Source organism: Impatiens glandulifera, chromosome 1 (assembly GCF_907164915.1).
Source record: "Impatiens glandulifera chromosome 1, dImpGla2.1, whole genome shotgun sequence".
In the NCBI taxonomy this organism is placed as follows: domain Eukaryota; kingdom Viridiplantae; phylum Streptophyta; class Magnoliopsida; order Ericales; family Balsaminaceae; genus Impatiens; species Impatiens glandulifera.
This window is the reverse complement of record NC_061862.1, coordinates 53,698,678-53,768,456: the sequence shown is the minus strand read 5'-3', so window position 1 is coordinate 53,768,456 and position 69,779 is coordinate 53,698,678. Positions and strand designations below refer to the sequence as shown.

At 31.1% G+C, this 69,779-nt stretch overlaps 2 protein-coding genes and 1 pseudogene across 3 annotated transcripts; 1 reads left to right on the top strand and 2 right to left on the bottom strand.

Annotated features, from left to right (window-relative positions):
- Positions 1-21,191: 21,191 nt before the first annotated feature.
- LOC124937830 lies at positions 21,192-25,826 on the top strand (annotated as a pseudogene).
- A 33-nt stretch (positions 25,827-25,859) lies between these two features.
- On the bottom strand, positions 25,860-28,377 carry LOC124937840 (U2 small nuclear ribonucleoprotein B''-like). Its single transcript, XM_047478173.1, has 10 exons — positions 28,125-28,377; positions 27,570-27,632; positions 27,288-27,369; positions 27,123-27,197; positions 26,976-27,054; positions 26,816-26,858; positions 26,630-26,727; positions 26,436-26,505; positions 26,253-26,335; positions 25,860-26,159 (listed from the first exon to the last, which is right to left on the bottom strand). The coding sequence occupies exons 1-10, from the start codon at positions 28,308-28,310 to the stop codon at positions 26,108-26,110; spliced, it is 831 nt and encodes a 276-aa protein (XP_047334129.1). The 5' UTR covers positions 28,311-28,377; the 3' UTR covers positions 25,860-26,107.
- A 17,754-nt stretch (positions 28,378-46,131) lies between these two features.
- Positions 46,132-55,873, bottom strand: LOC124937773 (protein ROOT HAIR DEFECTIVE 3 homolog 1-like). Of its 2 annotated transcripts, none has more exons than XM_047478095.1 (23): positions 55,691-55,873; positions 54,968-55,120; positions 54,536-54,602; positions 54,353-54,455; positions 53,272-53,342; positions 53,071-53,134; positions 52,893-52,958; positions 52,718-52,765; positions 52,518-52,580; positions 52,364-52,420; positions 51,646-51,804; positions 51,499-51,567; positions 51,295-51,386; positions 50,820-50,898; positions 50,161-50,326; positions 49,410-49,534; positions 48,577-48,839; positions 48,383-48,479; positions 48,134-48,295; positions 47,379-47,483; positions 47,162-47,256; positions 46,968-47,064; positions 46,132-46,700 (listed from the first exon to the last, which is right to left on the bottom strand). In XM_047478095.1, exons 1-23 carry the CDS (start codon positions 55,692-55,694, stop codon positions 46,449-46,451), a joined length of 2,457 nt encoding a protein of 818 aa, XP_047334051.1. In that variant the 5' UTR covers positions 55,695-55,873; the 3' UTR covers positions 46,132-46,448. The 2 variants fall into 2 exon arrangements, with proteins under 2 accessions (XP_047334051.1, XP_047334056.1); XM_047478100.1 differs by having other exon boundaries at positions 54,968-55,117.
- Between the last annotated feature and the right edge of the window lie 13,906 nt (positions 55,874-69,779).

The following is a 69,779-nucleotide window of genomic DNA, read 5'->3' as shown; positions in this document are numbered from 1 at the left end:
CAACGAAGCGTTGAGAGCATGACATGCATTTTTCAAGTTTAATAAACCTATCAGCTTACAAAAACATTTTAAAATGTTTACAATTTTTTTAAAATCAAATATAATTCTTAAAGTTATTGAACAACAAATGAATAGATTTAAAAAAATCTCTCTCTTTCAAATTTGTTTATTTTTCTATCCGGTGAAAATATCTTTTGTTCATTTCTCTATTCGACGACTAATGACTTCCTTCTTCGACGCTGAACATTATAAACATATTTTTGGTTTAGACTCGAAACATTATTTTTGTTCGTTTTCCCTATTTTGTCGCATTTAAGTTCTTTATCTCGTCATTATGTTCTTTAACTTTTCAGGAACAAAACAAACTTCTTTTTTCGGCGCGACGACTTCCATCTTCGACCATGAAAAGTACATGGCATTGTAAAAACATAGTCATGTTCTTTTTAATAAAAAAGAACATTAACTTGTGTAGAAAAAAAGAAAGTTTTTTAAACTGAGAAGTTAAAAGAACGTCGCCATGATTTTTTCAAAAAGAACATAAACTTGTGTAGAAAATAAATTAAACTAATTTTATTTTTTTTAAAACAAGTTTTTTTAACTAAAAAATGTGTTGAACATGAAGTTCAAATGGGCTGAACTTGGAGTTCATTGGAGCTAAACATGCAGTTCATTGGCGCTCTGAATATGATAAACCTTTTAGAAATAAAAACCTAGTTTAAAAAAATTTGAAAAAAAATAAGTTAAGAAAAACTAATTTTTTTCAAAAAAAAATAATGTTCAGCCCATATGAACTCAATGTTAAGCGCGAATGAATTGCATTTCATCACTAATGAACTTCATGTTCTTGTCATTTTAAGTTAAAAATACTTATTTTTTTCAAAAAGTTTATCATATTCAGCGTCAATGAACTCCATTATTTGTCATTTTTCAGTTAAAAAAAACTTAGTTTTTTTTTTCAAAAAAAAAAGTTTTTTTTTCAAAAAAATAATTCATGTTTAGCCCATTTGAACTTCATGTTCAGCGCAAATGAACTCAATGTACAGCTCATTTGAACTTTATGTTCAACACATTTTTCAATTAAAAAACTTAGTTTATTTTTAAAAAAATCAGTTAATTTTTTTTCGTTTCTACAAGTTAATGTTATTTTTTAAAAAGCACATGGTCATATTTTTATAAGGCCGTGTTCTTTTAAATTTTCAATTTAAAAATCTTTTTTTTCTAAACAAGTTTATGTTTTTTTTAAAGATTATAGCCATATTTTTACAAGGTCATGTTCTTTTTGCAACCAAAGAAGTAAGTCGTCGCAGCGAAGAAGGAAATCGCTAAAGAAGGAATTTGTTAGTCGCCGGATAAAGAAATGAACAAAAGATATTTTCGCCGAAGAAAGTTATGAGAGAGATGAAATTAATTCGCCGAATAAAAAATGAATAAAATATATTTTAGTTTGAAAGAGTTAAGAGAGATGAAATGACATATTTGAGAGAGAATTATTTTTTTATTTCATTTTGGTTTTTTTTGTTTTCTCTCTCTTACAAATGTGGTAGATCACGTATGATTCGTGATATTGTTTTCGTTATAATTTTTTGCTTATATCATTTCTCATATATATATAATGAAATAATAGAGAATTTGGAAGAAAGAATGTGAAAGTGAATACGCAACGCAATGACATTGACTGAAAAAATATAAATAAATCTTTATATTTTATTTCTCCTCACACCTTTTCTTTTTTTTTCTAACCAATGACATGATATCACATCATTGTAGGGACGGACCCAGGATTCGGTGGTGGGGTGAGCTTAAAAAATTTGTAGGGTAGGCTAAAGTAAAAAACGAGAAAATTTTGGATAAATTGGGTAAATAAAGGTAAGTTTACCATTTTTTAATAATTAAATAAATAAAATAGTGAATTCTATTGATTTTTTTTAAAAAAATTAAGGGGTAATGTCACATTTTAACCGTAATAAAAAAAATAAATTCGGGGTGGGTTTCAGCACACCCGAGCCCCTACCTAGATTCGTCCATGCATCATTGCATCTCATGTTAAATCTCTCTATTTTATTTCTACTCATATTTTTTTAGGAGCTGAGACCCTGGGATGAGGGAAGGTACTCTTTATGATTATTTACAATTTTAACCCACCATTTTTTTGAAACTTGGCGGGCGGCGCGTGTGTGTAGGAAGGCCGACCACTACATATGACTTGTACCGACTTGATAGCCCAGACGAGGGAAGTAAGAAAGATTCTAGTAGTTCTCTATAAAAGAAAGATTCTATAATCGTACAGGTCTTTAATAATAAGATTTCTATTCAAGTTATCCAATCAAATAAGGGTAACGACACACTTTCTATATCAAGAGATACGCGAGTTCCCTTTTAGAAAGTCCAACCATTGACATGATATCAAGTCATTGCCTCTCAATAGTAAAAAAAGTACAATTACCGAGAATTGTCATTAAGAGCGAAAGCTTGATAATATATATCACCGAAAGTAACAGTTTGCCATCGATAATAGTTTTTATTATTACCGAGAGAAAATAGTTGCCCTCAATGATAATTATTATCACCAAAAACAATTTGATTCGTAAAATAATTATATTTTGTCATATTTCTACGTCCCTATTTTTTCTTCCTCTCTCTCTCTTCCTTTCTTCTTCCTCTCTCCTCATTTCATTATAGATTAATCATCTTGCAATGCGTTGGCTGCTCTTAGTTCTTCATCTCCTCATTTCATTATAGATTAATCATCCTGCAATGCGTTGGCTGCTCTTAGTGTTGGGAAAAGCCCTGACAGAAACACAAAAGAATAAAACAAACTGAAAGAACACTAATAGAATTTGATAACGGAGTTCGGCCAAAATGTTGCCTACGTCTCCGAGCACCAAGGCTATCAATTAATAAGGAAGAAGAGATACAAATTTGGGTGCAATAAATCAAAGAGGGGAAAGTTTCTTTTATAAACTAAGAAACTTCTCCAACTCCCATCATCTTCCGATGTAGGATTTATGCTAATTGTGAATATAGTTTCTTTTATATACTAAGAAACTTCTTTCACTCCCATTATCTTCCGGTGTGAGATTCTAATTGTGCCAAAAACAACAAATCTCCACCTTGACACAATATCCAAATATTAATCTTCAATATTAAAAAATAAACCTTCAGTGCTTCCAATTGGCGCTCTTCAGCGCCGACTCAAATAAAGAAGATGTTTACCAAATCTAAACAATTAGATTTGGTTTTCCCCATGTCTTTCATCTCGAACTCTTTACCCAATTGAGCCTTCAATTTGTCAACTTCATATTGGCTCTTTGATGCTATCAACATATCATCAACGTACAAGAGTAGATAGATGTAAGACTCATCTTGCAATTTGTGCAAATACACACATGAACTGAATCTGCTTCTTGTGTACTTATGCTCCATCATAAACTTGTCAAGTCGCTTGTACCATTGTCTCGACGATTGCTTCAACCTGTACGATGATCTGTTCAACTTGCAAACCCAATTTTCTTTATCAGCAACTTTGAATCCATCTTGTTAATAAATGTAGATTTCTTCGTTTAAATGACCGTGTATGTCTGCGGTCTTCACATCTAGTTGAGCTAGCTCCAAATTCATCTGCGCTACCAATGCCAACAAAATTCCAGTGAAAGAGTGTTTAACAATAGGAGAAAGTACCTCATTATAATCACCTCCTTCCTTCTGAGCGTAGTATTTAGCTACCAATTTTGCCTTGTAGCGAACATCAAACTTTTCAGGAAATTCTTCTTTCTTAGTAGAGATCCATTTACAACCAATAGCTTTCTTCCCTTTTCGTAGATGCGTCAACTTGCATGTCTCATTCTTCTGAAGAGATTGCATATCATCTTCCATAACTAGAAGTGGATGGAACATCATCTACGACTAGAAGTGCATAGGCTGCCATGTCAACAAACCGACCTGGTTTTTGAATAACTCATCTTGGCCTATTCACATCAATTGATTCACGTTGTTTTGAAGGTTCTTGGGTCGGAACCTCTTCCTCATTTAACTCTTCGTCTGTCGTCGAAGAATCACTTATAATTGAGCTTATCTTTATCTGCTCAAACTCCACCTGTTGCGGAGTACAATCAATTTTGTCTAGTGTTACCTTATTCAACATTGAATAATCATCAAAAGTAATATCTCTACTGATAATGATTTTCTTTGCATCCAAACACAAGAGGCGACATTCTTTAACTCCTGTAGTAAATCCCATAAAAAGAGCATTCTTTCCTCGTGGATCCAAATTTGATTCAACTTCATGATAATATATTGTAGAACCAAAAATATGCAAAGAATCATAATCAGTTGCAGGTTTTCCAGACCATACCTCTAATGGAGTCTTGCCACCAAGTGTAGATGATGGTAGGCGATTTACCAAATGTTGAGCGTATGACACAACTTCTGCCCAAAATTTCCTGTCTAACCCAGCATTACATAACATACATCGAACTTTCTCCACCAATGTCCTGTTCATACGTTCCGATACTCCATTATGCTGTGGTGTTTTTCTGACTGTGAAGTGTCGAACTATGTCACACTCTTGGCATAACTTCTAGAATGGATCATTCTTGTATTCTCCACCGTTATCAGTCTAGAGAACTTTGATCTTTCTTCCTGTCTCGTCTTCAACTTGAGTTTTCCATTTCAGAAAAATCTCAAACACTTCATCTTTGTTCTTCATAGTAAACACCCAAACTCTTCTGGAAAAATCATCAATAAAAGTAACAAAATAATGTCTACCTCCAAGAGAATGAGTCTTGGAAGGTCCCCAGACATCTGAGTGAACATAATCCAAAATACCCTTGGTGTTATGGATAGTAGTGCCAAATTTTACTCGCCTTTGTTTTTCCAGAATATAATGTTCACAAAAATCTAACTTACAAACTTTTGTACCTTTCAACAATCCTTGCTTGACAAGAGTTTGCATAGATTTCTCACCAGCATGCCCCAATCGCATATGCCATAGCTTTGTTGCCTCTAATTCCTTACTACTCCCAGAAGTTGATACACATGATGTCCCATTAACTGTACTACCTTGATAGTAATACAAATTATTACTCTTCCTAAAAGCTTTTAACATCACTAGTGCTCCAGATATTACCCTAAGAACTCCATTTTCCAATTTCACATGTAGACCTTTCGACTCCAAGCCTCCAAAGAAATGAGATTCTTTTTCATATTCGGTATGTACCGAACATCTCTAATAATTCTGGTGGATCCGTCATCATTCCTCAGCTTGATTGAACCTATCCCCTTTATTTTACATGTATTAGCATCTCCCATGTAAACAACTCCACCATCTAGCTCCTTAAAGTCAAAGAACCACTTTCGACCTGGTGTCATATGATAAGTGCAGGCTGAGTCCAATATCCAAGCATTAGGATGTGATGTTGTGTGTGACATCGATAAAGATTATTCTGAATCTGCATCACCTTTGTTTTATGCAACATTCGCATCTTCAGAATCTTTCTCTTTCTTCTTCAACTTTGGGTAGTTAATCTTCCAATGTCCTTTCTCACGACAGAAAGCACATTCATCTTTGGCAACTCTACTTTCAGATCTTCTTCCTTTCCCTTTTGATTTGCTCTGCTGACGGCCCCTGACCATCAATGCTTCATCTGATGTACCTACTTTGCTTTTTCTTTTATCTTCCTTTCTCAATTCATGACTATATAAAGTAGAACTTACAGCATCAAGAGAAACATTTCCCTTCCCATGAAGTAACGTTGTTTCTAAGTGTTCAAATTCATTAGGAAGGGACGATAGCAACATCAACGCAAGATCTTCATCCTCAAACCTAACGTCAAGGTTTAACAGATCTGCTACTAATTCATTAAACTTAGTTATATGCTCATTCATAGTAGTACCTGATTGATAATCAAACCGGAACAGTCGCTTCTTCATAAAGAGCTTATTCTGACCACTCTTCTTCAAAAATTTATCCTCCAATGCTTGCCACAGTTTTTGTGAAGAAGTTTCATTCTTCACAGCATACTTCTGCTCTCTAGACAGGCACAATCGAATTGTTCCGCACGCCAACCGATTCATGATACTCCACTCTTTTTCTTCTATACCATCTAGCTTTCTGACCTCAATAGCAACATCTAGACCCTGCTGAAAAAGACAATCTAGAACCTCACCTTTCCACATGTCGAAATACCTAGTTCCATCAAAGATTTCCACCGAAAACTTCAAATTCGACATCGGTGTCCTCGTCCAAGATGACGAAGGAGTTGACGCCCCTTTTGAAGACTCCACCATGCCAAGGACGAACCTTCGGCTCTGATACCACTTATTGGGAAAATCCCTGACAGAAACACAAAAGAAGAAAACAAACTGAAAGAACACTAACAAAATTTGATAACGGAGTTCGTCCAAAATGTTGCCTACGTCTCCGAGCACTAAGGCTATCAATTAATAAGGAAGAAAAGATACAAATTTGGGTGCAATAAATCAAAGAGGGGAGAGTTTCTTTTATACACTAAGAAACTTCCCCAACTCCCATCATCTTCCGATGTGGGATTTATGCTAATTGTGAATATAGTTTCTTTTATATACTAAGAAACTTTTTTCACTCCCATTATCTTCCGATGTGGGATTTTAATTGTGCCAAAAACAACACTTAGTTCTTCATCCTCCTTCACTGGTTCCATTTCTTCTCATTTGAATGCTAACGGTTGCTGGCTGCTCTTAGTTCTTCATCCTCCTTCACCAGTTCCATTTCTTCTAATTTGAATGTTAACTCTATCGATCATTTCAAATGTAGGTGTTTTTAACATGATTTGTTTTAAGCCTCACATTTTACTTCATATTGGTTTATAATGTGTGTTGATTTAGTTCAATTTAACGTTTGTTTGTAGCAGTTGCTTCACAGCTCGATTCTTTGAAGATTCTGAATTGTCAGTTTTATTCTCAATCGACGGGCATAATCTCTCCAGTTGAGAATGGTGGATCTGAGGGCGAGGTTAGGGATGATGGTGGAGAAATCTGGAATGGAGCCGTCTAAGAGGAGGGGATTGAAACCGAAATTTTTGCAGAAGGAAACGTAGTTACGTACGCTTGAATGTTTGTCCGGAGGAAACGATGAGTCGGTCATTAGTGAACCAGAAATTTGGCAAATGAACTCTATTAGTGGCTGCTTTTTAGCCGGTGTTGTCGATCGATGGAAAGTGATTCTCCATCTGTTCTTACCAGTATGGATCTCCGTAATCCTATCTCTTTCCTATTCATATTCATAAAGGTATTCTAAGACCATCTCCAACCGAAAAACTCATTTTCAAACTCATTTTTGGTGTAAATGTCACATCAAACAGTAATTCTACTCCAACCGAAAAACTCATTCTCAAACCCAAAAGAATATTCTTATAATATTCTTTCTTACATCAACTTTTATAACTTTTTAATATCACCCATATCTTTTACAAACTTATAAATTACACCACAATATTATGATATCATCCAAATATTTTAAATTTAAATATAAATTAATTATAAAAATTTATTAAAATAATATATATAATATATATATATTAAAGTATTTTTTTAATATTATTATAATTTTTTAATTATATTATAAATTTATGTTATATAAAAAATATTATATAAATAAAATTAATAATTATATAAATAAACTTAATATAAAATATAAGATAAAAATAAAATATAAATAAATAAAACATATAAACAAATTAAAATATAAATAAATTAAAATATAAATAAATTATATAAGTAAGTTTAATATATAAAATTAATTAAGTAAAAGTTAAAGGGCTAAAATGCAAAAAAAAAAATTATGCGTTTGTGAACAGTAGCAACGCATATTTGCGTTTTTTGAAGAGAGAAAATGAGAAATCTCATTTTGGGTTTGGTTTTGCAGTTCGGTTGGAGAAGAAAACTCATTTTGGGTATGCGTTACCAGTACGGTTGGAGATGCTCTAAGACTCATCGCATTCCTTCTAATCATCCTTTAACATCATTGATTTGGATCTATCGTGTATATTCTTCATATCTATTCTATGTTGAAATTGATACTAGCGATGGTTGCAAGTCTAGATCTGTCTTGGATTGGAATTTGAGCTTTTTTTTCTTACAAGGTTTCAAATTTATTTTAGAAAGGCTCTAATTATCACCTATAGTTAAAACTTAAAACTGCTCTGGTGATATTTATTTTTTCTTCACCAACACCTTTAGAAGTCGTTGTCGCTCTCGATGAAAACAATCACGCAAATTGTCTTTTTCCGAGATCATAATAAAATTCATTTTTTTTTACTAGCGTCTCATGTTATCTCTCAATAATATATATATATATATATATATATATATATATATATGATGATGAAGTTGATGACATAAAGATATGGTTTCTTTGTAAATATTAGATTTTGTTATATAATATTTATGTTTTTTCGATTATTTTGATATTTTAAGCTTTTAACCAATTTAAGTCTTAATTTTATTTTAATATTTTTTATTAAAAACATTACTATAAATTTACAATAATCATAAATATATAATTTAATAAATTAAATTCATATAAATAATAATAATTTAAAAACTGGAACAAATAAAGTACAAAGGGTACTAAGGAATTGTTCGGATTAGAGTTTTTTTAAAAATTAGAGGGAGAAAAAAATAATGATTGGTGATGATTTTAAGGAGGTGTTGATTATTTTTAGTAAAAAGACTTAAAGGGTATTTGTATATATATAAATAAAATAAAAAATTATAATTTAAAATATAAGATATTTTAATATTTTGATGGATAGAATGAATGATGTGATTATTGAAAATTGATTAATTAGAAAATTAATTTGAGTTAAGTTTTAAAAAAAAAAAAAAAAAAAAAAACAAGTCCTAAGATCAATTTATTAGAAAAGGTAGCAGATTTTGCCAATGTATAAAGAGACAAGGAAAAGACAACCAAAATTGAAATTTTTTTCATTAGTCAAAAAGCAAATAGTAATAATAAAATTATATTGGGATCTGTGATTTGAATAATTTTCAATCCTCACATTTCTAATTCTGTCTCCTCAAATTAATTTCTTTCATTCATCCTTTTAAACTTTTTTTTCCTTTTAAATCATTAAAATAAAATAAAAATTAATTAAATATTATATATTAAAATAAATTATATTATTTAATTTTGATTTAATGTATTTATTTTATTTTAATATTTATATAATTTGTTATTTTTGATAATAATATATATTTTATTTTAATAAATTTATCATCTCTTATTTCTTGTAATGTATTTTATTTTTATATTTTATTTTAATATTTATGTAATATATTTTATTTTAATATATGTAATGTATTATTTTTGATAAAATATGTATTTTATTTTAATAAATTTTATAATTTATTTGATTTATTTAAAAATGTATATTTTTAAATTGTATTTAATGTATTTTATTTTAATGTCAAATATAATATATTTAATTTTAATATTCATATAATATATTTAATTTTCATATATAATATTTAAGTTAATTTTAATTTTAATTATTTAATTTAGTAGATTTAACTTTATATATATATATATATATATATATATATATATATATATATATATATTATAAAATTAAATTATTCGTTAATTTAGTATCTTTATCCTATAGTTTGACTTATATCTAATATGTCTAATTTTAATTTTAATTTTAATTTTATTTAATGTGTTTTATTTAATATATATTTAGTATATTTTATTTTAATATTTATATAATATAAAATATTTAAGTTAATTTTTATTTTATATTAATTTTGCTTTTTCAATACTTGTAATGAGCTTCAACTGAATGGTTTCAGGTATGATTTCTAAAAAATATTTTAAGATCACATTCATAATATTTTATTAACAATGATAATTAAAAATTATTAAAATAAAAGATGAAAAATAATATTACTTTTATTGGATAGAAAAGATATATAACTAATTAAATAAAATACTTTTAGTGAAAATTGAATAAAAGTAATAACTTTTATATAATGTTAACTGACATTTTTTTATCACTTAAGAAAAACATATTGTATTTTAATTTTTAAAACAGAGAAAAATTTAAATATCAAATAAGCTCTCTATAATTATTAAATTGTTTAATTTTATTAATTAAAATAAAAAATATATATTTATTTAATTTTATTTTTAAATAAAAATCATCCAATTTTCCTTATCAAATAAGGCCTTATTCTTGTAAGATTTTTTTTTAATCTCCACTAAATTATTTTTCAAATCAATCCCTTTTTATTTATCACATCACTTAATTAAAACAATTTTCAAAATACTAGGTATTTCATTTTAAAATTATATTTTAAATACTACATATTTTAATATTAAATTATAATAAAAAACTATTCTTTTCATTCCATTTATTTTTTATTATATTAATTTAATAAATATATGTTGTTTTTATTATATTGTTTATTAAGACTTAATTTTATTTATTTAACTATATTTTAGTATATTATTATAAATGCATTTTGATTTTATTTATTAATATTTAATAAATTCTTAAAAATAAAATCAAAATGATACAAAGGAAGAAGGTGAAAATATGGAAAATAATTGCAATGAATTAAAAGGGAATAAATGAGAGAAAAGAGAAAATATTATTTTAGGGGATAAATAAGAGAAAAGAGAAAATATTATTTTAGTATTAAATAGTACGTACGGCTACGTTTTAGTTTGGGTTTTTAAAATAACCTGAATTTTAAAAAAAAATTTGGATTTATTTAAATGAATTTGAATTTATTTAAAAAATATTAATATTAAGTATTTTTGAAGAATTGAATTTTATATATATAAAAATATGTAAAAAATATTATTTTATAATGATGAATTTTATTTTTATTTAAATAAAATATATTTTAATATTTTAATTAATTAAAAAAAATTAAAAAAATATTTTAATTAGGGATGAATTTTTAGAAATAAACCTAATCAAAACAACAAGGCCACGTTGGTTGATAGATTATACAGTAGAATAAGAAGTAATATCCTTTTTATCTTATTGAAAATATTGTTTGGGAGCATCACAAGAATTTGTTCTCTTATTACATTTTATTTCGGTTTATCCGTGATTATCTTTTAAGAGTTTTTATAATTACTTTGTTTTGCCATTATGAGAATAGGGGAAAGAGAATAACAAAAGTAATAAATCTAAAAAAGTTATGGAATTTGTGCTAAAAGGAATTAATGAATCAAACGTCTTACGAAATTGAAAGAATTGTTGAAGAAGTCATCAAAGAACAACATGATATCAACACAAATAAGTAATATGCTCTAATTGCTGTTAGGAAAATTCATATTGAAAATAATATAAGAAAACATGGGGATAATAAAGGAGCTTAGAGATATACTATAATGAAAGAGCTAATCTGTTTAAGCTCAAAAATCACATTACAAATCTCCTTATGCATGCCAAAAAGAGAGAAATTGTCATTAATAAGGAGAAAACACGACATATTATAATTCAACTCAATATTCACTATTTTATTGACTGAAATCTGCTGAAAAAAAGAAGAATACGAAAAAACTGTTCAATAGTCATTTGCTACAATGAAGGAGCTGTCGAAGGCTCTCAAATTTAAAAGGGTGCTTGATTCAATTAAAGAAATGTGAATAAGAATGAGATCGATAGATATGTAGAATAAAAATGAGTATAATTGATAGAAATGTAATGTTTAGAAGTATTAATCATTCTCGTTCCCGTTATTCATACTGATAATGTTTGTACCTATCAAAAATAAATTATTATTATTATTTTGCTTTAATATTAATATCTCAATTTTATTTTTTATTATATTTTATTTAATTAAAAATATAAGATATTATTATTTTTATAACATAATAATTTAAAAATAAAATATATTTAAGCTTTGTCATAATTTAATAAAATATAAATATTTAATATTTTATCATATTAATTATATTTTTTTCAAAAAAAAAAATTAATTATAAAAAAATTGAATAATTATAATTTTTTATTTATTATAAATAAAAAATTACTATTAAACATAAATAATATAAGATAAAGTTTTTAAAAATATTATATATTAATATTGTATAAATAATTTTATTTTAAAGATAAAGTTTTATTTAATAAAATATAACATGGTATAATTTTTTTAATAATAATTTTTTTTAATTATTTCATATTTAATTTTTTTTTAATATTTTTTAAATAATATTTATTTATATAAAATTGTTATTTTATTTTTAGTTTTTAGTTTTTAGTTTTTATATTTTAATTAATTTATTATAATTTTAGTATTAATATATAATATTTAAAATTAATTATATAAAAATATTATATTATTATTAGTTATTGTAATTATTATTAAAATTTTATTTATTAATTATATTTTAAATAATTTATTAATATTATTTAAATATTTAAAATAATTTCTTTTAATAAATAAATTAAAAAATTATTATTATTTTAATTATAAAAGAACGTTTAATATAATTATAAAAATAAAAATATATATAATATTATAATTATAATTACAATTATGATAGAGAATACAAATAAGAAAGTGAAGGTAATGAGAAAGAAAGTGGATCACATAGGAATGTGATTCAATCCTTTTAATTTAGAGAGGAATTGATGATTGCCGAGTATCCGCGAGTCAGATTAATATCTGAGAATCAAAACTATTAACTAAACACTTCATTTTATTCATTTTCCAATTCCCGAGTTTAAAAATCACATGGCAAGCATCCCATAAGTCATATACTATCGGGAGCAACTCGAAATGGAAAATTAATGAAGTCTGAAAGAAGAACAATGTAAAAAAATCAAAAGATCATGCTTATAAATGAAAATTCTACTTGGGCAATACACAAATATATAGACAAAAGTGGATGTACTGAATTCTCCATTTAAATTTAAATTGTCTACTGAAGTGAAGTAGAGGAAAATTATATAAAAATATGAGAAAATGTAGTTGTAGGAAACTACATAGGGAAAAATAGAGTATCTTCCCAATTAATAAAGAGGCACTTTTGAATCAATGAGAAGGAAAATGGCTAGAGAAGATTTCAGCAAATGCCTATGGTTTATATTTCCTTAAATTCAAGAAGGGATCTAATCTGGAGAAAATTCTAGAAAATGGGCATACATATTGTTAGGATCGGGTACAATAATAGAGATGGGTCTCATTATGTTGAACGCTTACACACTTCGTTTGATATTAACTCTGTTAGAAGTTAATATCCGTTTTTATTCTTCGTAAGTTGTCACAAACTCTTGAACGGAGTTCAAGTGCGAAACTGTTTGTTTAGACTTGAAGTAGTAGGTGAATGAGATTGAAAGAATGGAACATAAGAGAGAAGATATTTTATAGATGTTCGGAGTAAAAGCTCTTACGTCACCCCTTCTTCTCAACCTTGAGAATGATATTTACTAGAAGATTTGGTTTGAATACAACACTTGTACAAACTTAGTCGGACAACTAAGACTTAGACACTGCCTATTTCTGAACTCCTAGCACACAATCACTCTATTGACTAGAAACAAATTCTGTCAACTTACAATATTGAAAACTCGCACAAAAGGAACAATATGTAATAACTCAAACAGAATGAACAGTATGTAATACAACTTTCACAATCTAGCAAACTTGTAAGCTTTTAGGAATTTGAGATCTTGAGAGAGTGATGAGAAAAACCGGTCTTGAACTTGTGTAAAATAGTATACCCGGTTGTATCAAAGTATGAAAAGCAATTTGAAGACGGTTAAGCAAGTTGAAGGCAGTTTTAAAGCGGTTTCAAAGCCGTGAACCAAATTATCCTCTATCTTCTTCTTAAATAGGAAAACTGCAACGAACAAATTTACTTTAGAGGACACTTGTCCTAATTTGGTTGGCTGAGTTACAGAATAGTATATCCGAGAAGATTCTCTTTTGATCTTGTCTGTACTAGATGATAGTAAACCAAATATTCATTAATGGAATGTGGTGTACGAGGAACGTACAACTCGGAGGATTTGAATTGTCTTGGTATGTGACATTCTTTTAGGTCTGGCTCTGTTGTTCTGTCAGTTGTCCATAAAGGATGCTTGATTAGATGCCACATTTGATCAAGAACTGAGAATGCTTGTATAGTACCGAAATGGTAAAATTCTGGAAGCATCCTGATATAATATCAAACTAGTAAAATACCGGAAGACTTGGATATAGAACCGAGGGTGAGATAAAATCGAAAACGCTTATCCAAAAACTAATCTGAATAAAATATCGGACGTTTCTGTAAAATACTTATTTGATATAAAAATCAGAAGATCACAAATTACCAAACGCGCCTTGATTAAATATCGAAGTTATGTAAAACCGGAAGCGCTTTGATAAAATACCGATCTCATATAATATCGGGCGCGTTCCTTTATAAAACCGATCTCATATAATATCAGATGCGTTCTTTTATAAAACCGATCTCATATAATACCGGATGCGTTCCTTTATAAAACCGATCTCATATAATACCGAATTGGAAAAAAACTGGAAGCGCCTCTTTACAGAAACTGAAGTTTGATCAAATGCCGAATTTAACCAACTATCGGACAACTTTCCTTTCTAATTTTCTTCAATTTGCACAAAGTTAATTTAACACAACTCAGTTTTTATTTATACACTTATAATTAATACTTTTATTTAACACATATATATATGATCCAACTGTATGAAGTTGAAAAAATGGTTTGAAGACTTGAACCTATTGAGTAAACCAAAAGAAACTACACATATATGGTTAAAGTTTTGGAATATACATGCACATATGTACAATTCTGAAGCCCTTAATTATTTTGCAGGTTTATTGGATAGATCATTATACATGGACCTAATTACTGAAGGAGGAGAGCACCTATAATTTGCTAGAATTAGCATTGAAGTGCATCCTAGAAACACACTACCGAAAAGTATGACAATAGTAGACAGAAAAGAAAAACCTAGTGTCATGAAAATCACTTATGAGTGGAGACTAGACATATTCTTTTTTATGCAATACCTTTCAACAAGAAAGTCCAAAATGTGAAATAAAGAACATGAAACAAAAGATAAAGAAATTTATGTACAAGAAAAATGCAGTACGAAGAAGGAGGTGGAATCTCAACTTAATAATGTTAAAGAGATAGTTGATGAATCACAATCAAATCAAGTTGAAGTGATTGTTGATGAAAGAAAAGAGGAAGATACTCAAACTAATTAAGAGGAATAAGAGAATTCCAAGGTTGATACGAAGGAATCCAAACTTGCCGAGGATTCCAAAGCTGAAGTTGAAGGAAATGAAGACAATGATATAGAAATTCAAGTTGAGAACACTAAGATGAAGAGTCTAGAAATTCAGAAAAATAATTTTTCTATCAAATCAAAACGGGTTCATATAAAGAAAGAAATCAAAATGAGAATATGAAGTATTTATCAATCTCTTCAGTTCATTCCCCTTTCATTGCAAGAAGAAGAAGGGAAATTTCATTGCAAGAAGAAAGGAAAGAGGAAGGACAATGGGAAGAGAAAGAAAGTCTGCTGATAAAACAGGTTGGTATAAAAATAAAAATCATGATTGGGATAATTATAATTTGATACAGTTTATAATATTTGTTTGTAATCTCTGTTTGTATATTTGATTACTACTAATCATGTTTTTTAGGGTCGTTTGATTTTATCCTGTAATCATAACTAGGATTTGTCTGATTTTAATATTTGACCCTCCCATTTTTGGGATTTTAATGAAATGGTTTTAACCATTTTCCAAAACATATTTTTCCACATCCTTATAAAAAAAAATATACAAACGAGATATGTTTAAAATCCACAACCCAACATTTTTCTAATAATCATTATAATTTCATTGAATTATAAATACTACAGTTATTACATAATACCATGTTTCAGGATCCCTATTTTTTTTAGATTTCTATTAATTAAATAACTCATTTTCATTCATTAAATATTTATTTTAATTTTATTTAAATATAAGAAAATATTTTAATAATTAAACTAATTAATTTTAACTATTTTTTTTATCCAATATATTTTTAAGTAGGATTTTTTTTAAGAAATAACTTGTCATTTCATTTAATGGAGGTTTGAAAATCTAATAAGATATATCATTCCTTAGAAAAATCCTACATGTATCATTACTCATATTTTTAAGAAAAAATCTAAAAAAACTCAAATAACAAGATAAACAAGAGCAATTAAAATAATGGTTATTATGATCATGTTTGATTCAGTGTTTAAACATTGTGTTTGCGTAATAAGCTGTTATAGTCAGTGGAGGATCCAAGGGGTGCAAGAGGGGTTCAGCACTCCTAACTTTTGTGAATGTTTGGGTATAATTTATACAAATTAATTATTTGAAGATAAAGTTGAATATATAATAAACTTAAGAACGTATTTAAAAATTCAATAAATAAGATGCTACTTTCAAAACCTTTAACCATATAAAATATAAATTCAGAATAAAATTAGGTTTAAAGACTCTCTTTTGGCAATCCGGTGCCCCGGCCTGAAATCTTCCGTCATTGATCCTAGAGACGGCACACTGATTTGATCTTTAGTAAGTGGTAATGTTATAGGTTTATGTTATTATTCATTCATTCTTCATATGCATAGGTTATAGGTTTATGTTATTATTCATTCATTCTTCATATGTTCTATTTTATTATTTATCTAGTGATTACATTCTGCTTCTTCAGAAGAATCATAATAGGTTCTTGATACGATGATTCAAGAGATGAACAATCATTTTTCGGAATCAACTACGAAGGTACTTACTTGCATTTCTTGTTTAGATTCAAAGGACTCATTTTTTCAATTTGACATTGGTAAGATACTCTACCTTGCTGAACTTTATCCGGAAGATTTTTCGTTAACTAACTGTATAGTACTTGAGAATCAGCTTCAGACTTACATTAAAAATGTACGGAATGAATTTTTTATGATTCAAGATTTAGGAAGTATTGCTAAAAAAATGGTTGAAACTAGGAAACATAGAGTTTTACATTTGTATATCAGTTGATTGAGTTAACATTGGTTTTACATGTTACGAATGCTTCTGTTGAAATGGTCTTTTCTGTGATAAAAATTATCAAGACTGATTTATATAATAAAATGGGTGATGAGTGGATGAACGACAGTTTGGTAGTATAAGATTTTTGCCACAATTGAAAATAAATATTTTTACAATATTTTCAACGAATGAACACCCGAAGAACTCAATTGTCTTCATTTGTTTGTACGTATAGTAGTAGTTGAATTATAAGAGGATAAATATTTTATTAGTATTTTATATCTTTATTATTATTATCATTATTAATTATACTTTTATTTTTGATATAAGTGATGTATAATAAAAAAAATTATACTTGATAAATTTTGAAGCACCCGTTGAAATTTGGCTCTAAATTCGCCGTTGACTATAGTAATTTTGTCAAACACATTTTGCGTATAAACTCAAAATTTTAAATTTTTTTCTACCTTCTCCTCACCATTCTCAGTGTTTAAACTTATAATCTCAACGTTTTTTTTTTTCTCTCATCACTTTTATATATTTTTTTATTCATTCTCTTTCATATATTTCATCTCTTTCTAATTATTTTATTCATTCTCTCATCTATTTAATGTTTCTAATCATTTCATTTATTCTCTCATTTATTTAATCTTTGAGCGTGATACGGACAACAAAATTGAGAACGAAAGAAAGACCACGAATTTGACATGACCTACCACTTGTGTAGAAAAGAGAAATAAATAAATTCTCCTAAACATTGTCATTTTTCAAAAAAAAAAAATTATAATTTGTTTTTCTCTCCTACACGTGGCCATGTTCGAGACAAAAATCTTCCCAACATGATCATTTTTCTAATTTTTTCTCTCATGCACATGGTAATGTTCGGGATAAAAATGTCCCGAACATAGCCATTTTTTTGAATATTTTATTATTATTATTATTATTATTATTATTATTATTATTATGTTTTTTTATTCTACACATGTGGCAAATCACATAAGATTCGTGACATTGTTTTTGTTATAACTTCGTTGCCCAAATAATTTCTCTTAAGATGAGAGATCACATGTTACGAATCATCCTCTATCCTTACTACCCTCATAAGGAGGGGCAAAATAGTCCAATTTTAAAATATATATATATATATATATATATATATTTTTGATTGTTTTTTCCCTTCATGTGAGGGGATTCGTAACAAGTAATATATTGTCTTCTCTTAGACCATCTCCAACCGAAAAACCCATTTTCAAATTCATTTTGGTGTAAATGTCACATCAAACAGTAATTCTTCTCCAACCGAAAAACTCATTCTTAAACTCAAAAGAATATTTTTATAATATTATTTTTACATAAATTTTTATAACTTTTTAATATCACTCTATTATTTTAAATTTGATTATAAATTAATTATAAAAATTCAATAATACACAAAATAAACATTATAAAGAAATATGGTACAAAATAATATTATTTGATAAAACACACATTACTAACAAAAATATATCATTAAATATTCTTTATTATTATAATTTTTTTTAACATTAATATATATATTTTTTAACATTATTATCATTTTTGAATATTATTATAAATTTATGTTATATAAAATATATTATATAAATTATATAAATAAGTTTTGTTTATAAAATATACCTAAATTAAGTATAGAGTTGAATTAAAAAAAAAAGTTTTGAAATTGATGAACAGTATATACGCATATTTGCGTTTGTAAGAAAGAGAAAATGATTGAAACCCCATTTTGGGTTTGGGAATGAGGGTCGGTTAGAGGGAAAATGGTTAAAAACCCATTTTGGGTTTGGATATTGAGCTCGGTTCACTAGTAAAAAAAGACCCTATAGCGATTGGTAAATCAATCGCTATTAACCTTCAAATCAATCGCTAGACTCTATAGCTATTAACCTTTTTTTACTAGTGATCGGAGATGTTCTTAATCTGTTTATAATAATTTTATTCATTTTTTATTTATTTAATCTTTTTTTTAATAATTTTATTCATTTTCTCTTATCTATTTATAATATTTTATTTATTTATTCTCATATTCCATACATTTCTACTTATTTTATTCATTATCCTCTCCTTATTTCCATTTTTTTTATATTAATATAAAATTATTATAATAACAAAGTATAAAATTATAAATATATATTTCTATTTTTCCTTTTTTACACACAAATATAATGTTATATGATAGAATTTATTATATATATATATTTATATATATAATAAAATGAGAATAGTAAAATTTAATTTATGAAAATTTATAATAGATATCAATAATATAAATTTATATAATATTATTAATATTTTTTAAATCAATAGCCAAACTTCTTTATAGAGATAATTTAATAATGAGTATTGAAGCTAGTTTGATTTTACATTTTTTTTAAGTATAAATGTTTATAAACGCTTTGATATATATCTTTATTTTAAAAAATTAAATTAAAATTTCATAAATAATTCTCAACAATTCATATATCACCCTTCATTAAGGGTGAGAAAAATTAACGATATTATAAGTATATCGAAAATAGTGTACTTTAATATATCATTGTACCTTAATATATCGAAAATATCAATATTTAAGGTATACCAAAAAAAAGGTAAGGTATCGGTACCGAAATTATTGGTACGGTAAAAGTATAAGATTTTTAAAATTTTGGTATACGGAGATATATCAAAATAATATATATAAATTAAAATATATATAATACTCATAAAGAAATAATTAAATAGATTTATATTAACTTAATTATAGAAATATATATATATATATTTTAATATTATCAAAATATAATTATACTAACAATATTATTCAATATGTACGATCTCTATCTTTCCGATGAGATTGATTTTTTTTAAATTAATATGTTTTTTAAGTATAAAAGGTATAATACTGATACCGTACTGAAATTAAGGTAAGGTAAGGTAAATGTATGACTTTTTTTAATACCGAAATTAAGGTATATTGAAATTAAGGTAAAATAAATGTATGAATTTTTTGTATACCAAAATTTTCGATAATGTATAAAGTATGGATAAAACATTAAAGTATACTGTATCAACTCACCCCTACCAATACCTCTCACTGAAATCAAAATATATATATATATATATATATTTATTTTGTATCATATATAATATTATAATAAAAATATTTTTATAATATATAGTTTTACGTTATATATTTAAATTTTGCTTTTTAAAAAACTTTTTTTATACATTTCTTTTTATATAATATTTATATTAAATATATATTTAAATATATTTATAAAAAATTTATAAAATTAATATATTCATATAATTTATTTTAAAATACATAATTTTTTAATTAAATAATTTATTAATATTTTAAATGATATATTAATATAATATATATATATATAACATTACATATATTATTAAATAATATTATAAATATAAAAAATAATAAGCTAACGCAAAAACTGAATCAAACTAACCCTATATTCATGGCAGATGAGAGTAGTTGAAAGAAAACTATGCAGCAGCAGCAGTTCCTCGCGGATGTTTCCTTAGCAATCAAGATTTATAGGACTCAGTTTTATCTTGCAACTATTAAAGATTCTTATGAATTTTGTATATAAAAACTTTTATTTTATAAATAAATAAAAATTATATATTTAAAAATTAAATTTATTAAAAATCTGGATAAAATCACAAAAAAAAAAATCTACATCAAACGAGATTCAAGAATTCACAAGGCTTGGTTGGATTGAAATTTTTGAAAAAAATATAGAGAGGGAAAAAGTAATGATTGGTAATTATTTTGAGGAAGGGATGATTATTTTTAGTTAAAAAATTTAAAAGTTATTGATATATATATGAATAAAATAAAAATAATAATTTAAAATAATTGATTAATGAAATGAGTAATATTAAGAGTGATTGAAAAATGAATTTTAAACGAGTTTTTTAAAATATTCAAATTTCAATTTCAGACCTAAAATTTATTTATCAAATAATGATTTCTTGAGTAAAAGTGTCTGACGCTTTCTGATATATTTGTTCTGGTAGTTTTGGAAAATGTGTTTCAGCTTTTATGAGGTCATGTCCCATCTTGTGCGGTAGAAAAAGATAAATTTATTATTTGAAAAAGGTAATCTCGATCTATCTCTATCTCTCTGAAATCAATCTATCTATCTATCTTACACATAACACATGAGTCGAGAATTGAAAGAAGGAAAAGAGGAGGAAAAGGGATCATCAAATGTGGTTGTGGTTGCAGTTAAGGCATCAAAAGAGATGCCTAAAACTGCACTCATTTGGGCTCTCACTCATCTTCTTAATCACCCACATGACTGCACCAGCACCATTACCCTTCTAGTTGTTTTACCATCGCAAACTTCAGGTAACTTAACTCTTTCTAATCATCCTAATTCTTCCAAATCTCATATCTAATCATTTCTTCATCAGGAAGAAGATTATCATTATGGGGTTTTCCCAGATTCTCTGGAGATTGTGCCACCAATACTACTAGTGTTGGACATATCAACACTGAAACAAGTTCAGATCTCAAGGATTCCTTTGCAAAGATGATCATGCTTCAGCTGCATAATAATCATTTTAACAAGGCAAGTCGTGTTTTGAAACTATTTCATTCTCATTTGGAATTCTTGTATCTGATACTTTTTAGCTGTTCAAATAGATGAATGTTAACATAAAGATTGTTTCTGGAGGAGGAGTTGCAGCTGAGGCTAAGAAAGCATTTGCTAATTGGGTTATATTCGACAAGTAATTTTAAACACACACCTTTACCTACAATTTCTAGAACTTTCTTCCACATTCCCATTTTTATGGGGGCCTTGCTTGATCTGAATTATTTGAATAATCTAGTTCCAACTTGGGTTATTACCTTTCCAATAAACTTGTTTAATATATATAGGATATTAGAAATGATTTATTTATGTAAAAAACAAACATGGTATAATAATAATAAAAATATTAAAGGTGGTTCTTTTAAAAAAAAAATTGTTTGATTTTTGTTTAATGGTTTTTTTTTTTTTTTTTGTATTTTTAGGAGAAAAAATATGTTTAATGAAATTTTAAAAATATTAGTATTTAAGGGTTAAAAGTAAAAAATATTTTATATTTTTAAATATAAATTAATTTTATATAATTAAATAAAGAGTAATTTTGATATTTAAATATATAAAATGATTGATTAAATGATTGAGTTTCATTATAAAATAAAAATCAGTACATCAAACATGTCCCAAGTTTTTATTTTTTTTATTATGTCAATATCATTGTAATTTATTTTTATTAAATTTTAACTTTAAATAAATAAAAAATTATTTATTAATTTATCTCAAACAAATTCCAATTAATCCAATTTTTCTATTGAACAATTTTTTTTTTTAAAAAACCATAAAATACCAAGATCCCTTTTAAAGAATAGGACAATTTATTTAAAGATTAAATATAAATAACCCACTAGCAACCCTTCCAAGTTATTTGAAAATAAATTTGGTGTAAAAATATGAGTTATATGTAGATTGATCAAAATATCTTATATTACTTAATACTTTAAAATGTAATAAAAAAATAACATAACTCTTAAAAGGTTTTTTCAAATAACCTCTTATTTAATCAATCATTTTATTAGCTAAATTATTAATAAATATTAAATAACATTTACTTTAGTTTTTTTATAATTTTTTAAAAATTTAAATACAAATTATATTTTAATCATTACATCCAAATAACATCAAATAATTCAATTTTTTCCAAACAATAAGAATCCTAATTCAATTTTTTCCAAACAAAAAAGAATCCTACTTTAAACAAGCTCTAATAGTAATTTAATATTTTAGTATAATAGATTATGTTACTTGAGAGAATTATTTGAAATCATCCCAAACAAAAAACATTAAACAAGATGTATTTTGCCAACAATTTAAGAACTTGATTGTTGTATATTCCAAATCATTCCATTTACATCAAACATTATTTTTTTAATCCAATCAATCATTCAAATCATGTGTCAAAATACTAAAATACACCTCCTCTAGAGTGGGGACCGGGTTTTAGAATAATAACTACTAAGGATATTTTGGTCATTTATCCAAATAACACAACATCAAACAAGGAATTCATTCTATTTGGAATAAGATCTTTTTGCATATTGTGGTTCTAATCTCAGTTGTGATTGTGTAAAGCTATATGGGATGTTTGATAAAAATAAAATTGCAATCTTTGGCATGCTTTAGACATTTGAAGCATGAGAAGAAGCAATGCATGGAAGAGCTACAATGCAATATTGTTGTTATGAAGCGCTCACAGCCAAAAGTTTTGCGCTTAAATTTGGCTAGCTCTACTCCAACAAAGGAACAAGCTAAAGTTATCCTTTTACCCGACAAACCGCCCAGAAAAGAGAAACAGGTTGCAGATTCCATACTGACTCCAATTAGTAGTCCAGAAACATTCACTGCAACATCATCTTTCTCAAGCTCTGATCCCGGTACTTCACCATTTTTCATCGAGAAAAAAGTTCAAGCTTCGGGAACCAAAGAAATTCAACATCTTGAGAATTCGAGTTCAGAAACTGAAAGTGACAACAACTTCTCTGAAAGCTCTCTGAAATCAAATAGCAGGAAGACGAGCATCAATTATAGCAGAAATGTGAGAGAGGCTATCTCCCTTTCCCGAAATGCTCGTTCTTCTCCTCCTCCACTTTGTTCAATATGTAAGCACAAGGGTCCAATATTTGGCAAACCTCCTAGATGGTTTACATACAATGAGCTGGAGCTTGCTACTGGAGGATTTTCTCGAGCTAACTTTTTGGCAGAAGGTGGTTTCGGGTCTGTCCATAGGGGTGTTTTGCTGGATGGTCAGGCAGTTGCTGTAAAACAGCATAAATTAGCAAATTCTCAAGGAGATCGAGAATTTTGCTCTGAAGTTGAAGTTCTTAGTTGTGCTCAACATAGGAATGTTGTCATGTTGATTGGTTTCTGTGTTGAAGAAGGAAGGAGGTTATTGGTTTACGAGTATATCTGTAATGGCTCACTAGATTCCCATTTATACGACGGTATGTATTACCATGATTTTGCTTTTTCCCATCCTCATCCCTGTTGTGGTTTTAAAGCTAAATTTATTCAACAGGACATCATCGAGACCCATTAGAGTGGTCTGCACGTCAAAAGATTGCTGTTGGAGCAGCCAGAGGTTTGAGGTACCTTCATGAGGATTGCAGAGTTGGTTGCATTGTCCATCGAGACTTGAGACCTAATAACATCCTTCTCACCCATGATTTTGAACCTATGGTACTGAAATAAAAGTTGACGTACAAATATCCCTTGTTAAATGCATACTAAAGGTGTTAGAAGTCGTTTAGGGTGGTTAAGTGGTAAGAATGTTGAACTAAGAGGTTGATATCTCAAATTTGATTCTCACTTAATTACTTAAAGCACCATAATTAAAGTTGGAAACCACCACAGTGGGATGTTGTGTTAGCCTCCTCCTAACAGAGAAGAAAAAAAAGTGGGGATTCATGTAACCACTTTTGCACAAAGCCCTTGTACTGATTCTGATTCAGATTTTTAAATAATCCATGTAGTTATTTAAATCACCTTGTTCAGTTTGAGTTATGAAAAAGTGGATTATTTGAGTAAAAAATACTTAAAAAGAGTATTATTATATAATGAAAACATAAATTTAATAAAAGGAAAATGAAGATATTTTGATATTTGTGTTGATAATTTGATTGAGATGGTGGGTTTTTCATAGATTATTCAAATAAATTTCAATCCCTTTTCAATATATGTAGGTTGGGGATTTCGGCTTAGCAAGATGGCAACCAGACGGAGATGTAGGAGTGGAAACAAGAGTAATAGGTACATTCGGGTATGTATTAAAAACACCATATTGTTTTCTACACCAGTTAGATGTATTTGGTTTTGAAAAGTCTATCACAATATAGTTATTTGGCTCCGGAATACACTCAAAGTGGCCAGATCACAGAGAAAGCTGATGTTTATTCATTCGGGGTAGTTTTGGTAGAGCTGGTAACAGGAAGAAAAGCTGTGGATCTTAACCGCCCTAAGGGTCAGCAATGTCTCATTGAATGGGTAGGTAGGTTTGAATTAATTTTGGGGTTGGGTTCCGTTAAAAGAACATTCTATTTCTGTTTGGAAACAGGCACGACCATTGTTAGACGAAGATAACATCATCAACAAACTAATTGACTCGCGTCTAGGAAGTGATTTCGATGAACATGAGGTCTATTACATGTTACATGCGGCATCTCTATGTTTAAGGTGGGATCCTCAATCTAGACCTCGAATGTCACAGGTTAGTAATAAACTACCACAGGTTTTTACTTATTTCCATTTTCCCAGAATTAGACTTGCTTACTACTTGTAGTTTTGTTGAAGGTGCTTAGAATACTAGAAGGGGATCATGGCTTTTCGGATTTGGGAAGACTGTTGAGTCCAGGATTAGATGGAGGAAATCGAACTTTGGGAGAATTTGGATAGAACAGCAGCTGTGTCAAAAGCACAGCGGCCCTCTGCTAGACAATGCCTTGTGATAGTTAGTTTTAGGGCAGCCTCAGGTAAGAATGATATATGCCAACAACTTCTCTATTCACTCTTTTTAGTTGATTAATGTCTTAGAGTCTGTGTACAGTGGAGGTGAATTATGAAGGAAATTGTTATCCTTCTGTTCTTTGTCATGTCAAAAGAAACCAACTGAGCAGCTTTTTGCACATTCTGTAAGTTCATTCTCCACATTGCAGCTAAAAATACTGCTATCTAACATGCTAACTAGTATTACAAGAATAGTATGGTAATTAATAGTGTAATAAGTAGAGAATGTATACTAATATTGAAACTGGATTATCTCTCAAAGTTCAGGCATATGTATCAAAGAGGAACATATGCATGCTTATAGAGAGCTCTACACATAGTTGAAGACCATGTCAGTATGTACCAAGGATATGACCATTACGAGAAAATAATCAGTAAACTTACAAGCATATAACCTCACCCTGGCTCTTTTCCCTTCATTCTGTGCAAGCTTGAATGGAAAAGTTTATGTATTGTTGTTTTCCTTCTCTGACTTCCTCATTTTAGATTTTGCATATCTGAGGAAAGTAAGATTACTAACTTCATTGGTGGAAAAAGAAAAAATATATATATATATGGGAGGATCAATTCATGAAAGCTGTAGACAGTACTCTATATGAATTCCTCCTCCTTCAGATGATGGTAATAAGCTACCTTGTAAACCTTCCATGGCGACTGTACCTTGTTCAATTCCCTTTACAAAAATGGATCAATTTACTAACTATCTTATTCCTTTTCACATTCAAATAGCTTCTCAAATATAAAGATTATTAAGATTCTGTTTATTGGGTTACCTCAAAATCTGCAAAAGCAACTGGCATGCTACCTCTAGAACTGAACTTGATGATATTAAACCCAGGATATCTGTTAAACATAACCTTGATATCTACATTATTCTATATAATCCATACCAAATAAGTAAAGATCGCTTAATAACTTGATGATATTAAACCCAGGATATCTGTTCTGCATATTCATGAAAGCTTACTGAGAAAAAAGGTCCTTCAATTCCTTCTCATTGCAGTTTGGACCTAAATTGGCAATGAACAGAGTTGAACATTGCGATTCAGTACCTCCCTTTTCTTTCTGCTCCCGTGACATGCAAATAAAATAACCCAAGATCAAACAAGCTCTAATAAGGAAGGAGAATTTGCATTCTTAGTTTTCCACTAACATCATCAGCCACTACACAACTGCCAAGATCAGCTGCTACACAACTGCCAACAATCCATTAAAGTTAATAACTGTAAGGTCAACATTAATAAACTATAAGCATCAATAACTTCTAAGTAGACAAAGAAGTATATGCATCATGCATTCTAGAATTTGTCAACCTTTTTGTAAAACCCAAACCATTTTCATTGTCAGAATCAGGCCTGTTATTCTGTGATGGTTCTTCCTCTACAATTTCATCTGAATATGTTCAAAGGGAAGATTAATCACTCCCAATCATGCAAAATCTAGAAAATAAAATCCCGTACCTTCATCGCTTGATGCCAATTGGTTATCAGTTGCAACTTTGGATCTTTTGTCAATTACAAAATACGGTCCACTTCCTAAGAAGAAAAAGAACTCTTTTTAAGAAAATCTACCAACTTCAACAAAGGAGACAATACAAGAAAAAAGAAAATCAATTAAATATTCACCTAGCTTTCTTTTCCTCCTAGAGTTTGATCTCGCCAATTCAATGTGCAGAAGATTTCCATTGTTGGGGTCAAAGTTTATACCCTGGACAATTATATAATGAACATAGTACAAAGAAAAAAACAAGTTAAGTCAAACAAGCAATGACGAAAAGGAAGATTAAATACTCCAAGTAAGACAGTAACCAAATATGGGGCAATCTATTGACCTTTCAAAGCACTATAAAACTCTACAATAAGAAAGGATATAGAACATATTACTTAACTACAAAGGATGACACTTACATTTAATGAATGTAGAGCTGCCATTGCTGACGAATGATTAACAAAAGTGGCAAATGCAACAACCTGCAATAATAAATCCATGTTCATCAAATCAGAAGAAATCTCATATTACAGCAACATGTTGAAAAAAAAATGAATAGTAAAATAAACCTATAAATCTCATATTCTCTCGAAAGTCCACTTCTCCCAAATTATCAAATGATATCATTTTGATTCCAAATTTGATTTCTTATGAAACTAGTAGTTAAATAACACTGGTTATCTTTATTTTTTATAGTTAATTTTAAAACAATTACCTCTCCAAATCACTTATCTCCCATGAATTCCCTCAAAAAGACAAGGTTTTTTCTCAAAAATTTGGAAAAAAGTTTATTAAATTTGATCTTCTGGGTTTTTCCCACTGTACATCGGATCTTCTTCTCTGGGTTTACAAAAGCTAGCGATTCAATACTATGAGAACCCTAGATCTTTAACTGAATTGCGAATTCAGTTGTTAGCAGACCAGACGAGTGATGACAAAGAAGATAGATAAATTTTGAATGCGGTGGAAAGAACCTGGGAGCCGCGTCCGTTGTACTTGAGCTGGCAATAGTCGAATCCGGGGCGGCGGCGAAAGAGATTATGAATCTCGCGGGCTTTGACGTCTTCGGGAAGGCCGGAGATGAAGAGAGTGTTGATATCGTGACCTCTCTGATCTGGTTGGTTAAGGAAGCGAGAGCCGTATTCATGATGATAAGCCATTCAGAGTTTCAGATACAATTCAAAATGAATTCATGTCGATGAACCTATCCCCGCCAAAATGTCATAAGCCCGGGTGGCTCAAAAAAAATTCAAACCCAATTTTTTTCTTAAATCTTATCTATTTTTGACTAAAGTTTTTAAGTAAGGGTTGTGGTGTGCAAGATCCTCAAACAAACAAAATCATTTGAATATTACTTAAAATTGAACAATTATTTGAACTTAGTTCTTTATCTTTTCCATCATAATCATTTGTTAGAGGTATCACTTTTTAAATTTGGCACTCTCGATTAAGTCACTCATTTATATATCGTTTGAGTATTTTAATTTCAAATGGTTCTTTAGGCTATATTAAGATCGATATTTTTTATTGTGTTTCTTGTTAGCTTTCTAAAAGATACGTATTACCTTTTTTATGTAATGATTCTAACTCCTTAGCATATTTTGATATGATTCACTCTAATATTTGGAGTCCTACACCACATAATATTATGGGTGATTTGAAATACGATATGATATTTATTGACGATTTTTCTTGTCGTAGATTTATTTGATGCGTAACAGGTTTGAATTATCCTTCATTTATATTCGTTTTTCTAACATGATTCAGGTTCAATTTTACTCCAAAATTAAAATTTTGCGCACTAATAATGCAATAAAGTATAAAGACAAAAATTCACAAAATTTTTAACATAAGAGAGCACAATTATTCAAAGATTTTGTCATAAAATTTCTCAACAAACTGGTCGGGCAAAACGAAAACATATACATATTTTTAATGTTGTTCGAGCCTTTCTCATCTCGTCCTCTTGTCCCGATAACTTTTGGGGAGAAACAGTTTTCACCCTTGTTTATACTATTAATTGTATTCTTCTTCTGTCTATGTAACATCTCTCATTTTGTACGTATTTTTAATCGAGTTTCAAATTATTAAACTCTAAAAAATATTTGATGTGTACTTGTTTTGTTATATTACCCTCATAAATACACCAAATTAGAACCTCAAATTCGATTATGTTGTTTATTAGGTTATGTAATCAAACACAAATGAAATAGCTATTGAGATCATATCATCCAAAATTATCCTTATCTTCCACCACCACCTCTTTGACGTACCAATCGTGTAAGTCAATCTTCTGTTTTTCTTCGTAATTTTTATGTATACCCAACTATTGTCTTTTTCTATGAACCCCGTACTTGCGGATAATACCTCTAAACTTCTCTAGCTACGGTGCTTAATTGTATAAAATTTACATTATTGATTTTTTCAAAGATTCATTTCTAAAATATGTTTGAATTTTTTTTCAAACCAATTTTATGTTCAATGACTATGAACTCAATGTTCAACGCCTAAGAACTTCATGTTCATCACAATTTTCATTTAAAAAAACTTAGTTTTTTTTCAAATTAATTTCATGTTCAGTGCCTTACAACTCCATATTCAACGCCTATTACAGTTAAAAAATTTAGTTTTTTTAAAACAATTTCATGTTAACTTAGTTCTTTTCAAACCAATTTCATTTTAGCGTCTTACAACTCCATGTTCAGCGCCTATCAATGCCATGTTCTTTTAACTTTACAGTTTAAAAACTTTCTTTTTTTAAACAATTTCATGTTCTTTTTTTCAAAAAACATGACCATGTTTTTATAAGGCCATGTTCTTTTAACTTTTCATTTTAAAAAACCTTCTTTTTTTTTACACAAGTCATGTTCTTTTCTAAAATAACATGATCATGTTTTTACAAGGCCATGTTCTTTTCTCAGTATTAGAAGTTATCTAATCAATGACAAATTTGGAACGATCTTTTCACAGCAAAATTCCCAATTTGGATTCGACATTTGCAAAGTAGGGATCAAAATTGTGAAAATAGTAAGCATAAATACTTCACTATTGTTTGTGCCAAAAGCGGTATGAGAGCATCGAGGTCCAATAATGTTTTACAACCTAAACCTACAACTAAGACAAAGCTAAAATTAATGTTGTTATTCAGAATGAAGGAGAATTTGTGATAACAAACGTATATCTTGAGCATAACCATACATTAAGCTCTAGGAAGACACGACATATTAGAATCTACAAAGTAATGGACACACATTCAAAAGGAGATTAAATTAAACGATAAAGATAGAATAATTTTGTCCAAAAATCTTCAATCGTTTGTAGTGGAATCTAGAGGGTATCAAAAAATTAATTACAAAAGCTCGAAAGTTGAGGTTGGGAGTAGGGATGCTGAAGCACTTAGTAATTATTTCTTAAAAATACAAATCATGAATTTTAACATTTTCTACTTGCTTAATTTGGATAAAGAATCTCGAATTAGAAACGTGTTTTGGGCATATGAAAGGTGCATGGCTGCCTATGAGTAGTTCTCTAATGTTATCATTTTTTATACAATCTATTTGACTAATCGTTATTACATGCCCTTTGCTCTATTTGTCGGGGTCAATCATCATGGTCAATCCATTTTACTTGGATGTAGCTTATTGTTAAGTGAAGATTCAAAGTTTTTCACTTTGTTGTTCACATCTTGGTTGACAAGTATGCTCGGTCAAACTCTAAATGTCATAATCACATATCAATGATGATCCATGATAATTTGCAATTAAGTAGGTATTTTTTAAAGCTCATCATCGTTTTTGTTTGTGGCATATCATGAATAAGCTTCCTACAAAATTAAGAAGTCATGCTGAATACAAACTAATAAAGAAAATGCTAAATAATATTGTATATAGAATAAGTTTATTTCGGCTATGGGTCTTTCAAGCTTTCTGGAGGCGTGAGAGGAAATCAAAGTTGTTGCCCAAGATAAAGCTAAAGGAAATAAATTTCCAGCAAGTATATTCAAGTGTGGGTTTGCTTCTATTGTGTATCATCTATGGGCCAAAAAAATGCACAGGTGTTCGGAAGAGTGCGTCGGAATATGGGTGAAGTATGGGGCGATATATTGTTCGATTGTGGAGCGCTTATGAGGACTTGGAGGAGAATTCCCGAGGGCGGGCGAGAATAGAATCTATGTCATGAATGTAAAATCTCATATGAAGAAGTCACTTGTCTTGAAAATGCCAAAGTGAGATAAAATTTCAAAGTGTTTTGGTTGTGATTCATTAGACTAGTTTTTATGTACGGTTTTTGTATTGTGTTTGATTTCCAAACTTTTGTTATTCTAGGTTGTTAAAATAAGTAAAGAAACTATGTCTGTTTTTCTTTCCATTTGGGAGTTTTAATAAAATGACACAAGTCGTATTTTCAAAAAAAACACAATACCAAGACAATTGGATGAAAATGATAAAAGATTTTTTGTTTGAAAGATTTTCTTCTTTATTCTTGTTTATTCTGCAAATTTAGAATTTCTGCTCAAACATCAATTATGCTGGAGTCCAAATATTGGTGACTTTTCATTGTACGCAGAATTGTTGTGGTCAGGGTGACCTGCTCACTTTTAAATAATGTAGCCCTGCAAAGAAAATACATGTGGAGTTAACAAAATCTTATAATGACAATGAAGAGTTTTAAAGATGTTATCTTAAGTTATCATGTCCAAATACTAAATCCGTAAGCATTTTTCTTTATCACCTATCTTGGCATTCTTGAAGGTAATGACATGCTTCTTTATAAGTCTGGTCAATGCCGAAGATCTAGGAAGGTAATGTTTTTTTTGTTGGTACACCCTCTATAGGTATACTCTCTACAAATACACCCTCTACAGGTATACCTTCTGTTGGATCACCCTCTACAGCTACACCTTTTGATGGTACACACTGTCACACGGGCAAATAACGCAGCGAAATTTTACTAACTTTTTCGCCCTTGTGCGGCTTGTTTTGCGCACCAAAACAATCAGCCAAACTCAACACCGAGGTTTATTTCTCGCACAGAAATAAACAGCAAACTCACAACAATCAATAAGTATGCAGGAAAGTAAAAGACACACAGAATTACGAGTTACGCCCAACTTTATAATATTATTTCGCTCACAAATAACTATTACAAAGAAGACTATAAACTCACTTGACTACACACAAAAAGACACTCACTAGCTGTGAGTATTTTTCTACCAAAACTCAATCAACCGTCTTTGTGCAGCTCAAGTGTTATATTTATAGCCAAAGAAATAACATCAGCCTAGCAAAATAACTAACTCAGAACGTGGGGTCTAACTGCTCGGCCGTGGGTGTTGAATCGTGGGTCTCAACTGCCAGTACTCGGTCTTCAACTACCAGTACTCGGTCTTTAATTGCCCACTATCCAGTCACACAGTCTTCCTCGGTCAAACTGCGCCACAAGCTTCTGGACGTGGGTATAACTGCAAGTAGTGGGCTGTAACCGTCCACTACACCCACGTTTTCCCTCGGACTCAGTTGCTGCTGACTTTGTCCCCCACTTCGGTCCATCATGCCGACTTTTCCGGTCCTCAACCCATCATTCCGATATTTCGGGGTCCACAACTCATCATGCCGACATTTCAGGGTCCCTCGTCTGATCGCCCTCGGTCCTTCTCTAACCGTCATCGGTCGACTCCGTATTTTCCGCACTCGGTGCGCGCACTCTCAATGCGCTGACCTTTGTCACTCTTTTGCACCTAGGTCGCACGCACACGACCACACTTAGGCTCGGTCTCGGCACTCCGCATCATGCCGAGCCAAACACGCATGCTAACATCCATCTCTCGGTCCTTGTATTTAAAACTCGCACCCTAAAAGAAACTTTCGACACTTAGCAATCTGCAACTCTGGTGACCATGCCGCACACCCGCGACATTCTTTTTAGGCACCTTTTGGTCCTGGCCCTCCGCAATCAAGCCAAGACCGAGGCCAACATTTAAGGTTGTAACATACCACCCCCACTAGAGGAATCCAACGTCCTCGTTGGGGCCTGCACCAACCCTGCCTCGCCTAAGCACATGAAAATTATTTTCTCGGTCTTTCTAGCCGAACTCACTTTCAGCCTTTCCATCAGGACTGTGTACTTGTATTAACTATCCACTCCCGGGACCGAGGTCTTCCTGCTCGCCTTCAGGAATATTTCCGCACCCAAGTATTCGAAAAATTCTTCCTTGGTCTTCTCTTTGGAACCCGTCTTTAGCACCCCATTAAGACCGTATACTTGATTGATCTACTCACATACGGTATAAAGATCTTCCCACTTGCACTTGGGAATTTGAGAACAACGCCCTTTGAGAGATATCTCCCCAATCTCCCCGGAATATGTGATGGTCGCCGCAGCAGACCCACTTCCATCTTCTTCTCGGTCTTGTCTAGTTTACACACTAAACAAGACATCAACTTCACACGCGGCTGATGTTTAGGGTCCTCCTTGGTTACCTTTCGAGCATCTTTCGAAAGTCTGGACCCAACAAGCGTCGGGACCTTAGAATAGGCCGACACTTGGCCCTTTCTGGCCTTCATCTCCAACTCAGTCGACGCTTCTTCCTCCTCTTCCCCCACACGGCTTTCAACTAGCTGCATGGCTGCAAGGCATCCTGACTTACTTTTATTTGGATATTTGTAAGTTCCTGCTATGAATGAGGGGTTCTTGGGATCACCAATGAAAATCCCTCCCAAGTGAGGCATCACCACCACCATCGCTTAGACCCGAAACTCAAGTCCTAGAATGACTTCATAATCATCTAGAGGAACAACCATCAACTCGACCTGCCCCTTCCAACTTCCCACTTGGAGGTCGGCTCTGGCCATGCCTTTATTTGGCGTGGCTTCAGAATTCACGGCCTTCAATCGGCCCTTGTGTTGGGACATCACCAACCCTAGATTCTGAATCTCTTGGTCTGCAACAAAATTATGTGTGGCCCCTAAATCAACCAGCGCCATCACCTCTCTTTCATTTATGCAAACTTTCACAAACATCAATCCCAACCCTGGAAATGATTTCTCCGCATGCAACACACTCAATAGCTGCATCTGATTCACCATTGTATGAGCTTCTTCACTAGGCTCCTCATCTTTCTCGGCCAAGAGTGTTGCTACTCTTGCACGCTTTGGACAGTCCTTCATGCGGTGATCTCCTTCACAAATGAAACACCCCTGGTTGGCACGGTCCTTAACAGAAAAATTCCTTTTGTTTCCTTCTTGTTGCTAGATCCCTCAGACTTGGCTGCCTCTTTTTCATAAGATTTAGTCTTCCCCTTGTCCCTTTGAGTGTTCTTCTTAGCATCAGGATTTTCGCCCCCGATTGCTTTGAAGTTCACTAAGCGATCAGCCGCAGCAATGGCCGAAGGCAAGTTCTTCACATCCTACCTCCTTATCTTGGTTTGCGCCCATGGTTGCAAACTAGATAAAAAGTTGAACAATTTATCTTCTTCGGACATGACCTTCACATCCAACATTAGGGAAGTAAAATCTCTCACATAATCCCTGGTCGAACCAGCATGTTTTAAGTTTCGAAGGGCTTCTCTCGCCCTCCAAGACGAGTTTCGAGGCAAGAACTGCTCCTTCAGCTCACACTTTATGATTTCCCACGAGTCAATCTTAGCTCGATTCACACTCATATCATCTGATAAGCGCGCTCTCCACCACAACTTTGAATCCCCCACAAGGTACATGCTTGTGATCGAGACTCTTTCCTCTTCAGGGATCTTCGCTGCTGCAAAATAAGTTTCCATATCCCACAAAAAATTCTCTAACTCTTTGGAACTTCTCACGTCACCAAAGGGTTTTGGTTTCGGTACTTTGAATCTAGATGAAGAAACAGGGGCTGTGGCATGGCTGCTGCCAACAGCTTTCTTCAAGAGTCTGATTTCCATATCAAAGTGCTCCAACCTGGACTCCAAGTCCCCTTCAGTTACCAACTCTGTCTGGCCCACCGATTTTGAAGCTTCAATAACTCTCTTCAAGAGTTTGATTTTAGTCTCGAAGTGTTTCAGTCTGGACTCTAGGTCCTCTTTTGTTACCAACCGTTCCAGTCTGGACTCTAGGTCCTCTTCTGTTACCAATTCCTCCAATCTGGACTATAGATCCTCTTCAGTCACCAACTGCTCCAGTCTGGACTCTAGGTCCTTTTCAGTTACCAGCGCCCTCCGACCAACCAACTCTGAAACTTCAGCAATGGAGTTTCTAGCAGACAACCATTCTGTGTTTAAGTCGTTGATCTGAGAAAATATGGAAGAATCATCTCCAGCATTTGGGGCTCCCACCAACGCCTCCAAGCGCCTCAGCCTTGGCTCCATCTCAAGAGTAAGGCCACGGGTTTCTCTTTGTTCTGTCATGTTTGATAGAAATCGCAAATGGGGCTCTGATACCAGTTGTCACACGGGCAAATAACGCAGCGGAATTTTACTAACTTTTTCGCCCTTGTGCGGCTTGTTTTGCACACTAAAACAATCAGCCAAACTCAACACCGAGGTTTATTTCTCGCACCGAAATAATCAGCGAACTCACAACAATCAATAAGTATGCAGTAAAGTAAAAGACACACAGAATTACGAGTTACGCCCAACTTTATAATATTATTTCGCTCACAAATAACTATTACAAAGAAGACTATAAACTCACTTGGCTGCACACAAAAAGACACTCACTAGCTGTGGGTATTTTTCTACCAAAACTCAACCAACCGTCTTTGTGTAGCTCAAGTGTTATATTTATAGCCAAAGAAATAACATCAGCCTAGGAAAATAACTAACTCAGAACGTGGGGTCTAACTGCTCGGCTGTGAGTTCTGAATTGTGGGTCTCAACTGCCAGTACTCGGTCTTCAACTACCAGTACTCGGTATTTAACTACCCACTATCCAGTCCCACGGTCTTCCTCGGACAAACTGCGCCACAAGCTTTTGGACGTGAGTATAACTGCAACTAGTGGGATGTAACCGTCCACTACACCCACATTTTCCCTCGGACCTAGTTGGTGCTGACTTTATCCCCCACTTCGGTCCATCATGTCGACTTTTCCGGTCCTCAACCCATCATTCTGATATTTCCGAATCCACAACTCATCATGCCGACATTTCAGGGTCCCTTGTCTGATCGCCCTCGGTCCTTCTCTAACCGTCATTGGTCGACTGTATTTTTTGCACTCGGTGCGCGCACTTTCAATGTGCTGGCTTTTGTCACCCTTTTGCACCTAGGTCACACGCACACGACCACACTTAGGCTCGGTCTCGGCACTCCGCATCATGCCGAGCCAAACACGCATGCTAACATCCATCTCTCGGTCCTTATATTTAAAACTCGTACCCCGACAGAAACTTTCGACACTTAGCAATCTGCAACTCTGGTGCACATGCCGCACACCCGCGACATTCTTTTTAGGCACCTCTCGGTCCTGGCCCTCCGCAATCAAGCCAAGACCGAGGCCAACATTTAAGGTTGTAACACACACCCTCTATAGGTGTTGTTGTTCTTTGTGTATAAGGTGTTTTACAAGTTCTTCTCTTTGTGAAATATTCTTCGAGGGCGTAATTGATTTGTGTCCATGGATTCATATAAGATATGGATCATTTCTTTCTATATTTCCGCTGATGTTATCTTTGGCAACGATTGTGTGGCACCTGCAATCCTTTGTATAGATTCATCCATAGTCTGAGCACTTTATGCAAGAGTCATGAAACCAGCTGCAGCATCGGATGGTGGTTGCGCTGCCTCGGATGGTAGATGTGGTGTCTGTAGTGGCTGCTCTGGTTGTGGTGGTGCCTATAATGACTGCTCTTTTATACTCCTATTACTTGGAAGTGGAATGCGTGGAACTAGTATTCCAAGTCCAATCTATCCTTAAGCATATAGTCATCCCAGCATGACAATATTAGATATCGTCGCTCGTATTTTTGTCTTATTGTGCAATCGATGACTCTATCCAAGTAGCATAGCTGAAAACATGTATATTCAATATGTTATGAAATTTATATTTGAATAAACTATAAAAATAAAGTACTGATATTTGACAAAGAGTAATTACCAATAGAAATTTTTGGGGTTCGAGAAAAAAGTTGTTTTGATTTTTCTTCCATTTGTTGCAAGAATCAATCAATCCCTTCATGGTGAACTGAAAATAGTTGAACTTTGGGATGTTATCTGTTAAGGTTTTCCTTGCCATTGCGGGCGGGTTTTAAATTTTGGGTAAACGGATCAGGGTTTTCTGTTATAAAAACGGGTTAGAGTATAAATACTTTTTTCGATATTTTTCTTATAACATATAGTAAGTTGAGAGAGAGTGAATTACAGATCTAGGGTTTTCTGGTTTCCTTCTTTTTGTTGTTTTTTGGCTGATCCAGAGAGAAAGATTGGGGGAGCTTTTGATTATGGAGTAGTCCAATCATTCCTAGTGTAATCACTTCTTTTATTTGAGAGCAGGACATGTAATTTTCTACTATTGACATTTGTTTGATTTAGTGAAACTTATCCCTTCCGTGGACGTAGGTCGATTTTGACCGAACCACGTATATTGTGTTGTCGTTTATTGCTTTGTGCTATTTCAGTCTTCGTAATCTGTTTGTCGTCATATACGATTTGGAAACTGATTTGTTACAGGTTTGATTTCGATGAAGATCCATAATTTTGTTGTTGCAAAACCCAACAGTGGTATTAGAGCAGTATTGATTGGTTATCTGTTTTAACATTGGAGCAGAGTGTTTTGTTGGTTACTTGACGAAATTCAAAGAGGAGATAAATTGATTTCTTTGCTGGGGTTTTTGTCAGTTGTTAAGGCAGTAATAATGGGGAAATCTAGACCTGATATGGTGAGTCTAAATGGTACAAACTACAGGTAATGGAAACTGATGATTAGTGATCTGTTAGTTTCAGATGATTTGAATGAAGCAATTGAAAATGAGGGTGTTAGACCTGAGACTACAAAAGAGACTGATTGGAAAAAGACAGATAGAAAAGCCTGTAGCTTTATTCGTTCCTGAGTTGGTGTAAATGTTGTGCACCATGTTGAGAACGAGACTACGGCGTATGGTGTGTGGAGCAAACTTGAAGCTCTCTATGCTGGGAGGTCAGCAGGGAATAAAGCAGCACTGGTACGAAGGCTGGTGAATCTGAAGTATATTGATAATAAATCAATTGCTGAGCACTTGAATGAATTTAAAAATATTTTGAATCAGTTGAGTAGTATGAAGATAAATTTTGATGATGAGGTACAAGCACTTTTAGTCCTTGGATCTTTGCCTGCAAATTGGGAGACACTTATTATCACTCTCAGCAACTCAGCACCAAATGGTAAAGTCAACATGGCATTTGTCACCAGTTCCTTACTTGATGAGGAGAATCGAAAGGGGGATAAAACCTCTAAGTCTGATATGTTGGTGACTGATAGAGGAAGATCAAAGGATAATATAAGTGGTTCGAGTAGGGGCAAGTCTAGAAGCAAGTCTAGAGCTCCAAAGAAGGATGGTGCTTTCCATTACTGTGGCAAAATGGGTCACTAGAAAAACGAGTGCTGGAAATTTAAAAATGATAAAGCAAAGGGTACAGTGAAGCCCAGAGAAAAGAAAGAACAGAGTGCAGATAAATCTGCTTATGCTTCAGATGGTGAACTGACATATGCTTCTAACTGTCAAGACTCCTATCTTAGCACATCTTTAAATGAAACATCATGGATTGTTGACACAAGTGCCTCATTCCATATTACTCCACACAAAGGTTACTTCCAGTCCTACAAAGCTGGTGATTATGGTGAGGTTCGCATGGGTAACAGTGGTGTGTCCAAGATAGTTGGTCTTGGTGATGTTAGAATCGAGACAAACATGAGTTGTTTCCTAACATTGAGAGATGTAAGACATGTTCCTAATTTGAGAATGAATTTGATTCAGCAGGTAAACTCGATGATGGAGGCTACCATAATGTTTTCAGTGGTGGAGCATGGAAGCTAAGCAAGGGTTCATTGATTGTTGCACGAAGTAAGAAATGTTGTTCCTTATACAAGACAAATTTGAAAATTGTCTATGATGCAGCATATTCTGTTTTGATGGAGTCATCCTCTGAGTTGTGGCACAAGAGACTAGGTCACATTAGTGAAAAGGGGTTGAACGTTTTGATCAAAAAGAATGAGTTGCTGAGTCTCAAGGATGCTCATCTTGAAAATTGTGAGCATTTCTTGAAGGGTAAGCAGAATAGAGTCTCCTTCAGTAAGTCAAAAGTTGAACTGAAAAAGAATGTCCTTGAACTGGTCCATACAGATGTTTGTGGTCCCATGAAGATTAAATCCATAGGTGGTGCTTCCTATTTTGTAACCTTCATAGACGATGCATCTAAGAAGGTTTGGGCATATGCTATAAAGTCCAAGGATGAGGTTGCAGGAAGGTTTGAGGTCTTTTACAAGCTGATTGAAAGAGAGACATGAAGAAAATTGATGAGGGTGCGGTCAAATAATGGGGGAGAGTACATATGCTCATTTGATGATTATTGCAAAGAGCAGGGTATTCGACATGAAAAGACTGTGCCCAAGACTCCACAACAAAATAGTGTGGCAGAGAGGATGAACATAACAATGTTGGAACGGATGAGGAGTATGCTCTCCCATGCTAAGTTGGCTAAGCATTTCTGGACTGAAGTTATGAGCACTACAGTGTATGATACTAATACTGAAACTGATCTTGGTGATAATGTTGAGGTTGATTTTGAAGTTCAACAAGAAGATGAAAATCAACAGAATCAACAAACAGAGGTACTTAGGAGGTCTACTAAGGAGAAAAGATCAAATTATAAGTACCCTGCTACAGAGTATGTCCTTCTAACTGATTGTGGGGAGCCTATATGTTACAAGGAGGCTCTTGAGGATGCTCATAAGGAAGAATGAATAGATGCCATGGATGAAGAGATGAAGTCATTGCTGAAAATGGCACATATAAACTGGTTCAAAGACCAAAGAACAGAAAAGTATTACAAAATAAATGGGTGTACAAGATCAAGCAAAAAGGTGATGATAGCAAGACAAGATACAAGGCTAGGTTGGTTGTCAAAGGTTTTGACTAGAGGCATGGAATCGATTATGATGAGATTTTCTCATCGGTAGTGAAGATGACTTCTATCCGGGTGGTGTTAAGTCTAGTTGTTTGTATGGATCTTGAGGTTGAACAACTTGATGTCAAGACTACATTTCTCCATGGTGATTTGGATGAAGATGTTTATATGGAGCAACCTGAAGGTTATAATAAGAAAGGTGAGGAAAACAAGGTGTGCAAACTTGTCAAAAGTCTGTACGATTTGAAGCAAGCACTAAGGTAGTGGTATCTTAAGTTTGAGTCGTTCATGACCATCCATGGGTACATGAAGACGTCTACAGATCACTGTGTCTTTGTGCAAAAGTTTGTTTCTAATGATTTTATTATATTTCTCCTATATGTTGATGACATGCTGATTGTTTGGAGAGACAAGCTCAAGATTGCCAAGTTGAAAAAGGATTTGGCTAAGTCTTTTGAGATGAAAGACTTGGGTCAAGTAAGAAAAATTCTTGGAATGCAGGTCATTCGTGATCGGGTGAAGAAAAGGCTATGGTTGTCTCAAGAGAGATATATTGAGAAGATTCTAAAACGATTCTGTATGGACAAGGCAAAGCTAGTTGCTTGTCCATTGACTACACACTTGAAAATAAACAAGACAATGTCTCCCAAGGATGAAGAGGAAAGACAAGAAATGTGCAGTGTTTCATATGCTTCAGCAATAGGCAGTCTGATGTATGCAATGGTCTGTACAAGACCGGATATAGCTCATGTGGTTGGAGTACTTAGTCGTTTCCTTTCAAATCCCGGTAAGACACACTAGGAAGCGGTTAAGTGGCTAATAAGATATCTTCGAGGGACCTCTAAATACGCTTTGTGTTATGGTACTAGAAAGCCACATGTTGAAGGGTTTTCTGATTCATATATGAGTGGTGATATTGACACAATGAGATCAACTTCAGGGTATTTGTTTACTTTTGGAGGAGGAGTTGTATCATGGCAGTCTCGTCTACAGAAATGTGTTGTTTTGTCTACTACAGAAGCTGAATATATTGTCATTACTGAATGTTGTAAGGAAATGAGATGGATGAAAGAATTGTTGAAAAAATAGGCATTACACAAGACAGGTTTGTGGTGTTTAGTGACTCACAAAGTGCTATACATGTAAGCAAGAGTCCAAGTTTCCATTCACGTTCAAAACATATCCAAAGAATATACCATTGGATCCGTGAAGTGCTCGAGAAGAAGGAGTTATATTTAGAGAAAGTGCATAAAGATGAGAACGGGTCAGATATGATGACAAAAGGCTTACCAAGAGGCAAGCATGAGATATGTTGTGCCAAAGCCAGAATGGTTCTGGAGGAGCGTCACGATGATGAATGTTTATAGCAACATTCTCCCATGGCTCGAAAGGGGGAGAATTGTTGAGGTATTCCTTGCCATTGCGGGCGGGTTTTAAATTCCGGGTAAACGGGTTAGGGTTTTCTGTTATGAAAACGGGTTAGAGTATAAATACTTTTTTTTGGTATTTTTCTCATAACATACAGTAAGTTAAGAGAGAGTGAATTACAGATCTAGGGTTTTCTGGTTTCCTTCTTCTTGTTGTTCTTTGGCTGATCAAGAGAGAAAGATTGGGGGAGTTTTTGATTGTGGAGTAGTACAATCATTCCTAGTGTAATCACTTCTTTCATTTAAGAGCAGGGCATGTAAGTTTCTACTATTGACATTTGTTTGATTTAGTGAAACTTATCCCTCCCGTGGACGTAGGTCGATTTTGACCGAACCACGTATATTGTGTTGTTGTTTATTGCTTTGTGTTATTTCAGTCTTCGTAATCTGTTTGTCGTCATAGACGATTTGGAAACTGATTTGTTACAGGTTTGATTTCGAAGAAGATCCATAATTTTACTGTTGCAAAACCCAACATTATCAACATCCATCAGAGATTTGAGGATTTTAAACATGTAATAGAAAATTTTGGTCAAAAGTGTATGATGCTTGAATTATCAGTTTTGGGATTCACTATATATTATATTGTTGATTATGGGAGGTTCACAAAAAAATGCTGACAACATAGATTATAAAATCTATCTTAAATGGTTGTTAGTTGTTTGGTTCTCTTTTATCTTATGTGGCATGTCACTTGTTTTGGGAGCGCCGATGTTTTGGAATTCTCATCTTCTCCTCCACTCCATCAAAATTTGATTGTAATAGAGGTTGACTCAACGATTTCTATCTCCACTCTAAGGATATCCAATACGCACCGGACATCCTCTCCTTCTGTAGGGGGTTTTCAATTCCTGTCGTGGAAATAAAGGATTTCCTCCTTTATAGGGGTGCATGAACCAAATCATGGAAATAAAGGATTTCCTCCTTTATAAGGGTGGATGAACCAAATCAAGCACCAAACGTGGTTTTACCTCTCAGGATGCCTTTTCCAAAGGAACAATTCAGACGCCAAAAGAACAGAGGGACTTCCGGGGAGGGTGTAGAGGACGTGGATGTTTATTGATTCATTAAGAATTTCAGTTTGTTCTGAAAAAGATGGGTGGTTCAGACGGGTTAACGAAACAGGGCTTCCTTGAATCATGTTCGATTCAAATGTAGCTTCCACCATTAAAACAAGGGTCTTTGGCTAAATCGTGATAAGAGGGTGGTGGACTCAATTCTGGGCATAGAAACAGGGGATGTTTTACTTTCTAGGATGGAGTGGTAGTGGGATTGCATGGACAAATTCAAGTTGGATTTCGATTAACCAAAGCGTGGAACAGAGAGCAGGCGGATGATCAAGATTTAGGAGACATAATCATCTAGAATGGTCAAGGTAATCAAGTTTCTAATCAGAAGGGATGGAAGTTCAGAACCTTGCCCTTCAAAAAAAAGTTTTCAACAGAGTGTGATGATGATTGATAAGAGCACAAGAGAAGGATGGAGATGAAGTTTATGATGATCTTATTAGAATATTATGAACTGATTTTGTATAGGATTAATGTAACTTAATTATTTTGAAATTATTGAGAACTAACATGTATCCCGTGCATTTGCACGAGTAATAATATAAAAAACGGTGAAAAAAATATTACAGTAAAATTTTTATGGGCGGGTCAACCTAAAATTCGACTCAAATATCCATTTACTCTCACATATATCCAAATTAACTACAGCTCTCAACCCGGCAATCCGGACACTTTAAAAATTAAGCATCATTATATATATAGATTAGTTAGTTAAAAAGTTAAACTTATATTGTTCAAATGTCATGCGTTTATCAAATTTTGGGTTGAATTTAAAATATAAAGTGTTATTAGTCTAGTTGGTTAAAAGATTGTACTTATTTTGTTAAGTTGCAAGTTCGAACCATACATATAGCATTTTTAATTTTATTTTTAACCGTTTTAAGTTTATGGGCGGGTCAACCCACAATCCGACATAAGTATCCATTTACTCTCACATATATCCAAATTAACCACAACTCTCGACCCGGCAATCCAGACACTTTAAAAATTAAGCATCATTATATATATAGATTACTTAGTTAAAAAGTTGAACTTATATTGTTCAAATGTCACGCGTTTATCAAATTTTGGGTTGAATTTAAAATATAAAGTGTTATTAGCCTATTTGGTTAAAATGTTGTACTTGTTTTGTTAGGTTGCAAGTTCGAACCATACCTATGCATTTTTAATTTTATTTTTAGCCGTTTTAAGTTTATGGGCGGGTCAACCCACAATCCGACCTAAGTATCCATTTATTCTCACATATATCCAAATTAACCACAGCTCTCGACCCGGCAATTCAGACACTTTAAAAATTAAGCATCATTATATATATAGATTACTTAGTTAAAAAGTTGAACTTATATTGTTCAAATGTTACGCGTTTATCAAATTTTGGGTTGAATTTAAAATATAAAGTGTTATTATCCTATTTGGTTAAATTGTTGTACTTGTTTTGTTAGGTTGCAAGTTCGAACCATACCTATGCATTTTTAATTTTATTTTTAACCGTTTTAAGTTTATAGGTGGGTCAACCCACAATCCGACCTAAGTATCCATTTACTCTCACATATATCCGAATTAACCACAGCTCTCGACCTGGCAATCCAGACACTTTAAAAATTAAGCATCATTATATATATATATATATATTACTTAGTTAAAAAGTTGAACTTCTATTGTTCAAATGTCACGCGTTTATCAAATTTTGGGTTGAATTTAAAATATAAAGTGTTATTAACCTATTTGGTTAAAATGTTGTATTTGTTTTGTTAGATTGCAAGTTCGAATCATACCTATGCATTTTTAATTTTATTTTTAACCGTTTTAAGTTTATGGGTGAGTCAACCCACAATCCGACCCAAGTATCCATTTACTCTCACATATATCCAAATTAACCACAGCTCTCGACTGACAATCCGGACACTTTAAAAATTAAGCATCATTATATATATTGATTTGTAACTAGTTCACTAAGTGAAATAAATGTCTTAGATATTGAGTTGAAATAAATGTTAATATATGAATGTATGTTAAATGTTTGATGAAATGTAACTTTTTGTTGAATGATTGATGTATTTTTTTTTTATGTTTAATGATGTTTTGATTTATAAAAACAGTACTTTTTTAGATGAAATTTAATGAATAATTGACAATTTGTGAATCAATTTCAGAAAATAATTTGTCTATTTCAATTGGTGAATCACTTTTAAATAGTGTTATTAATGATAGTATAAATTTAACTGCATTAAATAAATAAATAAATTGGGCTAAAACAAGTGTAACAGGTTATGAAATTTTTGTCAATTCCCTTGTTTTTCTTTATCAAAACTTAGAAAAAATATTTGGAATTTGAGTTCAAAATAATTTGGTAAACCAACTTCTTCAGAAGAACATTTTGCTTTATATTTAATCTTTCAAGGGATATAGAATCACAAATCCTCCAAATGCAAATTAGGATTTTTTGATAAAGTTTTGTCCAATTTTTACTTAAATTTTAAAATGTGTGTGCTGAAATCAAACTTTACAAAAGCAAATAAGGTTGAAAGACTAAATTTTATTTGGTGTATATTTTGTTTTGATATTTTTGATGAGTTATAATTGTTCAATCTAAAATCTAATGTGCTTAATTTGATGAATATTAGTGGAATAATATAAAGTAATGTGATTTGTTAAATGTTTTGGTAAATTTGTTGTCACACCATATAAAAATTGGTAAGTGGATATCTTCATCCAACTTTTGACTAATAAATTGTAATTTACATTTAAGTCATCGTGCTTTAATATTCTGTCTCAATATCCATTTTAAATTATTGATATTTAGTATTAGATGTTGAAAAACAATTGTGTAAACAAGTCTTTTCTTGAAAACTTTTGTATTATACATGTATTATGTTGAATATATTTAAAAGCTTAAACTCTCCAAATTTTAAATTAGTGTAATTAAATTTTTCTTAAACATTTCTGTCCAGTTTTGAATTTTAAATGCTTGAATTGAGATCTTTTTTCCAAATAAACATATTTGAACTTTGTTTGATAGTACCTTTTTTTATTTTAGAAAAATTTGATCAATTCACTCAATAGAAAAAATTTAAAATCTCCTTAAAGATCATGGTTAAATCTATATTAAGAATAAGAGAGCAAATCACATGATACAATCGGATTGATTCTGAAAAAAATAAATAATTTATCTTTTTCCTTTTCTCAACTAATAAGATGATGTCAAGTCATTCCCTCCCCCAAATTCTCAACCCCTATCACTCCTTATCTATATTTTAACCCATTAACAATTATGGTGTAAGAATAACATATCCAAGATAGAAAGATGTTTCAAATATACTAAGATGAAAATATGAATACTTGTCCAATTCTATAACCACCAAAACTATGAAATAAGTGCCATCCAAAATGAACCCTAGATATCCACACAAAAAGGAGGGTAAGAAAATCTGCAAGGACAGCATTTCCATATGCAAGAGCACAAACAGGGGGTTCTCAGAGAAAATTTCATGTTGAAATACAAGCAAATGCAAAAGGCAAACCAGGATACAATCATACAACAGGTTACTATGTCAAAGAGAATAAAAAAAAATACGAAAATAAGAAGGGGGCTATATAAGGGGCATTTCCCATGTATAAGAGCACTCACCACAAAACTCAGTGCCTTTCCATCATAAAGTAAGTACTTTACGGCTCAATTTGCTGATTTGCAGTACGAAACCGTGAACCAAATGCATGATTTTGAATAACAGATTTCTTACATTGTTTTGTCATGCCTAACGGGGCTTGAGTATTCAGTTCCATTTTCTGATGAAGTGATAGTGGAAGATCCGGTTGACGAGAGATCACCACCATTGTTCACACTGTTTTGGAAACTTTTTGCTGCCAATGGAGAATTCCTACGTGGGTCAGCGCCAGAAGCAGGCATCTGACCCTCTTCCGCCAGTTTTTTAAGAAGGTTCATAACTGTGGGAAGGAACTTTGTGGACAAAGAAAGAAGTCCTGGAAGCTGAAAACAAGAAAAAAGTCCCGGTTAGAAGCATACTTAGGCCTTGTTTGAATCATTCAAATCATCAGCTAAACTAAAATACTGTTAATTTATTGTTTATCATTTTAAACTATTTAATGCAAAGAATGTTTTAGTCAATTAACCCAAATAATCCATTCATACGAGTTTTTCTTTCTTTTTCTTAAAAAAAACTACATCAGACAAGCTCTTGATATAGGATAAGCCCAGGATTAAGTTCAAAACCAATTCAACGTTTGTGATACTTACAGCACCATTGCGGAATTCACCAGCAATGTCAAGCTGCACCCATAGTGCTTTTACTAGAAGAAATGCAACAAAAATTACTCCCAAGTATAAAGGATTCCTGCAGTGTGCAAATGCAAAAATATATAAATAAAAAAATCAATTATAATGGAATCACAGAATTTTAGTTTCCCGACAAGACATGGAAGAAAACATACCGAAGAAGTGTCATAAATTCATTGAAACCCAAGACAACTAAGGCAACAATAGCCCATGGTGGTGGCAACCAATTATTACTCCGCTTGCTGGCTTCCTGAAATATTATGAATCAAGTGTAATTTAGTTTCCTGAAATCACTTTCTCCAATTAATTAGAAAGAAAGTGAATCAAATACAAAAGATCAGATATTAATGTTAGAGAGCAAGCAGTTCATACTTGAGCAGCAATAGCTTGAGTGACAGTGTACTCTGTCTCTGTCTTGAATTGCCTCCATATTGATTTGCATTGAACAGGTGTGATTAATGTTCTCGATGCTGGAACCTTGAATGTGACAAATTAGAAAACCGTAGGAGTATATTAGCACTTCTGGTATTATATGATTCAACTCAAGGCATCATTTCAAAATTTTGGACCTTGTGAAGATGCAAATACTATTGAAGCCACACTGATCCATGTAATTTAGTTCAGGATAATTATCCAGAGATTTTAAGCCTACTTGCGATCACTCCAGAAAAATCTACACTTGTTATGTTTGTCAAAAATAATCTGGATCCTAGAAATAGTTTTCTTTGAGAGATTAATGATAGTTTTTATGAAAACAATGCGTGTCCATTTTACATAGAATAAGGAAATTAAAGCAAAGGTACGTTATAATTTAAATTCCTAAATGAAGTCAGAAAATAGCTTGTACACCAAATGAAGACAAAAATCACACTATAGTTCCATAAAATAATCATTTTACCAAATGAAGACAAAAATCACAGCTAAGCTTTCAATTATAACTTTGCGGACTTTTCCAATGGATCGTGATTGTGACAAAAGATCAGTTTTAAATAGGCTCTTTGAATATATAGATATACAAAGTTTCATAGCTAAGCTCTTTTGGGTAAGGCATGAATTATCACCTCTTCCATGGTTATCTTAGTTTGATGCTTTAATAAACAGTAAACCAGCTATATATGGTCACTCACCTCTTCCCAAGTGCTCGATGCCAGGGAATCATCCAATGACAAGCTTCTGTTCGTAGTACCAGCAGTTCTGGGTTCAACCAGAGCAAGAGACAATGTACTCTCAATTTTATCAGGTTCATCTTCCAATCGAATTGCAGCCATTACAGAGAGCATCTTCAGAGACTGGTACAACAGTTCATAAATGCAATATTGTTCAGAATGTAAAGAAAAAACATCATAACACGGTGAAGGAAAAGTTTAGCATCATACTGAAGAGCGAGCAGTTTTAGTAATTGCCCTAATGTCCTCCTTGCCCGTCCAGACCCGTGGCATTGAGTCAGAATCATGGCTAAATATTGTGGAAAACCTAGAAGCATGACATATTGAGACAATTCTTAGCATCCAAACATATTAGTTCGAGCTAATGCCAAAGACTACAAAAAGTAACTTCTCAGGGTCGGCACCTATCCTTCATACGAATAAGAACTCTTCCCGATTCTTCTTTTGACTTTGATTCAACCACACTTCTTGCATAGTCTTTCAGGCTCAGTAGCATTTTACTCCTAGTCTCTTCATCCATGTCAAAACCAGAAATTGCTAATTCAAAACTAGAGACAGCTAATTCAGTTTCACGACGAAGAAGCTTCCTTATTGACGACCAGGTTTCATCATTAGCTCCATCCAGAAGAGCTTCAACAGGTCCAGACAGTGACTCGTTCAACTTCGTCTGCAAAGAGAATTCATCAGTTTGTTAGTTTACTGTGGACTAATAAGGAGATAGACAAATGAATTCACTCATCACCAACTAAGCAAATATGTACTAAGGAAATTATGATTGAGAATAGAGAGAGAGGAAAGGAAAGAGGAATTAGTCCCTCAATTAAAAAATATTTATAAATACATCTATAAACTTTAACAACTTTTTTATAAAAAACCTTAAAATTCTTTTAAAAAACCTTTACAACAATTATCATTCATGTTGGAGACTCATATTGTTCGCTTTTGTTTGAGATCATTGATCAAAATACCGTTCCGTTTGAGGCCCTAATTGCAATTCCAGCCAATTTTATAACCCATACACGTGAAACATCAGAATTTCTGGTAAACACCAAGGGAAAATCTGTGTCATCCACACTAGCATATACACTTCATGCAAGAGTATCTTCCCCATTTCACTGAGTGACCAAACTTAAACCACAATTCATATGCAGGTACATGTTTTCACCAAGTAAATCATCTTCCTATTTGTCAACTGATACATCAAACTGAAAAATACTAAGAGCTAAAGAAACATTACCTCGTATAGGTTAGTAAGCTCAGACAGCTTGGAAGTCCATACAGCAGTGACATGTGAATCAATTTCACGTTTAAGCTTATCCCTCGTTCTGGATGAGTCCCAATCAGCTTGCATGATGGTGGCATCTGAAAGATCAGAAAAGTCTACTCGTTGAGAAAGATGTAAACTACTGATTCTCATTGTACACCACGTTCTCAGCATTAAATGGAAGGGAAATTCATAATAAATGCACAATTCTAACCAAATAAACACTAGAAAATAACATTAAAAGTAAACACTACATTCATGTATTAAGAGCTTGTGGATATTAAAAGTAAACACTACCTTCATGTATCAACACTACATATGTGTCAGTTGAATGTCTCATGGGCATGAAAACCCCAAAAACTAGATGTCAAATTCCAAAAAAAATTAACTTAACAAGTATTATTGCCTCTTTTGGTAGCAACAGGAGTGGAAGATAAACTGTATATAGACCATATTAAAAATTAATAATGATATCAATAAACAAATTGGAGAAGATAGATCACAGGGCTGTATGAAACCAAACAAAAAAATAGACTGGAGTAGGAAACCTGATTAACATGATTTTAATTTTAAGTATATGCAACAGAATATTGCTGAGAAGTCATGTTTGGATTATTACAGATAGATATGGTAGTGTAGTTCCTTTAGGATAAACCCTAACTAGCCTTTAGTCTTGATCTTGCTTGATAATCTAATTAATCAATCTATAACAAGGTGCTTTTACCTGTACATCTTTCATCAAACTGGGTCATATATAATTTGGTACAATTACGAGCAGCCACAGAAAATCCTTCTCCACCGGCTAAAGCTTTATCAAACGTTTCTTTAAATTTTTCCAGGGCCTGGGACCGTATGTGCCCCAACATAGACTGATATGCTGGTTGCACAAGCTAACAGATAAAATGACAAAACATAAGTAAATTTAGTATCAAACTGTAAGTAGATGAACAAGCACTGCAAACTTGAAAGATACATGCAATATCAGAAAATGTGACATTTATTCTTTATGTTAATTTGCAAGGTGCTAAGTAGGATTTTCTATCGAGAAAGTTTCAATAGTGCAAGGAGGTAAGCAACATTGCAATTCATATGCATCTAATGCAAGCAAGTGCACCATTTTATAACCACATATTGAACATAAGGCATCATGCAAGTTTCTTAGTCGACTAGGAGATCCTTTAAAAGGTATCTGCATACAATGCCATTATTAGCAATTAGAAACATCAATAATAAAGAATAGGAGTCAATGATTTAGCACAATCATAACGTGCAAGAACACAACGGGTTTAAATCACTTTCTTAGGAACAATGACTTCACTTATTGTCAGAAACAAGCAGCATAAAATAATCCAATCATCAAATAACATCATCAAATTTCCTTACTTGCAGCAATTTCTCTTCCAACTGCTTCCGCTTAGAGGATCTGACACCATCATCAAAAAATGTAGCCTCTGCATCATACCTGGAAGACAATATAAGATGGGTAAAAACTAACATTCAAATCAATCGAGAAAACATACATGTTTCTTACTAAATTGTAAAAACGTCGTGACAACAAACTCGCTGCATGAAGAGAAAAAGGCATAAACCATAACATGTTACTCTAGTCAAAGATAATAGAAAATAACAATAAATGCATCCCCGAGCAGATTAACAACCTAAAACTATGTAGAGTCCGTGTTTAAATATAATAATCAAATAGTACTTCACAACAACATTCTATGTGTATATTAAAGAAAGATTTTACCTCACTCTTGATATGTCAAACACAGAATTATTTTAGGAAAGGTGATGATGAATAAGTAATATAATAGCTATTAAGCAGTTACTGCACGGGAAACATAAAAGATATTCTTACTCTGAGAGACAAGTGTCTAGAATTGAACTAAGCTTCTTCCCAAAACCAGGAACAGGGCCAGATTGTACAGCTTCATCTAGCTCACACCACACCTGTGATCACATCGGATTAAGTTGTCATCTCAGAATTGAGTAACAATATTGCACAGAATGAAATTGCAAACTAGAATTTAGCGTGTACGCATAAAAGTAAGAATAAAGATACCTCATTTGTGACAAAAGAAGCAAGCTTTTCATTGGCAATTTCTTCACAACGTACAGTAGCCACCATGACCTACAACAAGTGCCCATATAAGAAGGAATAGTTCAAGAGATATTTTAATAGGATTGTCACAAAAGTTTCAAGTTAAACCTTGTGTGCAGGAAGGTCAAGATCTTTGTTCTCCTTAATAACCTTCCAGATCTGCTGTGCACTAAATGAAAACCCTGATGCAGGAACTACACCCCTTCTATCTCCAGCGAGTCCACCAGGAGCTATTGAATGAAAAAATCGCTGCCTCAAATTAGCCACCTTTCAAGACAAGAAATTTCAACTCAGATGCTTTCAAAACATCACTGAAAAACAAACTCTACTTGATATAAATGTTGGACTTCAGAACAACTTTTTTTTTGTTAAGAAAATAACATATTGCCATTTCATTAAAAAAGAACAAGAGTTAAAAGGAAGCCAAGGACAGACAACTTCACAATTCAAAGAAAAAAAAGAAAATATTCAAAGCATTACATGACAAACATTCAAAGAAAAGAAAACAAGCACATTCTAACAACTCATGCCTAAACCATTTTTCATGACCTGATTACTACTAATACCCCACTCTTGGCACAGAAGCCAATTATGATAAGTGTCTGGAACATTCCCTCTCTAATTAATAGACTTTAGAACAACTTTACGAGAAACATTAAATGTTCCACACACTCAAGTGTGTCACTAGATTAACCCCAACATGGATATTAAAGAAGAAAACAAGTATCCTGCAAATAATCACTTTCAAATCTTCAATACTTATATTTCAAACTACAACAAATAAAATTGCAGTAGATCGATATCAATTTGGTAAGGAAAAAGATACCTGCTCCCTAAATTGTTCTTCCTTCTCTTCATAACTTGAAAGAGCCACAACTTCAACCTGGACGTTTAACAGAATATACAACATTGTTTTACCATCCTATAATTAAGCGTATGACATAACACAATTATATTGACGTATATAACCATTTTCTTACATTGAAAAATTCACTTAATGGAGTTTCTTTGTGAGCTTGTGGTTTAGGAACATTGTCCCATATCTGTAACAAAATTAAATGAGAAAGAAATTAATTAACACAGCCCCTCCCAATAAAAGTAATAACGAAAAAAAATAGGTGAACTCTGACAGGAATGATACAACAAACAGGATTAAATAAGGTCAAAGAAATGTAATTACCTTTTGAATATCTTCTCTCAGAACAGGTTCCAAGTTCTCTAATGGTGTCTATACTCAAAGAAATGAAAATAAGCATTACAAAATGTCTTATATGTTACTCAGAGAAGTTATCTGAACAAGATTACCAAGAAAAACAATCATATCTAAGAGCAGCAATGAAAGGATAAGATTATACCCTGGTTTTGTCACGTATAACAAACAATAAGGTTGTCTTTCGTGGACTAAATAGTCGCATCATGACCTACCAATAAAGTCATTGTAATGTTAAAGCCATTACAACTACAATTGCGCTGATTTGAGATAGTTTTCACATAACACAATGACAAAACAAGAAGTGCCACCTATTAAGATACCTGAAATACAGTTTTTAAAAGAGGCTTATTTGCAGCCTGCTCCCGCCCAATATCATGACACCACCTAAATAGCATAATTTAAAGAGGTTGATCAGAAGATCATACATTACTTTTACGGATTTAGCACATGGAATGTAGGATTCTAGCATCATGCCTTAAGTGAATACATAATATGACCATCTTTGTATAAGAAAAACTTACATATTAATCAGCACTATATCTGAAACAGCAAGGGCAAAGAGGGCACTTTGCTTTTCAAATGCGGTATCATCCTGGAAAGTAGGTACAAAGTAATAAGAAACAATAGGAAAAAAGGGAAGAGATGTCACAAGCACAATAATTTTTCAACTTCAGTCCCAAAGTGTCAAAGAAATCCCATAAACACATTTTATTTTTTATTCTGCAAAAGAAATCTGGAAACTAAACTTAGTGAGACACACACATTCATAAATTTTGTTTCTGTATTTATATCTGAATAATAAAAACAGAAATAAAAAGTGTTTCCAAATGGTACTCTTGTAAAATAAACTCATAAATCTTGGGATTTTATTCCCCTTCCTCTCAAGTAACAACACAGCTCTTTATTATCTATATGTACAGACTGTAACAATTTCATAATTTATCTTTTGAAGTAAATCTGGAGTAGCTCATTATAGGGATTCTATGCCATGGGAAGAGAAAATAGGATGCTTTTCACTAGCACTAGTGAATCACTATGTTTCAGTAGAAGCCTTAATTTCTCACATCCTTCACAATTTTTGTGCAGTAGCACCGATACATATACTCTCATACTCCAAATATTATATTTTTCCAGAAAAATAAAGGTAAAAAAAAAGTTTAAAAGAAGTATATCTAAGTCAATTCTCTATGTGCTTCTCTTACAATATGCGAGAAGTAACAACACCTAAAAGTATCACTTTATCAGATGTATATGTGAATTCTTTCAAGCTGACAACCTGAATAATGGAATATTTTAGGACTTATGGACAAAACCAATGACCAGAATTTTGAAAATAGCACACATATTGCCAAACTCCAGAATTAAATAAAGAAGGGGATCCAACATCCATTTTAAGTAAATCAACTGTAAAGGAGAAGATAATGAGGGGCTTAAAACAAATTAAATACCATAATGTAGTAGAAAACTTCAAATGGTTGAACACAGACATGTAAAACAGACAAAATCACCCATGATGGAACTTAATTCCTAGCTCCAAAATGAAAGACAAAAAAAGAAAGGAAAGATATAATGTTGTTAATGAGAAAGTTATTGGAAGTTTACCTCTCCTCGTTCCCTTCCATCTGTACCCTCCAAATCCATTACAATTGTGCAAGGTTCAATACCGGCACAATTTGCCATCCAAATACCTTTGGTCGTCTGTGACCTGAAATAAACAAGACCAACTTAGCTTTATGGCTATCTAAAATATTTTCAACAAAAATGAATGCAGATGGAACTACTTGCCTTCCCTTAAAAGCATCCATCTCCCTGAAGTTTGTTCCAAATAAATTATTTAGGAGAGTGCTCTTTCCTAGTGGAATCATAAAAAATTCTATTTAGGAGTGCAATCATAATGCAATGGCTAATAATACCCAGGAAACAGAGCTACAAATGATATGCTAGGAATTCAGAACCTAGCACATCTATTCATTGATATTCAAAGCACATGACTATAAGACTGATAATGCATTGTCTTACACCTGAAAAACTCATTGCTCGGAATAAACTTTTCTGTATGTGACATGGTGTAGACAATTTAAGGATCTTGTCTCAATGCCTTGATAGTTGATACTAACCGGTCTCCAGAGAATTGGGTATGACAGGCCACATCATATAAAATATGTAAAAATAGCGGCATCTTGGTGGAGAAAAAAACATGTTGGAATATTTACATACCACTACTTTGCGGGCCCATTATAGAAACTACAGCATATGAAAGACCATATTCTGCCAATTTCACTTCCTTCATGAAATTATCTACTCCAGCAGCATTAAATGTGCCATCCCCATCTATGACTTGGGTGGAACTGCATTCGCTGTTTTTATCTGCTAGAATGCAATACAATTACAATCATAAAAATGAAAACCAATGGTGATTTACACCTAAAACATACACGAGAAATTTGTTATTAACGATCTGGATTTCCCTGCCCAATCTAATCTAAACCTACTGACCCACAAATACTTTGTTTTGCTTCTCTCTTTAGTAATTGATCGTCATGCAAGCAAAAACACATAGATTTCTGAAATTACGATGCCCACAAAACCCTATCCAGATCAAAATCAAGTTAAAACCTTGAACAATCATAAATCCCAATTGATCCCTTTTTGAGATTTTTAATCAAACACGATCGATTGCTTGACCCAGAACGAAGATATTAATAATACTAAGTTCCTGAAGTCCTGAACTGCTATAATAAAACGCAATCATAAGTATAACAGCTCTAACTCTCTACCAAATTAAAATCCCTAAAAAACTAGGATTCAATACCAACCATCACTGATGGTAAATATTGATTTCTTCGCCTTCGATCCAATAACATGCATAAAGCGACCAAAAGTCCATAAAATTTCGAGTGGTCAAAGAACAGAAAGATGAATCAAAGTTGAAATTCATACCCATTGCCTTAGATTCTTCTCGATCAATGAAGCAAAATGATGTCCAAAGACAAAGATCAGTTCAGGAACGAGAGAGATATCAGTAGTAAATCTCGGATGCAAATGATCCTTCTCTCTCTCTCTTCCTTCCCCTCTTCTCTCTTCTGCTCGTCAAAAAAGTGGCACTGACTATCAAGACGATGCCAAGATTGAATTTTTGCGTTGCTTAGAGCCAGAAATTACTTTATAAACTCTTTTTCTCATAATTTTTTTAATTAAAAATGCTTACAATTCTAATTAAAATTTGTTTCTTATAAGATTATTTTATCAATAATGATCCAATTATATTGGTTTTAAAAGGTGATTGTTTATAATATTAAGTTCCATTATTTTTTAATAAATATTATTAAGTATTATGCATTCAACCATATATAAAAAGGTTTACTAGCTCGACTTAAACTTGAGCTCAAACGAGTTTATAAATTTGAGCTTGAGTTTATCTATAAGTTCAACTCGAAAAATTTAAACTAAAATTAAATTTTCAAATATTTGTAAAGAAAAAATATTTATTTTAAATTTTAGATTTTAATATTAAAATAAATAAATAATATATTATTTATTATCATGCTCGAAAAAACTCGGCAAATCATCGAACAATTATTATATGAGTTTGAGCTCGACTCAAATATTAAACGATGGGAACTTTGTCAAAGTCAAACTCAAATCTTGATCTAGTAGTTCTCATTTGCAGCCCTAATTAAACTTGAGTTATTTTTTAAAATGTTTTTTAAGTAATAATTAAGATATTATATCATATAATATTATTTTTATAAATTTTATTTTAATAAGTGTTAATATTTTAATATAAAAATAGTATCTAAAAGAAACTTATTCTTGAACTCTTATTAATTAGTTTTATATTTACTAGAAACTTGTATTGTTTTGTGAATTATTATTTAAAGATTTTTTTTCCTCAGTATTATACATATTCAATCATATAAGTTCATTTTATTAAAAAATAAATTATTTAGGTTAATTGTTTTTTAAATATACTTTATAATCTTGTTTGAGATAGTAGATTATAGTAATTATTCATATAATATTGTATTTATGTTTTTTAAGGGATCGAAGTAGTGTAAATACAAGAAGCTTATTTTAATATTTTAAATAACAATTTAAAGCTTCATCTAGATTTAATATTTATTATAGAAAATTAATAATAGATCATTTTATATATGAATTGGGCTTGTTTTATATGTGGTTTTCTTGAATGGTTAAAATATTTTTATATTAACATTTTAAAAGATTATAAAGAATAAAGTATAAATAATTCAATATTTTGATTGATTATTTTATTTAAAAACAAATCATTAATGATGAAAATTGAATTTAAACTCCATCAAACAAGCCTTTATTTAATCAACTCATTTGACACAAAATAGGTTTATTGATTTTTAATCTCCTTCACGATTTATTAACTTTTAATTAATTATTTTGTTTTACTACATTTTTATTAACATATATAACGATATTAATGAAGAAAACATGTTTATTAAATTACTTACAAAACTTTGACTAAATTAAATAAAGTACTAAATATTGTATCTAATATATAGAATGTTTGAAACATGATAAAAAAAAAAGTTATTTAATAAAAATGACTCTAAACATCTATGATTAATTGTTGATGAATATAAGTAACTTTATAAATATATTTTTTATTAAACATGATTTATTAGATAATATTAAATATAAAATGAGTTTTAAGTATCAGAAATAAATTAAAATGTAATAATAAAAATAAAATTAAGATATTTAAAATTATTGCAAATGATCTGGTACAAAAGCATATGGAATATTTTTTATATCAACATGTGGTGGAAAGTTAATACATGCAAATATACATAAGATGGGGTCCATATATGTAACCACTCTTGTTTCAATCTCAATTAAATATATGGGGTCCATATATGAAAATGGTGAATAAAATTTTGAAATATTTATTTAAATAAATTACTTCTGTATAATTAAATTCATATCCACATAAAATTACTTTAAAATATTGAGATTAAATTTAGCAAATCAAGGATTTATTTTAATTTAAAGAGATGGTTAACATGATCATATAATTATAATAGTTTTTAATCACAATGTTTTTAAATACTTTTAGTGAGAATAAAAAAAAAATTACAAGAATAGTTGTTTTTAATTATAATATATATTTATTTAAGATGATTTTAAAATATATATATATTAATATTAAAATATTTTTGTTTTTAACTCTAATTTTTTTATTTGTTTGGCTTTGATATGGCTCTTTGAATTAATGAAATATTTCATATAATTTTTTTTTATCAAATAATTAATTAAATTATAAAGAAAATATTTTTGTCAATATAATATAATTTACTGATTATAATGTTAGTTTTAAAAATGAAATATAATTAAATTGATTATATATATAAATATTTTAATTGAGAATTTAAATGACATGTAAGATTGAGTCATTTTAAAGCTTACTCAAACAATCTTACTTTTCTTTTACATTTTATTTTCATTAAAAGAGATTATAATTTTTGTTTCACTTTTTTAATTTTTTTTTTAGATCGGCTAGTTTGTGAGAAGGCGCAAAAAACCGTGGGACCCAATGCATAAAGGACCGACTTCCCTCCTCTCTATGGGCCCACGTGGCGCCGCCCATCGTTGGTGAACTGTGGCCGGTTTGAATTCAGCTTATATTTGGGGTCCAATCTCTAATCTAGTCCCATCTCATATTAGATAATTCAATAATTATATATTCTCTCAAAATTTATTAATTACTTCATTTTATAAATATAAAATATATATAATTAAAATAAAAAAATACTTAATAAAATTATTAAATTATTAAATTATGTCACCATTTATAAATACGGGTGAAACATTAAAATGTGAATTTAATCTAATTTTTAATCGAGTCATAACTTAATTTTTAATAAGCTTCCATGACTTCTATACTGAACTTCGTTAACATTTAATTTATTTTTTATATAATATATTTAATTTTAATTTTTATTTAAAATATTTTATTTTAGTTTATAATATTTATTTTAATTATTTATTTAAAAAAAATTAATTTAAATTATATATTATATTTATAAAATTTAGTAAAGATAAAATAATATATTATTTTAATATTAATATTTATATAATGTATTTTATTTTAATATTTAAATTTTATTTAAAATATTTAATTATTATTAATTTTAATTATATATATTTTATTATTATAAAATAAAATAAATTAAATAATGAGTCTGAGAGAGAAATGTATGATTTTAATAAATTTAGAGAAGGAAGTTGAAGATTTTGTGAGAAGTGAAAGAGGATATGATTATAATGAGAAAAAATATATAGATTTTGGGTAGACATGAAAATAATCTTATATTTGCTTTAACTTAATTATACAATAGAGAACATCATTGATGTGTTTTTTTATAATTTTAATTGTTGAGAACATTATTGATGTGTTTTTGATAATTTTAATTGTTTCAATTTCTCAAATTTTTGTAAAGAAATTATTTTAAGAAATACTGTTTAAAAAGATTTGAGCAACTGAATTTATGATTTTATTACTGTAGTTTGGCTGGAACATTTTTTGGAGGGGTGAATATGAATTTATTGTCGTAAAATAACTATTATAAGTAGGTGAAATTTTGTAAAATTAAGAGGAAATCTTTATATATTTTAGGAGAGAAAATTTAAGAGAAAAAATTTAATTTGTGCATTTTAATTTTTATAGGTAAAAATATGTGTTTTGTTTTACTTTCACACAGAGGGAGTATATATCATTTATCGAGTGAATTAAAAATTTAATATAAAATATTTTTAAAATTTTTATTTCACTTATTGAATGAAATATCATTCTCTAAAAAAAAAAAAAATCTCAATCATGTATCATTACTCTTTTAAAGAATTTTTTATTTTTAAAATTGTCAATTTATATTTATAATTCGAAAAAATAAAAATAAAGAATATAATACAATAACTTTGCTAATGATTATCAATCTCATACGTACTTGTGAAAAATGATTAATTATCGACCGACTCCATCGACTTTCTAAAATAAATATTAGAAAGCGTTATAATAAAAAATTATGAATGATAACATTGGAGATTCGTCAATTTTTCTTCAATCAGATAATGCATTAAAAAATAATTTGAACGATAACCCAAATATGTAAGCCTACCATACCATATCAACCGACTCAATCCAAATTTCTCAGTAACCACCAAAAATTTGGATATTACCTAATGAATTTTAGTAATACTCCACAAAATACTCTAAATATTAGTCATCTCTCGACAATATAAAAGTAAATGAGTTACCAGTTTCACATTCTCGTGACACATACGACAGCAACTTACCATAATACAATATTTTTTCATTAATATCATCTGTGAAAATTTTACCGTAAATAGCGCTCCATCCAAAAGAACGAGATCTTGGTGACTCTAAAAACTTATTCCCACAAAAATCAGATGGACTTATCTTAACGAACAAGTTGTAATAATGTCCCACATGATACATATCTTACCAACGCATAACGCATAACGTTTTATTCATAGGGTAACACTTTAATTTTTGTGTGTGCGAGACAACATAAATTAAAAAAAATAATAACAATACTTAAATGATATAAAATTTTCAAAAGATAAATATAACACATTTGGTTCAGTTTATATAAAAACTAAATATTTACTAAAAACAACCAAATTTGACAAACTTTGAGTGTTCATGCATGAAAAAAAAATAAAGTAAAAGGGTTGAGTGGATACTTGTTGCATTGTGTGGAAAACCCGGCCTGTTCTAGGGTTTCTTAAAACAAGAACATTTCATTGGGAATACCTCATTTAATTACCTTAAACCCTAAACCGGTACTCAATGATGATGTTGTTGAGATTTGAAAAAGAAGATGATGGGCCAATAATGGATCTTGCTGTCATAGAATGCTATCTGAGTTTCATATTAAATTGTCTCTCCTGTTAAACCATAAATTAATAGACAAATGAATCATCTTAATAAGAACTCTCATTTACTTTTTCAATATTATAATGTCTTAATGTTAGATTTGTATAGATCCAATAGCAATAATTATTTTTAAACTAAGTATTTTATCATTTATATAGTCTGCTTATTAAGATATTTCTTAAGCTTGTTTGCTAAATTGGTTGGTTTGGCTCAGCTTATTCCTCCAAAAAGTTTAACTATTGAAGACAAATAAGATAAATCAAACTAGCACACATTTAGGCATGACAAGCGATCCGAAATTATCGTTTTTGAACGAATCGGTGGGTACCCGACACGATGCAAGTCCCGATTAATTTCAAGGAACCGATATATATTCTAAGAATCCATTTGTTTTATAATTTATTTGATAATTTGAAATGATTATTTTTTTTATTTGAACATATTTTTTTTTTTGGAATTAAAGAGAACTAAAATGACACTCCAAAAGCATAACCTCGTTTTCAAATGGAATCAAACCCGTGACAATTTGATCTCTTAAACCGACTATTATCACTGTACTACATTTATGACCCGTTTGTTTTATAAATTAATATTTTCATAATGAGATTGTAATTATTAACTAAATAAATATTGCGTTCACTAATTTATCGGATCAAGAAAACAAATATTAGAGTGAGCTTTCCAATCAGATTGAATTGCATAAGCTTTGAACGTACACTTAATTATCACATTTCCAGTTCTTATGATCACCATGCTTTCTGCTAGAATGCTTTTTAATCCCAGTCAGATCTCCCAATGCTCTAGAAGGATGATTATGAACCCATGTCTCTATTGATCGAGCACACGTAAACCTTTTTCACAACCTCTTTACTCCGCAGCTTTTTGCTTCAATTTCCATGGCAAATTTTGACCTCTTCTGTGGAGTTGTAAATTCTCTCTCGCATACAAATCTATTTGTTGTTACTAGTGTCTTGGGGCACTTCAGCATCCGGATCTGATAATAAAGGTACAAAAAATTTGAAAAAAAAAACATTCATCCATATTCAGTCAAAGGTTTTTGATCTAAAATTATTTTGATTATTTGAAATTGAACAATTTAATTAAAAATTAATAGATCATCGATGTGAAAAAGAGATAATTAAAGTCAAATAACTTTGGATGAGTACCCATAAATGAAGTAAAAAATTCAAACAACACCAATAAAACATCATATATAGAAAGTTTATCAACATGGATGTGAATAAATTAAAAGTAAATTTTGGATTAATTCTTCTTCTTGAAATTAAGGAAAGTGGGGATCATTTATATTCACCTGGGTTGCCTGGCAGGGTGGATCCAAGTACAAGGCTGCCCGGGATGTAGCTCGGGTAGCTCAAAATATTTTGTATACCGTCGTTATTGGTGATTTCCCGTCACTAAAAAACTAGTGAGAGTAAATTTGGTTTATTTTGTTTGTTTACATGATATTATTATCAAACTAGCCCGGATAGATTTTTTGATAAAAAATTAGTCCAAATCCTGACTCACCTGACAAGTTCCTTTTCTTCGTCTTCTTAAATGGAGGTTGTTGAGTTTGATCTAATACTATGAGTGGTGCAACTGTTGATTATTAGTTGAAAAAGAAACACTTGTTTGATGATCAGCTCATGAGGAGGTTAGGTTAGACAGTTCTCAATCTCTTCCAGATTTAACTTTTTATTTACTATTTTGTTGTTGTTGTTGATGATGATTAAGTGATAACAATATCTGGGTACAGGACAAACATTCGAACCAATCAAGAACTTTGATGAATAAAATAATGGTAAATATGGAAACTATAAAAACTCATATCCTCAAGATCATGGTTGAAGTCTTCACATTTAAGATCCTTAAATTGATGAAGCAGCCGATATTCTTCTTTATGTTTGAGAAACCTAGCTAGCTAGCATGTATATATATATACAAAATGATGAACACATATAATTTAACTATATACATGTAGAGAGAGGTTGTTGTTAACTGGTTATGGATGAGATTGAGAATCCTTAGATCAGTCCAAAAAAAAAAAAAAAAACACAGCTCAAAGACCATTCTGACGTGGGCTTTTTGTCTTTCACCTTTTTTTTTCAATTCATCTTTCTTTTTATAGACTAAAGTGGTTTAGTTGTAAATTTCTTGAATGATTAAACAAATTTTTTGAACTTTTGTTTGAAATACAAATTAAACCTCTTAACTTTAAATTGATATGGAATTATAACCTAAGAATATTGGTACAAATATTTCAACCTTTTAAAACAATATAGTTTAGGACAAAATATATGGTTATGGTTTTTGAAAAGCAAGAATCTTCCCATTCCATGAGAAAAAACAAATCATGTTTATACATTGGTTGGTATGTGTTAGTAAAAAAAAAAACATGATTGACAAAAGAGTGACAGAGCCTAGTTGTTGCCAACGGGGACATGATTGACGTCGAGTGAGTGATTACTTAGTCAATCGTCGGTTGTTGAATGTTTGGATAGAAATCACGAACTCAGTTAGATTTAGTCGATGAGTCCCTATTCCGATTATTTTCTGGTGGACTATTTGACTCGAAAAAAAATGTAGGACTTAAATTGATTGTGCGCGGTCGATTGATATGTTTACCCCACAACGCTATTATTATGACGGTATGAGAAATCTCTTTTGGAAAACCGGTGAAAGCAGTCAGTGAACTCGTTGATTTTTTTTTAGAAACTCCAAACTCGTTAACGTTAAATTTTATGTTATGATTGTTCGTTGTTGATCATTTTTTGTTTATGTTTTTCTCGTTGAGTTTCAGGTGTGTTTGGTGACAATTTTAACACTCGTGTTTTTGTATTATTTTTGTCCTTCTGTTTAAACGACTATATCATATTGCATAGATTAAAAAAACAAATAACACTATTAATTTCTCTATGTTCATTGATTCTATACAAAAACTCGAAATCAATGTTCTTGTTGAAGGTAGTTTTCTTTCCCAGTGCATGCAGTGATTCACCCACTCAATTTGCATGTTAAGAACCTTCATCCCTCTTGAGAGTTCTTATCTCCTCTTCTATCGATCTCTTGCTCATTAACGATGCGAGAAGTCTCGATAAAAAGTGATGCGCCTTTTAAAACCTTTGGTGAATGACATGCAATATGAATACATCATCACAATATTCCTCCTAGTTTGATATCCTGATCATTTGTATATCCAGCCTCCCTGTTTGTAATTTAATATATTTTATACTTATTTTCAGTTAATTTCACTTCTTGTATGTGCATTATGGGATATATATGGTTTAGCCACATACTAAAAAGAAAATAACATTAGATATTACCTATATATGACTTGAGGCTGAAAATCAGTCCCACACATTATTCTTCACTCCTCGTTCAGGTTCAGAATATAGGGACATTAGTGGAGTATATTGAATATATATATATATATATATATATATATATATATATATATATATATATATTATTTGGCTCAATGACAGATTTTTGAGATTCTTAGCTTGAGTAAAGTAAGATGACTTTGATAGACAAGATTTAGTCCACAATGTAAGTTAATTTTTATTGGATCAATTGACTTGAGCATAATATAAGAACCTTAATTTAGAGTAATGACCAATATTAAAGGTTAGAGTCTTGGGTTTCTGGGATATACTAACCCTAAGTTACTGGGTTCGAACCCGTCAGACGACAAGTTCTACGCCTGACTAAATGATTGTGTTTGCGAGCTACATACTTAATTTGTTATCCCATTTTTTTCCAGAAAAAAAAATACACCAAAGGTTAGAAGTGGGCGTTGCTCGAATAAGTTCAGTTTTCTCAACGTAATTGTAAGAAAAAAAGTTAGGTTATATAAAATTGATATCTATATTTGGACAATATTTCTGAACGTACGAGGTTGTTCGGTTGTGGATTTTTTAAAATATCAAGAAAGAAAATAAATTAAATGATGGGTGATGATTTTGAGGAGCAGTGATTATTTTTGTTAAAAAATTTAAGGATATATATACATATATAATAAAAAATAATAATTTAAAATTAGTGGTATTTTAGTATTTTGGTTAATGATTTGAGTAATGTGATTGATAAAAGAGGAGTGAAGTGATGTTTAATTTTGTATGTTTTTTTTAAAAACCTATACCGAACAAGGCCTATCTTTTTTTCTTATTAATGTCTGGTTTCATTTCAGTTTTATTTTTTTTTACAAATTAATCATAAGAAACTAATAATCAAATTTAAGTGAAAATCTTATTGAAGAATGAGTTTATATAAATTACATAAAAATGAGAAAATTTTAAAATATAATTAATAATTTTAAAAAATATTATTGAACTTTGCTTTTACATTTTTTCCGAATTTCACTTGGACAATTCTAAAATAAATGTACATGTTCACGACAATGCAAATGTTAATAATTTTGACGACTGATTTTTTTACCATAGTAGTAAATTTGAGATGATATTTTAACAATATTTGGTTCTGATTAGTGAAGAAAATGTCATTTTTAGTAGTTAAAATCATTTAAATTCTAATAAAAAAGAAAATTATAGAACGTGAGATTTAAGAAAAAAAATTCTGTTGTAACTTTTTTTTTTTTTATAAAATTAAATAACTACTTGTTATCTCTGTATTATATGGATTGAAATGTTTAAAGGATTTAGTTAGTTTTGAACCCTGAATAAGATGTCTAACAAATAATCATGTTACAACCAAAATTTTAATTTCAAGTTTAATTTTGTTAACTTTTAATGAGGTTATAATTATGCTAAAAAAAAATTATATTAAAGATCAGTTTTGAATTTAAGAACCTGACTTAGAATGCCTTAAAGAAAAAGTATTAAGCATATTAATTGAACCGATTCACGAATACTCCTATTAAAATAAAATAAATTTAAAAAATTTAAAAGTGATGAAGAATCGAGAGAAATTTTATAAAAATTTAACAAACTCTTACACATTATTTAAGTTGCAACCTTCTATTTTTTATAAAATAAAATTCATCTATTATAGAATCTGAATCAATGTTTTTAACAAACTTTCGCTCAATATAAATTATCATAGTATTTGTTAAAAACTCTTCTTTTCCATCTTATTCTGTTGAATAGTTTTCACATGCTTCATAGTTGAAAATGACATTTCTGTAATGACGGTAAGAACTGGCAAAGTCAAAAACAAGTCGAATTAATCTAACAATCAAATTATAATTTGATGATTTGTTTGTTTCAACTAATCTACGACATAATTTAATGATGAAAGACATATTTTGAAAATTCTAATTATGAGAAACAATAATTTTATAGTGGTGGAGTTGAGATTTCAAATAATACATTTCTTGTTCACTAAAATCTTATGAATAATACTTTTCAGCCAATTTTTAAATATCTCCAACTTTAAATGATTTAAAATTATCTTTAGGGGTTTAAAACATAACTAAGTATAAGGAGTTCTAATGTTTCATCACTAAATTTGAAATTCAATTCTTTTTGTTAAAATTCTATCACTGAATATATTGAAATGATATATAGTATTGATGAATTGTCAACGGATATTTTTGTAGACATGAACGTCTTGTTGCATTTTTATATGAAACATTTAGATTTTAATTTCAATTTAATGTTGTGTGCAAACCATTTGTACATATTCTAGAAGATGATCAAATCCTTCTTCTTTTAAATTGAAAAATAGTGTTTTAGTAGTTGAGACTAAATCCCTGACACTTACAATATTAAGAGATTTGTGTTACAAAGTTTGACGAAATATGTATGTATTTCCTACAATTTTGAGCATAATATGAAGTGTGAAAATAAATTCAAATTAAAGATCTTAAAGCTATTAGACAACCACAAAAGTGAAAATATTTTAATTACCTGTAAGCTCTTCTGAATGAGATCGATGTGAAGACGGAAAAAGAATAAAATGAATAGATGAAGAGTGAAAAAATTGTGAAGACTAAAGAAGAAGAGATTAAGAGCTAAAGAAATGATGTAGAATGAAAAAGAAAAAATGAAAAGTGAAAGAAACGGTGAAGAGTGAGTGAAAAAAATGGTGAGGATGAAAGAGAAAATGAAGGAAGGATGAAAGAATCGAAGAAGAGGCACGTATATTAGATTAGATGAAGAAGATTAGGTTAGATGAAGAGTCTCTTAGATATGTTATAGGAATTAGGGTTTTACTTTATGGATTGTGGGCCTTCATATGGGCTTTGAAGAGAAAGAGAGGGAAAAAATATATTATTTGAATTTTGAGTTTTAATATTAAATAAATAAATAAATATATTATATACTATGAGGCTCGAAAAAGCTCGACAAGCCATCGAGCAAGTATTATATGAGCTCGAGCTCGACTCGAATATTAAACGAGCCGCCTCGAACTCGAATCGAGCTCGGTAAAAGTCAAGCTCAAACCAAGCTTTGATCGAGCGGCTCGCGAGTGGCTCACGAGTAGCTTGACTCATTTGCAGCCCTAATGCAATGTACATTCACTTTATGTCTATTTTATAGTGCTGATTCAATTTTGAGTTATTTAAATAACTAGTATGTATTCTGTACATTTGCACGAGTAATAATATAAAAAATCGTAAAAAAATATTACGGTAAAAATGTGATAGAATTTTTAATTTTATTTTTAACCGTTTTAAGTTTATGGGCGGGTCAACCCACAATCCGACTCAAGTATCCATTTACTCTCACATTGCAGAACGATCTCTAAAACAATTGATACAGTTTAATTTCTCAACTCAATTAGTTTAACCTCTAAAGTCCACTTCTTCCCCATACTACGAGTGAAAGGAAATATATAAAGACTACCATTAAAGTAGCCCAGACAAGACTTACTATATCCATATGAATTATGTCCCCTATCTCTATAAATATGACGAAATTCTTCCATTATTGCTCACTAATAATAGTGAAATCTATAGCGCAAAGTCAAAAGAGATTATAGCCGATTAAAAACTATTGATGAATCACCGCGTTCATCAAATTTGGTGTTGAATTTAAAATATAATTAAAGTGTTATTAGCCTAGTTGGTTAAAGGGTTGTACTTGTTTTGTTAGGTTGCAAGTATGAACCATACCTATAGCATTTTTAATTTTATTTTTAACCATTTTAAGTTTATGGGCGGGTCTACCCATAATCCGACCCAAATATTCATTTACTCTCACATATATATCCAAATTAGCCACAGTTCTCGACCTGATAATACTCTCACGTATATATCAAAATTAGCCACATCTCTCGACCTGGCAATCCAGACACAGTGCCGACCCAATATATTTGAAGGCCTTGTGCGAGATATCAAATGCGGCCCTAAGTACTCCAAATAAAGAAAACACCAAAATTACAAACATAATATCATAAATAAATATCTACGCATACCAACAATTAAGATCATAACAACAAAAAGATAAAAAATCAAGACAAATTTTATGGTAAAGCTTATTGAATTTACGTAAATAACAAATGCTCTTATTACATTGTCTTCAAAAGGAATGACCAAAAGTCTGAAATCTATTACAAAGACACGACATGCAATACAATTCTACTATAATTTTACCAATTCATAGTCAAGCTTTTCCAAGAACTCATGTTCAATAGAAATCAAAGCCAAAGCATTTAGTCTTTCTTGTGACATGGTCCAACGCAAGTAAGATTTCAATATTTGTAGCTTTGAAAAGCTTCTTTCAGCTGATGCTACTGTCATTGGAACTGTTAACATAATTCTATATGCAAGACAACTAGTAGGATAACAATTAGCTCTTTTTAAGAAATTTAGGATTGCACTGGTTGAATCAAGCTCATTTAGTAAATGTTTTTGTAATAGTCCCAATTTATTTAATAAATCCTCACCGTTAATGTCAGAAGTGTGGCCATTCTCCAGCTTCTTCTCAAGGTTGTTGCAGCTTCTTTTTAGGTTAACACAATCCAAGGACTTTAGTTTCTCTATCGTAAATAAGAAACCAAATGTTTCCTCATATTGCTCATATTGCTCAAACCTTTTCTCTGTACTCTCTAAAGAATGCAATAAGTGCCTTCACACTACCCATTGTTGCATCAATCCGCATATTTTCAGACTGCAATTGTTTACTGACAATATTCACTTTAGCCAAGATATTATACCAGATAACCATCCCTATAATAAACTCAAATTTTCCAAGTTCATAATCTGCTAGACACTTGGCTTCACTTTTAATACCAGAATCTGTTATTTTCTCGGCAAGCTGATGTAAAGCTTCTCTTATTTCAGGAGCTTGAGTAATTATTGCCTTCACACTAACAACTCTACTTTCCCACCGTGTTGTCGATAATAATTTCAAAGTGTAACCTTTTTCTGATACATTTTCTCTCAAAATATCCCACCTTTTAATAGAGTCTACAAATAAGGTGTAAATATGTTGAACAACTCCAAAAAACTTTTTGCTTTTTGACAAGAGTTTGCAACATCAGATTATGTCAAATTGAGAGAATGTGCAGCACAAGGTGTATAAAATGCTCTAGGATTAATGTCTAGTAGTTTTATTTGTACACTTTTATGTTTCCCCTTCATGTTTGATCCATTATCGTAGCCTTGCCCTCTGACATCATCAATATCAAGACCAATATGGTGTAACACATTCTTTAATTCTTCAAACAACCCTTGACATGTTGTATCATTCACAACCAAAAATTGCAAAAAATATTCTTATACCTTTATTGGAACCGTGGAGACATCAACACACCTTATTATCAATGTCATTTGTTCTTTCTTACTTATGTCAAGAGTACAATCGAGTATTATTGAAAAATACTTGACTTCTTTTATTCTTTTCAGGATTGTACCTTTGATTTTAGAAGCTATCAAGAGTATCAATTCGTTTTGAATTTTGTGACTGAGATAATGAAACTGAATTTCATGATTTTGTTTTCTTCGAAAATGCTCCTTCAAGGTCGAATCCCATTCAGCAACCATTTCAACTAAAGCCAAAAAATTTACATTTCTTTCATCATAAATCTTCTCATTAGTTCCACGAAACGCCAAGCTTTGTTTAGCTAAATATTTCACGACTATAAACAATCTTTGTAGTACCTTTCGCCAATGTTCAGTCTCTAATTTAATTTGAT

Bases quoted from the DNA above. Each gene is read 5' to 3' on its own strand.
- LOC124937840 (XM_047478173.1), bottom strand. From the start codon at position 28,310: ATGGCTTATCATCATGAATACGGCTCTCGCTTCCTTAACCAACCAGAT. The intron at 27,633-28,124 runs GTTCTTTCCACC...TTATTATTGCAG, and splicing joins ACAACGGACGCGGCTCCCAG to GTTGTTGCATTTGCCACTTT. The intron at 26,859-26,975 runs GTTGACAAATTC...GATTGTTGGCAG, and splicing joins GGTTTGGGTTTTACAAAAAG to TTGTGTAGCAGCTGATCTTG.
- LOC124937773 (XM_047478095.1), bottom strand. The intron at 53,343-54,352 runs GTAAACTTCCAA...CCTACTTTCCAG, and splicing joins ATGGAAGGGAACGAGGAGAG to GATGATACCGCATTTGAAAA. The intron at 51,568-51,645 runs GTTTAACTTGAA...CACTTGTTGTAG, and splicing joins TTGACCTTCCTGCACACAAG to GTCATGGTGGCTACTGTACG.